Source organism: Motacilla alba, chromosome 12, assembly GCF_015832195.1.
Source record: "Motacilla alba alba isolate MOTALB_02 chromosome 12, Motacilla_alba_V1.0_pri, whole genome shotgun sequence".
Lineage (NCBI taxonomy): Eukaryota > Metazoa > Chordata > Aves > Passeriformes > Motacillidae > Motacilla > Motacilla alba.
The window spans coordinates 10007978-10069196 of record NC_052027.1 but is presented as its reverse complement, the minus strand read 5'-3'; the positions used below and the strand labels follow the sequence as shown (position 1 = coordinate 10069196).

The 61219-nt window shown below is 42.3% G+C and overlaps 4 protein-coding genes across 4 annotated transcripts; 2 read left to right on the top strand and 2 right to left on the bottom strand.

Moving 5' to 3' along the window:
• Positions 1-1261: 1261 nt before the first annotated feature.
• CHCHD4 (coiled-coil-helix-coiled-coil-helix domain containing 4) lies at positions 1262-9169 on the bottom strand. The gene is made up of 3 exons (XM_038149022.1): positions 9003-9169; positions 7124-7222; positions 1262-2422 (listed from the first exon to the last, which is right to left on the bottom strand). The coding sequence occupies exons 1-3, from the start codon at positions 9022-9024 to the stop codon at positions 2133-2135; spliced, it is 411 nt and encodes a 136-aa protein (XP_038004950.1). The 5' UTR covers positions 9025-9169; the 3' UTR covers positions 1262-2132.
• A 175-nt stretch (positions 9170-9344) lies between these two features.
• Positions 9345-20886, top strand: TMEM43 (transmembrane protein 43). The gene is made up of 12 exons (XM_038149021.1): positions 9345-9483; positions 10623-10769; positions 11744-11878; positions 12574-12668; positions 13402-13451; positions 14919-14988; positions 15362-15432; positions 15597-15718; positions 16316-16390; positions 16471-16572; positions 17922-18039; positions 18995-20886. The coding sequence occupies exons 1-12, from the start codon at positions 9472-9474 to the stop codon at positions 19195-19197; spliced, it is 1200 nt and encodes a 399-aa protein (XP_038004949.1). The 5' UTR covers positions 9345-9471; the 3' UTR covers positions 19198-20886.
• A 330-nt stretch (positions 20887-21216) lies between these two features.
• On the bottom strand, positions 21217-30652 carry XPC (XPC complex subunit, DNA damage recognition and repair factor). The gene is made up of 16 exons (XM_038149019.1): positions 30550-30652; positions 29740-29932; positions 29420-29547; positions 29024-29147; positions 28440-28524; positions 27793-27950; positions 27460-27580; positions 27179-27268; positions 25831-26763; positions 25201-25361; positions 24873-24954; positions 24308-24442; positions 23643-23812; positions 23350-23443; positions 23047-23136; positions 21217-22507 (listed from the first exon to the last, which is right to left on the bottom strand). Exons 1-16 carry the CDS (start codon positions 30650-30652, stop codon positions 22298-22300), a joined length of 2877 nt encoding a protein of 958 aa, XP_038004947.1. The 3' UTR covers positions 21217-22297.
• A 59-nt stretch (positions 30653-30711) lies between these two features.
• LSM3 (LSM3 homolog, U6 small nuclear RNA and mRNA degradation associated) lies at positions 30712-33789 on the top strand. Its single transcript, XM_038149023.1, has 4 exons — positions 30712-30784; positions 31777-31887; positions 32994-33089; positions 33380-33789. Exons 1-4 carry the CDS (start codon positions 30764-30766, stop codon positions 33458-33460), a joined length of 309 nt encoding a protein of 102 aa, XP_038004951.1. The 5' UTR covers positions 30712-30763; the 3' UTR covers positions 33461-33789.
• Positions 33790-61219: the final 27430 nt, after the last annotated feature.

Here is a 61219-nt window from a genome sequence, read left to right as displayed (position 1 = left end):
AGGTCACCAAGCCACAACAGTCAGGAAGAAGCAACTCCATCCTGAACACACTTTCAGAAGTGTCAGATTATGCCCCCAGTCCCTCTGTCAGTATTAGGTGCACATCCCTACACACTGTAGGCCAAGATTCCCACATTTTATGTTTTCTACACAGATGCTACAAATACAGTTGCAGAGGATAAATCCAAACACTTCAGAGCACAAAGGCAATGTGGGAAACAAAAGCACAGCAAAAAAGAAAGAGGCAACTTGTTAGAACAGAGCAGCCCTTGACAAACAGCTCTTGCTGCCTCACAGAGTGCACTAGATTTCCATTTGAACAACCAGAAGCTTAAGTGCATGTGATTTTTCTAATTTGGTGCCCAGTGCTCATCTATTGCCTAAGATTTCATTTGCATGGCCCAACTGCCTAAGTGCCAAAGATTATCTCTGCTGCTTTTGTGCCTGTTTACTCAGGTTAACTTGGCACTTTGCTTCCTATGCCTGAAAGAGCCACACTGAGAAGTTGTGTCTCACTTTGTTTCTTTGGAAAGCAGCAATGCACAGAGTCCCTGCTATCACTGCCCTCAGAACAAAGTAGCTGTCAGCCACTTAACACCTCAAAAACATTGTAAAACTTGACAGAAATTCCCCTCAAACATTCAGAAAAATCAGTGGCACCAAATTCACTTATGCAAGCAAGACAGGAAAGTGCTCTATGGAATTAATGCTGCTGAGCACTCCAGGGTGCTGCCCACAGAGAAAGGTAAGTGTTTAAACATTGCTGGACTTTGTGGCTGCACTACTGACACTACAACCTTTTATGCTTTGAGTGAGGTAGGCAACACAAGGAGAGAAAAAAAATACAACCACAGCCACAATCTCTTTTGAAAAAAATCTCACAGCCTATCTTTTGCTTGGAAAGACAAACAATGGAGTATAGCTTATCTACTGCTATTAAACAATATTGAACTATTAAATTATTTGTACCTCTTAAGTAATTTTCAAATATTTTAATAGCTGTCCATGTTTATTTATTTGCTGGTTCATGATCCAGTCTACTATATCTACTGAAAAAGCTTTAGGTTTTTTATGCCTTCCTGCCTGGGCTGAGGAGAAAAGAGTAAGACAAGAATAAAAAATCTGACAAGCTGGAGCAACTGATCTTCACAAGCCACAGATTCATTCGAGGTCTGCTTACAGCACAGAACAGTTCTCAAATCCAATCAGTGTTAAAAAAAAACCAACCAAACAAAACATCACACCACAAAGAAACAGGAGCTTCCAGTGAGGGTAAAAAGTATTTGCTTTTTAATATGCACTTAAGTCACAGTATCTGTTTTGAGATCATTACACCAGGTAACAATTTATTGTATCTCAAAGTATTTTACAAGTGCCCATCTATACATTGAAGGAGAAGGTAATAACCAAAGGAACCCAAAAGCTGTATTTTCAGAGCAAAAATAAAGCCAGTGACCAACATTTTTTTCATTCATCTTAATCATCAGTTGCACAATGCAGCATTTTTAAAAATGCAGAGGGCATCACAGTAAGTAAATGAAATCAAAGAAGATGTGCATTTCAATGTTTTCCTGGCAGCCCTGATCTGATGCCAGTAGCAAAATGCAACCATAATCTAGTAAGACCATTTGAAATTATTTTAGAAGTTCTAGATCTAGACCATTCTCAATGTCTTGCATCACTTTGGAAAAAAAATCTTAAGGGAAAAACAATCATTTAATGTAATTTCTATTGCTAGAACAGAATACATTAAATAAAAAGCAGCTACTGATCAGAACATACTGAAATGAAGACAGACCTGGTGTGCCAGTGGAATTTTAGTTGAAAGCTATGTACTTCAAGACATCATTCAAGTCAAAACTCAAGGAAAACTTGAGGGTAAAGAACAGCTGTTAAAGTTTTAACTGTGTCCAAAACAAGGTTACACAGTAGGTACACACACTCACTCTTTTTGCAGTATTTAGTTGCAAGGCTGAAGCTCTGAGATTTCTCCTTCAGGAATAAATTACTTATTATGATACAGTGCACAGAATATGGTGAAACATTTCCTCACTACTCAGAAGACAGACACAGTGCAGAAGTCCATGTCTCTGAAAATGAGAAATGGAGACGACAGCCTCCTTGCATCTTCATTAGCTGGATCCCTCCTCCTCTTTGGCAGCAGAGGCCTCCATAGAGGCAGCTTCTAAATCTTTGCTGGACTTCTCATCATTTTCATCCTCTTGAGGGTAAAGATCTGGGTATTTTTGCATGCATTCCTGCATGGCACGGAATTGGTCCACACAGTCTGATCCCTTTATTTCTTCTGTGCTATAGTGGAAACAAGAAAAGGCTGACTTGAACTGCTCCCCACAGGGACCACTAGCCATTCCACCCAGACATGGGCAATTCCAGTTGATATCTCCATTGGGCAATATCAATCCTGAACAAACAAGAGAGAAGAAAAGTTAATGCACCTTCCAAACATTGATTTCACTCAGTGACAGCTGCTGGGCTGCAGGTGTGAACTCAAGCACTTTATAATGCCATCTTAGCTCTGTAGCTTCAAGGCTGATAAACACCTTTCACTTCCCAGCCAGTCTGTTTCTCCCTCTGATCTGTATAATCCTTTAATGGGCACAAGTGAGATTAGTTCTCTATCCATCTCTGAATTAAGTCCTTCTCCCTGGACTACAGACCACTGAGAATATTCAAAGGGAACTGCAAACCAGATGGAAGTCAATCGATTTGCCAGATTGTCAGGGGAACAAGCAAGCATTAAAATCATGCCATACAAACAGTAAGACTTTAAATCCAGTATTAAGACTAGAAATCTCTTAAATCAAATCGAATGGAAGCCTTTTTCTTCTTGTTTGAAATAAGCTCTGAAATAATAACTCACAACTTTTCCCCCTTCAAATTTCAACTGGAAGACCAGAATTGCAAAAACAAAAATCAGTGTATTTGTAAAGATTAAGTCTTGTGCCACAGAACACAAGGAACAGCAAGCCTGCCTGTCTGGTTGGCAGAAACCAAATTGTTCTTTAGAACACAACTGAAAGGAGTTCAATGTCACTTCAGACTCTAAACTGGAACAGCTGTAAAGCTCTGCTCTGGAACACTTAAAAGTCCTGACAGAAATACTTCACTGGTGGACTGGCAAGGTGAAGATCTAATGGCATATGTTCTTCTAGATGGCAACTGATTTATACAAAGAAGGTCAAACAGCAAGTTGAAGAACTCCTTTCCTCTGATTTTAGACATTCAATATAACAGACCTGGTCCTGTGGGCTTCCAGAGTCTCTAATGCATTTCTCTAAGGCAATAAATACATCTCCATTTCCTTTCTCTACCTGGCATAGGTAGAGAAGTTCATGTGAAGAACAAGAGAACTACTATGTTCCATATGCTATGATCCAAGCTGCTTTCTTCTCTACTTGAACAGTTTGCTCTCCATCAACTAGTCATTTAAAGTCATTTTTCTAGGACTTTAAGAAGAAAAAAACCAGAATTTGAAATTTTGCTGAAGACACTAGAGAAATAAAATTACTTGTAAAATAATTCTCTTAAAATAGATTGCTCCTTTTAGAAACACTTGCCTTGTAAACAGGCAAATCTTACTGTGAGTAATCCCATAAAAATACATTCTATGGTTATCACAAGATCACTGACCCACACCTATTTTATCACTGAAATAGCACCAGTTTCAGAAGTTCTGTGCACAGAAACCATGCTTCAAAAGAACAAAACAAAAATACAGATGAATAAAGCAAGCATTTCCTCATTCATAATCACAGCAGAATTCACACTTCAATGAGTAAGTCCATCAGCAAGCTTAGAACACAATTAAATTGGAAACAGATTTCATCCATTACTCTTCCTGAGTCGCAAGCCCGCAATAGATAGGATTACTATTTTTAATTAAAATTGAATTCAAACTTATTTCAAATGCAGCCTGAACTTCACTGATCCAGTGAGTCACAATCTACTTGAACCTGCACTTGTGGAAGAAAAAATAACCCTGTTTACACCACTGCAGATCAAGACTTGTGTGAGCCGCTGGTTGCTGACATCACACAAGCTAGTGTCCCGTGGCTCATGGGAGCTGCTCACGTCATGGCCAAAGGCAGGCCCATCTGCATCCCTGTCAACACCTGCCTTTGGACTCGCTGGAATCAAGTCCCACTGCTGCTCTGAGAAGAGTTTCTTCCCTGTTACATGACAAACGCCCCAAAACCATGTTTATCTGCCAGGGATTCACAGTGTAAGATGACAGGAAGCAGGATTGAAAGAGACATCATTAGTCATAGAAACAGTCCTGTACAACTGATCATTCATCAAGTTCTTTCTTAAAAGAATGTAGAGTTTTGCTTCATCAGTCGCCTGTGGAAACCACTTTAAAACTGTTTATAAAATAAGATGACAGGAACAAGTCTGGAAAAACAGAAAGGAAAGACCAGCAACAATCTGTGTTTGAGGTGCAATTCCATAAGTACTTTTATCCAACTTTCCCATCACAGCTGTAACACTAATAAAAACCACTTTGCATGCATAAAACTCATCATTGCCTTCTTCATATAAGCTTAATAAAATAAAAAATTATTCGAACTGAAGGCAGCCAAGATGTCAGTGAAAACCAGGAATCTTTCATGTTTAAATTCCACCATCTGCAACACATAGGACTAGAAAGATGCTTTACAGTAACAATACTATTTCAAAACCGCTGCAAATGAATTCTTAATTTGTTTCCATCAGCCACAGCTGTCAAAAGGCACAGACAGTGAACTGTGATCTTCACTGCAGTATGAAATCCTAACCTGAACCTACTCCAGTTTTTCTGCCTTTCCATTTCCCACGGCTTCTTTTCTTTCAATGTTTTTAGCTTGAAGTGAGTCATTAACATTTTGCCCACCAAAATCACCCAGCTGATACAACAACAACAAAATATTGACAGAAATAAGAGCAGTATACTAACTGGTTTTTATCCTAAGGGAAACAGAACACAAGTTTTCCTGGCCAATCTACTGATTCAAGTAGACTGCTCAAAGACTCGTGTCTGTTAATGTCTGGGACAAAATAAGAACTACCAAAAATTATCAAATACCAAACTAGATGTTTATCTCAAGTATGAAAAAGGCCCCTACAAAAAAAACAAAACCTCAAACACAAGCTTCAGGTGTATGAGAAAACAATGCAGATTATGGCAGGTCTAGATAATGCATATATTTTTTCCCAGATATGAATGGTCTCTTTGGCAGAGCAGAAAAGATGAAAAGAGCCTTTACAGTTAATTATACAATACTGGAAACCAAGTCTTCTATTCCAAGTAGAAGCTAAATTAGAAAAGCCTGCATGTTACTTTAGGTACAGCAAAACTTATCCCCATTTCCTTTTAAATAAAAGCCATGCAAGCCAGAGATTCAGCATTTCAATATTTTCCAAACTATTTTACCCATCTCTTCCCTGCCCATAAGCTTCACTCCCCACCACCACATTCTGTGATACTCTGTGATATTCTGTGATATTTCTCTCTTCTGATCTAATGCACTGTAGCCCTGGGTCATTCAAGTGCTTTTTCAGACTAGAACATGGCAGTAATTTACCACATACTAAGAAGAAAACTCGACAAACTAACAAAGAAAATCACACAAGAAATCCCCACCCAAACTTATTGACAGTACTTAAACATAGTTTATAGCTTCTCATTTTGAATCCCCCAGACACACACTGTCACTGTAAGGTGACATCAAAAGCTCCTGGCTTTCCCCCTTTCTTCTCGGATTACTGTTGAGGAAAAAAGTGATCTAACACTCTGTAAATGCAGCACTGCTAGGAAACAAACCCCATCACCTCTCCTCCTCACCACAGCCTTTCTATGTCCATCAAAACACATAGAACAGCAATCAACTGATATGGCACTGAAACAAAAATAAAGTGGTTCTTTTAACTTTAGATTTATAACTGACTACATACAGCTGAAATGAAGCCAGAACAGGCAGATAAATGCAGTAACGCTCCAACACAAATCTGTGTACAAAAAAAAAAGTTAATTTTAATGACATAGGAAGGTGTGGCTCAAATTACAGTACACACCATATCAGCTAACAAAGATACCCTGTGAGCTCCAGCTGCTAAACTGCTTAAATGCTGCCCTCTAAAGGTCCCTGAGTCTTTAGAAAGCATAACTTTCACTTTCTAAGTTTCAAGGAGTCTGAAGAATTTACTTCGTCTTCAGATGAGCCGAAACCAATGAAATCCCTTCACACAAAGTGAAGAGACCAAAAGATCTGTAAACATAGCAGCAATTAGAAAAATATTAACCTAAACTCACATTTTCATGATAATTATTAACCCAGGGCAAAATTTATTAAATCATCATTACTGGAAGTATATTTCGTTTACCCATTATTTAAAATCTGCAACCAGAATATTGTAAGTCTTGGTCTCAGAAGTATTAATAGATATACTTTGTACAAGAACTGTAATCTTCATGAAAACTTTTTATCTTTTCAAGGCACAATTACAGTTGAATACTCAATAATTTTAACTTACCCATCATGTGGCACTGAAAGATATTGATTATATTGTTACCAGTATAGTATAGACTAGCCAGATATTAATTTATATTAAGTCAGATATTCAGAGATTGCCATATTAGGCAATTTCAGCTGCTCAAGGGCAGGTGAGCAACTCACATCAATGACAGTAATAGGTAACTCGCTCCAGTTTCTCTGAAAATTGCATGCTGTTACTTAAAATAGAGGGAAAACAATCATAATTTTCACTTGATTAGGCTCTAACTTTAAGGAATAAAAGGAAAAGGAAATAATAATTAATAAAAGGAAAAGGTATCCCTACATATCCCTGGCCACGAACCAAAACTAAAAGCCACCAACTGATTATTTGAATAGGCCACTAAGAAAAATCATTACAAGTGTAGAAAAATAAATACTGGAAGAAAGGGTGTCATTAGTGATGTCCTAACCTGGCAGTTAAAACTGCCAAGAGTTTGGGTATTTACTGCATAACCAGCTGCCCTCAGTCTTTAAAAATGCTTAAGTTTTTCTAGTTCATGCAGGGTTTGTTTTCTGTTGGATTTATGTATGATGTAACACCCCTTACTTCTGTTCTGCTCACTACTGACCTTGCTCTTCATAAGGGTCATCTGGGTCATCTGCAACCAGCTCAGCACTGCTCGGTGTCTCATGGTCCTCCTTGGTTGCAAATATTATTCTGTCTTTTCCTACCATGGAGGAGACAAGAAGCAAAAGTTCAGAGAAACCTGAGACAGAAAAGAGTCATCTACAAAACTGCTGTACACCCCAAGGTCATGAGATTTTCTGTGTGATTCAATAATATTGAGAATGAACTGTTGTACCTGACAATCATCTTCAATGAGGACAGCTCCAGTTCAGAGGAACACATACACACTGAAATTCTGTCGTGCTAAAGCTCCAATTTTCATAGCAATGTCTTGAAATGAACAGTACAGTTCACTAAACTGTTATGTTAAAAAGCTGTTTCAAAACAAACTCAAATTACTCCAAGACCAGGACTAACACAGATGAAGGGTTTAAAATTAAAAAAAAAAAAAAGTGAAAGAGAAACTATAATAAATAGCAGTGAAGTGTTCCACAGGAACTTATTAATAACAGGACTTTTTGCAAAAGACTAGTGTAATATTTTACATTAATCATCTTACAAACAGAAGATAGCCATCACCAGGTAGAACTAACTACACTGAAAGGTGCTGTGAACATTCCAAGGGATGGAAATCCAACGGAGCAAATTTCCTGCTCTTGATTTAACTAAAACATTCCATAGCAAGGTCGGGGGAGTCTTGGCTGGAAACTTCAGTAGTTTTAGTTTTTCAACAATGCTGCAAAGCTCTAACACACACTCTGAGTGTGGAAAAAAATGGTGAACTCCCCAAGAATTCTCCAAATTCATAAAGGCCACTACAGTAACTTGACATATTAGAAATTAGAATCTCCGGGCCCCTCAGTGTGACCTCAGCCATCAGACGTTCAGTAACTTAACCTTGCTGAGTAACCACGCATTTAAACACATCTGAAAAACAGATACATCTAACACCTTCTAAAAAATGCAAAGTTTTCTGACAACTCTGCACTGTACTCCAGCAAACTTTACAATGTGGAATAGTCACTCATTTCTTAAATAAAAGGAGCTAGAAACACATGAACTCTAACCCAGTCACTGAAGTATTGTAGGGTTGCATAAGGCAACTTACAGATATTGCAAAATTAAACAAAGCACAGCATAAATCCTAAAAGAGGTCCATACGTGATGACCACCTCAATACAGTTTATAGCCTGTGTCCAAGTTTGTAACTTACAAACGGTATTTAGAACTATTGGTGCTTTTTTCTAGTCTGAAACTTTACATTCAGATACTTTGCCTTACTTAAGAGAGCAAGGATCTTTATTTATATATAAGTAGCTATAGATATTTATCTACACATCTCTCACTTTAAGAAGTGGCCAAGCCTCATAAATACGACCAACTGTACTACATGATACAGATACAGAAAAACTCACACTCTACCCACCCTGTCCATGGACCTTAAAAAGGCAAAACCCCACAGCTCTGGCCACTCGGCTAGGCTGGGATAAATTTAACCCCTGCGGCCAGAAGGCGGGAGCTGCCCTGCCCGCACGCCTCAGCCGCTCCGCGGCCACACTCGGTCCCTGCGGGCAGCTCCGGCCGCTCCCGGCCCGCTGCGGGGCCTCACCGTCCCCACACGCCCGGGACCGCGCTGCCGCCTCATGGCCCCGCCGCCCTTCCCGCCCTCCGTGAGGAGAAAGGTCGCGGCGGGAGGCGAGGCGGCGCTGCCGCCGCCAGACACGGACCGCGGGCGGCTGCCGCGCCTCCTCTCTACTCCGGCTGCGCCTTCCCCTCACGGGCTGCGGGGAGCGAGCGGTCACCCGGCGGCGCACCCACCCCCGGCCGCCTCACGGCGAGCCCGCCCGGCGGGGTGACATTGGGAGGACACTCGGGCGCACCTTCCTGCCTGCAGTAGGACATGGCGGAGCCGGCCGGTGCCTTCCTCCGCAGCGCGCCGCACACGGGCCCCGCCGCTCCGCTCCTGCCGTCCCGCCAGCACCGCTCGGGCAGCGCCGCGCCGCCGCTCCACGCCGCGACCTCCCGCCTCCGGAAGCGCCTTCCCGGCCCCGAGGCGGCCGCTGACGCACCTCCTGCCGGCCGCGGGGCTCCGCCAGGCCCGGCCCCGCCGCACTACAGCTCCCGCCTGCCCCGCGCCTGCCGCAGGGCGGGGAGAGAGGGAGGCGGGAAGGGAAGGAGGATGGAAGGGCTTCCCCGCCGCGGCGGGAACTACGCGTCCCGGCGTGCGCCGCTGCGGGCGGGGAGCGGCTCGGGGGCGGGGGAGCCCTGAGGCGGATGAGGGCGAGGTTGGCGGTGCGCGGCTCTGGCGGTCTCTGAGTTGTGGTTCCCGAGGGGAGTGAGAACCTCAGGATGTCGAGGAACGTAAGTGCTGCTCGCTCCGGCCCCGCCGCTGCTCCGCGCCCCGCCGGCTCGGCCCGCTCGCCCCCCATGTGCCAGGGCTGCGGCCAGGGCCCTGTGCATCTCCAGATGAGCTGGATGAGAGGGACGATGTGTGCTAATGTCTTTAGTAATAATTCGATGGGTGAAGGTATGGGTGTTAATGTCTTTGAAATGGGTCTCAATGTCTGGGCAGCAGGTTGGTTGCCGAGGTGAGACAGCTTGGCTCCTGACACAGAAAGTGGATCTGCACAAGCCTGAACTTCTGAACTCTGGGGTAAAACAGTAGGTTCAAGGGGGGATATGTGGAAGGTGGTTCGGGAAGGCTCTATCTACCTTCCGAGTACCTCGGCCGATGGCGAAATGAGGAGGGCAACATGCGGCTGGGAGTTTAGGATGAAAGGAGTCTGTGCCCTCTGAAACCTCGAGAAAGAAAACCCTCCGGGTGTGTGCCCCAGTGGACTCTCTCCCTTTATTCAAATAAAATTGCACCACTTCTCTGTCTCTACTATGAACACTGGGGTTCTGTAGCGTGATTTTCCGTACGCAGAGGAGTGCCGTGCCCTGCCGTGGCTGTGTGCGTGTGCTGGAGTTGGATTTGGTAACTCCCCACAAGCTGCGTATGCAGTATGCACAGATTAAAAAACCCCTGAGCTCTCATGTTAGCCCTGTGCCTTGTTTTGAGTTATTGTTACCCTGGATATAATTATTTTAGAGTGTGCAGGCACTCTTTTTACTGGTGAGGTGAATCATAATTTGTTATTTATAGCAGTGTTTTAGCTGGTCAGGAATTCAGGGCTATTACTCAATTTGCCATGGCCTGAACACAGGGTGTGGACTCCAAATACAGAACCTGAAGGCAGACCAAAGAAAGCTTGAACATGTAGAACCACTATAATAGAAACTGGGTTTTTTTTTCATACCAGGCTGGAGTTTTATTTATTGATTGTGTTTCTGGTATCAAAAATGTGATAAGGCATTTAATAAGTGTGGGAAAGTTTTGGTCCAAGGCAAGAGGTTCTGCGCTGTAGGGCAGCAGTGCTAACAAAGCTAGAAGACTTGTTTTGAAATGGAATGCTTTCCCCTTTCCCACCAATATTGCACTTTTGGATTATTTTCAGCAGTTCTCTGACAGCAGCAGAAAAGAGCATGTTAAAATCACAAGTGAGCCCAAGCCGGGGTTCCTGGAGCGGCTCAGTGAGACTTCTGGAGGCATGTTGATTGGACTTGTGACGTTTCTTCTGGCTTTCTACGTTCTTTTTACCAATGAAGTAAGTGGAATACTGTCAGTGTTTGTACACAACATTATTCTTGACCCATGAGAAGAGGAGGTTTTGTATGGGGACCTGGTGCTTATGCTTGGGATATAACAGAAAAGTGAGATCACAGGCCACAGGTAGTATTTTTCTGGAACTAGGTAGAGTAGAGAAGTAGCAGTGTGTGATGAGAGATAAGATCCAAAGCTTGTAAAACTGGTGATGAAACAGCCTGTGGTAAGAGGGTTGCATGAGCCAGCCCTCTTTTTTCTTGAGATAACAAAGGTTCTCATTTCTAGTAGTGTTATAATTACTTTAAAGAAATTAATACCCCATGTTGCAAAATTGGAGGAGTTATTTGTTTGGATTTTCTCAGTATTATTTCTTGGATTTAGATTAAAAAAAAAAGAAAGAAAAAAAGTAAGCCAGGAATCTTAACACTCTGCCATTGAAAACATACTTGTTTTGGCAATTTTGGAGTGGAGACCAGAATTCTGTGGATTTTCACTTAGAGACTTCTTTTCATACTTCTACAAGAGGAAAAATAACTCCAAATAAACTCCAAATTTTGATGACTTTGCCGAAAAGAAGCACATCAGGATATGATGGTGAGGCAGGGAAAACTTCTGCCAAGGAGTCAGTATAGGTGTGTGGAAAATGAACTGAAATTTGTATCATTTTTGCAGTTATTCAGGAATGATGAACAAGGCAAGAGGTGCAGAGCAGTAAGTTTGGACCCGTGTAGGAAGAATTTGGGTCTGTTTGAGAAGCTTAGTTGATGTTAATGGTCCTGCTGCCTGAGTGAGAAGTACTGCCCCAAACTGGCTCAGAGAATGGAGAAGTACAAGTGTGTTTCCAGAATATGCCTTGGGCTGAATATGCAGGCATTCCTTGTGGTCATCAGTTCTTGTGATGCTGCTAACCTTGTTCACAAAATGCTGCTGTGATGCTGATTCTCCACAAGTTGATTTCTGTTTTCTTCGTTGCAGGGACGAGCTTTAAGGACAGCCAAGTCTCTCGATGAGGGGCTTTCTCTTGTGGTCCCTCTTGACAGCATCCACAGCATCTCTCAGCAGAATGAGGGGAGGCTGGTGCACTTGGCGGGAGCTCTGAGTACATCTAAGGTAAATAAAATAGTATCTTGAAGATTTGAGTATTTCAAGCTTGGAGGGAATGAAAAGTCTTTGCCAATTAAAGTTTTGTTTGATATCTAGGAAAAAACACATGGCTTTTCTCCTCCTCTGTGCATGGGCAGCTACCACTCAAGCCCTGGTTCTTGGCCTGGAATCAGGGAGATGCTGAATGGCCTTGCACTCCTTCTTCAAGCCAATGCCAGCTCTAGCTGTGTCTACCCTCAAGCTGCCTCTCGTGGATGATTTCAATTGCCATTTGTGTAGGGAATCTGTTGTGTGTTCATGATATTGTTAAGTCTTTAGGCTCTTGCAGCATAGGAGCTCTGCAAGTTTTTACTTTTAAGTAGTGGTGACATTTTCCATGGTCCACCCACATTGCAGAAGCTAACACAGGGCCTTCCAGTAAAACAGAATTTCCTGGTTTAATCACTGAGACCTGTAAACCCATAGTCAGCAGTTCTGGTTTCATTCTTCACTATGGCAATAATTTTTGATGATGATTCTTCAGATTTGCCAGAGACATTCCTTTTTGTCTTTCATAACATTTATACTGTGTTCACCTGTGTGTGTGATAGTGCTGGCTGTACAGTGAGGTATGTAAATGGGTTCAGTAGTAAAAGTACAGTATTTGAGGTTGTGAGGTACAGCATTTAGACTGACTTGCATTTTCTTTAATTTTTGCACAGCCTTTGTTTGACCCCAGCTATGGGCTCTCTATCCAAGCTGTCAAACTTAAGCGTAACGTGGAAATGTACCAGTGGGTTGAATATGAAGATTCCAAGTAAGTGAAAGTAATCTTTAAAAGTAGTTTATGAGGCTGTTGTCTTACCAGGATCCTATCACAGTTCTTTTTCTTTCCTTATACCAAAGGGAAAAATAAAAACCAAATAAAAAAAAACCTCTTCATAGCAAGAGAATTCTAGAGTTCTTGGATTTTTTCCCTTTAGAGAATAATTTCTTTGATTAAACTTTAATTTCCTTGAGAGATGTTAACTGCTCTGCTAATAGTTGCAACCCAAATAGGGAAAACATTTCTGCTATTGCTAATAATTCCACTGATGGTAGTATGTATTATGTAGGTGTGACTGCACAGAATTTATGTTCCAAATGTCTTTCATGTCATATAAAAAAGGGTCAGAGGTTGTGAAGGTGTGAAAAATAATTTCTCCGTTTTAGCATGCTTATGGTGCAGCATCTGTTAGAGACTTGATTTGGGCCAGCTTGTCTCACTGTACTTAATTCTGGTTGTTCCTCATCAATCTAGTTGGCACCTCCTTGTTTAAAATGTGGGAATAAAAAGATTGTGGCTGTTGAGCATTTGTGTACAGTTTTCTCCTGGTACAGAAAATCTCTGTCTTCAGCACAGGTAGTTCAGAGAAGAGTTAGGTTATGTATAAAGATAAGTCTGTGTTGCCAGAGATCTGTCTGTGCATTTCATTGGTGAAGTGTACTCTGCCCTGAGCAGGGGTGTGTGTGCACTGTTTGGTTCTCATCCCAGCCCTTTTTCTCTGCAGGGACTATGAGGAGGATGGTGAGATTAAGAAAGAGACAAAGTATTCATACAGTAAGTCGATCAACAGAAAGTCCCTTTCCTTCTATGCATGTAACTTTGGACTTTTATGTGTGTGTGTATTTTGATTTTTGTTGCAAAACCTTTATTTTCTTCTTGGGAAAGAAAGGAATGTGAAGGAATAAGCAGAAATTATCTTTCCTGAACAAATGACAGAACCTCCCTTTTCTGAGGTAACTGAGGTGAAAGGAGATGTGATGTGAGCAAGCAAGGGCTACAGAAAATCTGAGACTTGTTTTGAACCCCCTAAAAGTTCAGAGGAACATCCAGGGGTAGGATGCTTCAGAAATAGGGCCCTTAAGATCCTCAATGACCAGAGGTGGGAGTATGTTCAAAGTTACACCTGAGATTACACTTCAGACATGGACTAATTTGGAATATGTCAGCTGTGAGCAGAAGAGAACAGACAGGGAAAAGCAGGTTAGGTCCAGCCTGTAAGGGAGCCTGTTGAGAACTTGTTTAGATGTTGATACCAGCCAGTGAAAACCACCAGCACCTCCTGATGTGCCCTGTGGCTTTTGCCAAGTGATTTTTTGGCAGGAGCAGAGCTGAGTGCGTTATTCTGATCTACCCAGTGGCAGAAAAGCACTCTGAGTCATAGTGTATTTGGAGATTGGTCTCTGTGCTTCATTTATCTCTGATCAAAGCACATGGATGTGTAACGTGGGCGTGCAGCAGTTTCTGGGTGTGATCATATATAACTGCTCAGCTGAGTGAAGCATGAGGACCCTGTGTCATGCAGGTACATAAGGGGCAAAGCTGGTGGTTGTGAGCCGTGAAAAACAGGCTCACAGTGATAGGGAACAAAAAGAAATGCTAGCTAAAAAACCAGCTGTCCTCTCAAGATTGATGGATTCTGTCCCATAAATGTCTCTGTATGCCAGCCATGGACCCACACAGCTGCTTGATTACTCTCCCCTCAGCAGGACTGGGCAAGAAATTGGGAATGACAGGAGTGAAGGACAGGTTGAAAGACAGATAGGGAGATGGCTTTCCAATTACCATCATGGGCAAAACAGAGTCTCCTTAGGGAAAGTTTATTATCAATAAAAATAAATATTTAATTACTGACTTGTGTATTGGCAAAACACATTTGGACTCAACCTTTCCTGGGCTCAAGTTCACTCCAGTCTCCTCTCCCTTTGCCCCCTGCTCCTTGTTGTCACAAAACCAGCTTATTCCCAAAGAGCGGAGCCAGGAATCAAAGCCTGATCATGGAAGATGCCAACAAAAAAGCTGAGCAAAGTTGAGTTAGAATTTTATCCCAAAAATACCTTTTTTCATCCTAAATCCTGTCATTCCCTGCTAATATGCTAGGAGGAGGGTTCTATGTATCAGTACAGACTATGACAGACGGTAGACGGTATTACTAAAAGTGTAACCTAGAACTAAATGATTGAGGTGTCTTCAGTAACTGAGATCTGAGCGTCCTTTACTCAACCTTCTTATCGTTCTGTTTAGATACAGAGTGGAAATCAGAAGTTGTGAACAGCAGAAACTTTGATCGAGAAATTGGACACAAAAACCCAAGGTGAGGTACCACCTGGCACAGTCCCTCTGAATTCTGTCACTGGATCTGATCAAGTATGAAAGCTAAATGACTGATTTCATAACAGAGTGCAGTAGATGGAAACTGCTGCTCTTTTGGTAGTTGGGAGAATGAAGGCATAAAGAAATTAGAGCAGCTCTGAGAGTGATGCCTTAAGTTTTTTTTAATGGTTCCAGCAGTATGCAGGCTAGACAGTCTCTTGAAGGATTTTTTTTCACATCGTGACAGTCATCTAGCTCTTTGAGTTTCTCCTGATGTTTGCCACAGTACCTTTTCTGTTCTATATATTACATACTGCAAATCAAGAGGTTGATCATAATTCTGGGACTAATCAGGGACTCTCTCTGTTCCTCAGTGCCATGGCTGTGGAGTCTTTCACTGCTGTTTCTCCTAACGTCCAGGTTGGCAGCTTTGTTCTTTCCAAGGGTAAGGGTTCTTTTGTACTGGCTTTGTGTCTGCTGTTGCATCAGCAGTGGACTTTGGTTCTTTCCACAATAGCTGTCATGTCAAGTGATAATCAGGAAGCCAGCAGCAAATTGGCCATTCCAGGTTAGACACTGGGCCTCAGCTTGATGCTTTATTCTGCTTAGGTCTCGTGGATAAAATTGATGATTTCAAGCAGTTGAGCTTGTCACACCTGGAGGATCCCCATGCTGATGTTACCCGAAGAGAAGATTATTTCTATCACAGCGACAACCCCAGGCGTCCAGAAGTAAGTTGGGAAAGATAAACTAAAGCAGTGTTTACTTGTGTGTGAAAAAGACATTGAGGCATGCCTCATTTCTGTTGAAATGTTTAGAAAATGGAGAGCAGATCATCACATAGGACGACTCCCTTAGTGCAGCCCTAGAGAATGAGTGCTTCTCTTGCAGAAAGCTTCCAGTCCACTCCTTTATTCTCTGTTTTCTTGAGTCTGCTGTGCTTTTAAATGGAAAGGGGTGGTGCTGGGAGGGGGGGTTCCACCTCTGCCTTGCTGTATTGAGGAATACAAACAGCTTGTTGTCACATTGTGCTGCCTGCCCTGTTTTGCCAAAAGATGGAATGATGAGGGATCAACAAAGCATATCATGTGCTCCTGCAGCTTAATCAGAGGGGATATTACAAAACAACATTTGAGCTCTCATGTTTCAGTGGCCAGCTAGCCCTGAAAAAAGGACAGCTTGGAAATCATTCTGGCTATCTCTTGCTTGACATAAATGTTCAGAAAAATTGTTGATAAATAAAGGATGTTGCTGTGCTGAGTTGTCTTTCCTGTGATTCCCCTTTGTAAAACAATCTTTCTTGACTTCCACTCTCCTCTTGTTTGTAGGTGGGAGACCTTCGTGTCTCTTTCTTCTATGCCGGTCTGAGTGGAGATGATCCCCATTTGGGCTCTGCTGATAGGGTGAGTCTTCAGCTGTTTCTGTATTTTGCAAGCTCTCTTCCCAACTCAGAAACAGTAAATATTTTTCCCTGTCTTCCAAGGTGACTGTGATTGCTCGGCAGCGAGGTGATCAGCTGGTTCCATATCATACCAAGTCTGGAGATGTTCTGGAGATTCTGTACCCTGGGGACCTCTCTGTGGAGGTGAGATACCACACTCTTCTAGTGAGGGGTTAAAACTTGAGGTGGTAGTGCAGAAGCAGCAGAACATGAAGCTCTTATTCTCCTTCAGACCTGCTCCAGAGGAGGAGATACTCATACAAACATTGACTTTTCTCTCTCTTTCTTGGACAATAGGTTGTAGCCTGTGTTTGCTTCCAGGTTTCTGCACATTCTGTCTGTTTGCTTTAAAGATTGTTTCTGTGCCCTCTCATTTTGTTTTCATTTGCTCCTTGGTAGTTTCCCACTTACACATGCAGGCGCATGCTTTTGAACAGGTCACATGTAAAAATAGGAAAAATCAGGGTTTAATTAAATAAACCATTGGAGTTATTCTCTCTTCAGCTCCTAATAACAGGAGTTTAGGCTCGTTTGAAATGTTTATTACTATTCTGGCTGAGGAAGAACCTTTAGGCAGAGCATTATGCTTCAATAAATCCTGCATGCTCCAGCAATTTGGTGATTCATTTACTTCTTTTGGTAGGTTTGTCTCCATTAATGATTGTTCCATGCCCTGCTGCAAAAAGCAGGTGTCAAGAGTTTACAGGTGCTCCCAAAAGCAGTTAGAAAGGCCTTTGTTCTGACTTGAAAGAGTAGCAGTAGAATCAACCCTCTGCTGTAAGCTCCAAATCTTCATTAGACAGAATTTTGTTTCATTGAAAATGAACTGGTTACAAATAAATAATGCATTGAGTACTTGTAAGTGCAAATAATCAGTCTCACACATCTGTTACCATTTAGTGCTTTCTGATGTCCCAGCCATCTTCACGTGAACATTTTGTTGAGCCAGAGGGTCACACAACCCATTTTGAAAAGAATCTTAATCAGAATTCTTGCAAAGAGATGCTTTGCTTTGCCTGATGAAATGCACACATACCTTTTCTCTTTTCTCCCTGCATCCAGCTTGCTCTCTTTCACCCACCTTACCCTCAGCCATTAGTTGGATATTGCCTATTCTTTCTTCCTTCAGAGTGAAGTCGGACTCTTCCTTCTTTATGAGGTTATTTATTAGTGTCTTATTTTCCACATTAATGTTGAATGTGTCCAATTTCAGCAAAACCTGGGTGCTTTCTGCCTGTGGGTAGTGTTGAATGGTGCTTTTTAGGTTGTTTTAAATATGAAAAGTGCCAGTTTCCCCCATGCTGCACTGTTCAGTCTATTGCAGTGTACTGTCATACTGCACAGACCCTGCAGAATGAGCTGCAATGTATTTTCTGCAAGAGAAATTGTGCTCCTAAAATGCTCTTGGCTCTGCTTGGCTCATAATGTACTGGAATTAAGAGGATCTTACAGAGAACAAGAAACAGGCTGCATGTGATGGTGTTTGCTTTCAGGAGGTGTTTCAGAAGGAGCAGGAGGGTAACACCATGAAGACCTGGGCCCTCCGTGCAGCCGGCTGGCTCTCAATGTTTGTGGGCATCAGCCTGATGACCAGGATCTTTTACACATTAGGTAAGTTTTTCACAGACAGGTAAAATGACCTAGGAACAAGGTTGTAACCTCTAGGGAGTTAATTCATTTGGAGACCAAGAGAAATGTGATTTGAACTCAGATTTTATTTGATCTGAAAAGTCACTGTAGGCAACTGCAGGTAAACAGGACCCCAAAACCAAGTGGTTGCTTTGTGAACATTAAAAAAAAAACCCACGCAAATATCTTTTACCAGTCTCAGAAGATCCAAGCCCAATGCTTTCCAAAATAAAAAGCTGAGGCATGTGTTGGGCTGGTTCTTTGAAATCTAACTTAAGGTGCTGCAATACAAATACTTTCTGCACCCACACACAACTGGTCCCCCCAACAGGTTCTACTCAGCAGTTGTATTGAAATACGTTTTTGTGTCTGGTTATTCTACACTATTGTAAACAAACAGCAAAAAAAGTTTTTGTTTATTCTTTAAATATAGAAAATGCTGGAGTAAAACCAGAAAAGCAGGACAATGCCTCAAACTTGCATAAACTTCAGACATCAAAGATATTCACTTTGCAGCTGTGAACTTTTTTTTTTTTAATTTATTTATCCATATACATGCTGCTCCAAGAATCTTTTGTTGCCAGAAAGGAATTCTTGTGCTAGCAGCTTGTATCAGTTGCCCTAGACTTGTTCTGTAGCTGCAGGGTTGTCTGTCTCTTCTGCCTCTCGAGCCTTGGACAAATCTTCAGACTTTATTTTAGATTACTTCCTGTGTGAAGAGATGAGGATAGCATTGCCTTATATGTTTAGCTGTTGCTTAATGATCAGATGTCTTGATGATGCTCTGCTGAAATGCCTAATCCAGTGCTCTTGATAAATAGTTTGAGTCTGTCTTATGATTGCAGCTGTTAGGGTGCACATCCTAGGCATGAATCAGACTTCTTTTTAAGCCGTCATCTTGCCAACTGCTTGATGGCACGTTGAATTCTCTCCGCAGTGGACTGGTTTCCTGTTGTGAGGGAGCTGGTTAGCGTTGGCCTGAAGGCGTTTGCGGTGTGCGCGGCCAGCTCGCTGTCCCTGCTGACCATCTCCGTGGGCTGGCTCTTCTACCGCCCGCTCTGGGCCCTGCTCCTCGCGCTGCTCTCCGCTGTCCCCATCCTGGTGGCCAGGTCTCGCGTTCTGCCCAAAAAGCAGCAGTGATAAGGAGGTGGTCGGGTCTTGAGCTGAGTCCTGGTTAGAACCTTCCCAAGTGCATTTCTGCCCGGTTCCTGAAGCAAGCTTACAGCAAATCACAGCTCAGCAGCGAGCACTGAAAGCTGGGGAGGGGGCTTGAATGTGATTATTGGTACATGACATCCACAGGACTATAGGATGCTGTTTGGGGGAAGTCAGTGACACCAGCTTTGGGGAAAAAAAGCATTTTAGGTATGTGTATTGATGGTAAGTTAGTGAACAAGCAGATTCGTACCTCTTACTGCTTAGTAATTCCCCCTGATTTGAGAACTGGCAAGTCCTTGCTGGGTGGAGCACCTTGTGTGTTTTGGAGAAAGTGCCAGCTGCATCCCGTGGACCCTGGTTAGATGTCCTTAGGAAATGCATGTGCCTGCCTGCCTCTGAAGAACCCTCCCTGTGCTGCCTTTTCTTGTTTGCACAGTCAGGAACACTCCTTCAGCTGATGTATTTGGCAGTGCGTGTGTTCAAAGGGAAAACATAGCTTGGGTGAATTCCACAGAATACTCATGTAAACCCTCTGCTTTTGGACTGAGGATTTTCCAAGTCATTGATGCAATGAGTGGCCAGGTTAGCAGTGCTCTGACGTTGGGCAGATTTATCAGGACACATTGATTTCCCCCAGGTTTAAAAAGTCTGAACTTGTTCTTGGTTAAGCATCCAAAATGATAGCCTGGACTATATCAGAACTGTTTCAAAAATTTCACTTCAAATTGCACTTAAAGGGATACTCAAAGGTCATTCACATGTAAATAAAAAACCTACTGCCTTGAAACAGCATTGACTTTTGTAACTGAATGTGTAGTCTAAAATAGTTGGGTTTTTTTTTTTGCTGTGTATACTGTTCCTTTCTTTAATTTCACTTAGTAAGGACAATGAACATACTAGGTGAAATTAAATAATGGAAACATTTTTGCCTGATTAGTTTTCACAGATTTTCTAAGCCTAAATTGGTAGTTTTGTATCTTGTTAGAGGAATGCCTTGTAGTGTTGTGGTGGCTCATGTTTATCTGCTGTAACCAGTACTTGAGGTTAGAGACACTCTTAAGTTTCTCCACCAAACTAGAGTCTGGCTTCCAGATGGGGCCCCCTACACTACTGTTTGGGGTTTTTGTAAGTATACACAGTTCAGTACAAAAATAATGTTTTCTATTATGAAATCTATTTATGACCATCAGAGGAGTGTTCTCTGTACCAAAGGAACTTGACTTGAACATACATAGAAGCAAACGTTTGCTAGAAACGATACTGAAATAGAAATCTGAATTAGAAATCATAAATGTTTTGAGAATTTGTAATGACTTTATTAGTCCTAATTACTTTCATTCTTCTAGTATTTGAATAGTCTGTTTGGTGTCACAGCTCTGTCCTGGTGAAAGCAGGAGCAGGGAGTGAAAGGGCAGGTACAGGAGCTGGCCTTGTGCATGCACTGGTACGTGGCAGTGGTGCTGCACAGCCCTCCTGCTGCTCAGCAACACCTGCTCGTGCTCCAGCAGTCAGGAATTGTGCTCCATGTGGGAGAGAAACTGGGTTTGGACTGCTGCTGTTTTGCCCACGATGCAGAACACTAACCAGCATTACTTATTGGAAATGAAGTGACAATTTTCTACAGAAGTGCTGAGCTTTTGTATATTTAATAAAATACCGTTTTCAAAAAAATGGTCTGTAGGCTTTTTTATTAAATTCAAGTATTGCATGTTTTATATCCAGGAATAATGTAATGTCCAGGTAGTTTGTAGCTTCCACAAGAACTAGTTTCCTATTGTTGGGTTTTGTTTGTCCTGCAAATATTTCTGTTTTGGGAAGCTGCTGTCTGCTCTGTGTACTGCTGCCAGCCTGCCATGTGTTTTTACTGACCAAAGAAGTCAGTAACTTCCTTGCCTCTCTAAGATCATTTGAACAATATAATGGTTCAACCTGACTGCTACAGCCCCTTGTATTTTAAGGAGAGTGGGGGTTATATGTGCATTCCAAAAACAGACAACATGCTCTTTTTTTCAAACTTTATTTTGATCTACAAATAGAGTACAAAAATAGATTTTCTTCTGAACATAGTTACATGAAAGCCATTTTCTTACATTTCTTACTCTGTGACGAATGTCCAGCAATGACTAAATTGTTTTCCTCTCCATTTCTGAAGAGACTGTGTGTGTCAGTGGACTTCAGATACATCCTGCCAAAGACAGATCAGTATTTCTACTACAAAAGTGCAACAAAAGCTTATGTAGATTTAATATTCCTCTCTCAACAGATTTTTAATGCTATGGTACTGGATAACAAGAATTGTGTGGTTCTAGTGAATTTTGTTCCATCAGTGAGATTTAGCCAGTTTTAAGTGTTTTGCTCCAGAACAGGATCTTGATAAGCAACATAAGCAAATATGTATATATTCAAATTGCTTAAGAAGGCATACTGAACCCCAAGTTGGTAATAAGGACAGGGCTTCTCCCTTCCACAGCACAAGATTCAGGTTCAAAAGCCAAACTTGCATTTTGTGATGTAAGTATTCTTTAGAAAATACTAATTCCTCAATATTCTGATTTTGGGGTTTTTTTTTTAGACCTTAAGGGAAGTGTTTCCCCCTTGAGACAGAAAGGCTAGAACCTCACCACTGCTTTGGGTAAGCTGTGGATCAAAGCAGGCATCAGCATTCCTTCGGCCACCTCTCAGCAGACAGATAAAAAGCAGCTGGATGCTTTAGTTCTGAGCAAGCAGGGAAAAATGAAAACAAGAAAAATAGGAAAAGAGACTGTTTATGACAGGAGTGCCTCAGGAAACCCAACTATTAGTGCTGAGTTAGTGCTGAGTGATACAAAAGAGAGCAAAAATCCCAACAAAGCAAAGTGATCTTGGAAGGTGCAGCTCTTCTCCCGAGTCCAAGGACAAAAGGAAGAATCTGATACCTAAGTGATACCTGTGATCTCAAAGGAAACTGGATACTGAATTAGGTTGGTCCCTGCCTGCTCAGAAACACAAGTGCAGAGGAAGACCCTAAGGCCCTAACTGGTAAAGGATACTTTTATAATGACCATGTTTCCTGCATCTGAGAACACCAAAGAAAAGCCTGTCATCACAATTTCTCAAAAGGGAACAACTGAGCTGCCTCTCCTCTCTTTTCTCGCTTGCTCTTTTTGGTTGTTATCTCTTCTTGTTTCTCTAGCTGGCGATTCTGGGGCCAATAAATGGCTGTGTTCCCCACTGTGCCCTCTGAGCTCGGAGCTCCTTCTTCATCAGAAGAGAATCCCCCTCCTTTCTCTGTCTCAGGTGCTGATGGCTCAGTCTGGAAAAAACAGGTGTGAAAATCAGCAAGTCACTCTTAAGAATCATTTCTAACTGCCTCTTTCTAAGAGGGCTTGCCTTCGGTCACAGTGAAAATGAGTGGCTCTGGTTAGAGCTTCCCGCCCAAAGTGCTTCTATTTCTCAACACCAAACATTCTTGCAACACAAGCATTTTTCTAACAACAGAATAAAACCAACCTGTTTTTAAAAGACCAGGCTTTTTATCTTCTTGCAGAAAAAATTAAGAACTAAGACATCTAACTAAAAGAAAAAGTGCCCCACTCTCCATCTGTTAGCTACATGCTTGGCTTAGAGGAATAAATCTAGGAAGGGGTATGACAAAACAGAAAATGGTAATAAAATTAAAAACATTCATTCCTTGTTAAACAGTAACAAATCTTTGATAACCATGACCACACTGAACTTCTGCCTAGCTTTTTTGACTAGCTGAAGACTTTTGAGCAATTACAGTCTCAAAATTATATTCTACAGTTAAAATAACCTCCAGAAAGAGAAATGACTAATAAAATTGCAAGATACCTTGATAGAGTAGCGTTGCTTCAGTCTCTCTCTGATGAGAAGTCCTTTTGTCAGCAGCTTCCAATTCCCTAGAGCTCTTTTCTCACGCTTCTGTGGGGGATTGTCGTAGGAAAAAGAAAAATTTACTACTCTGAGTTTCAATGCATTCATGCACATGGAAACAGAAAGCTTTAAGATTTTTAAACTGTCATCAAAAAAGCCTCGTGCTTGTTGCTTACACAGCCCACCCTGTTTGACTGCCCAGTTTCAATGAAATTTACTTTGTAAAGGTAACAATAAGGAATCTGCAAAAATCATTCTCACCTCCTTCTCCTTCTTTTCTATTTCTGCTTGTTCATTCTCCCAGGCAGCAACAAGGACCTCTTTATACTCCTCACACACTACATACCCATCAGTGCTAGGAAGGAGAAGACAAGCCTCCGTTAGCTACAAGGCAAAAGAAAGGGAGCAAATGCCTGCTTGACCCAGCCCAAAAGCTACTGTGTGTCTCAAAGGATCAAAGTGTACAACTGGTCACATGCTCCCCTTAACACAAGATACACAAATTCTGCAGGACATCAACATCTGACAGGTGCAACAAAGCAGCTTTTACATACACTGGGTGTGAGTAGCCGCCGTGAAAATCAAATCCAGTGATGGCTTGAGCACAGTCAATGTTCAACTTCCGTGCCACTCTGTTCAGGTTTGGCAGTTTCAGCTGCACGCAGCCCACAGGTAACATGGATGGCAAGAAGAGATAGACATTTCCATATTCATTCCGAGGAACCTGTAACGGCAAGATTAAAGAGAGATGGTGATAATCCTGCTTTCTGGAGAGAGGTGAAAATACTCGGACTCTCCCCTCCTGACCTGCTATATTCCACTCCAGTATTCAATTAATATTCACATGACGAGGTACAAGCCTAGATTTTAGCTGCATGGTTATCTCCTAGCTATGTCCTCTGCCCAAGCTTTGTTACTCAGGCTGTAATGCAGAGAATTAGCAAGGCAAAACATGGGCTAGGAAGATCAGATCAACAAAATGTTGACTTTAGCAGTCTGCCCTCACTGCCACTTGAGTGAGTACTTGTGAAAGAAAGGCCTCAGTAAAGTTTTGACTATTTCCCCCTGTGAACAATTACCTCTGAACTCTTAATCCTGAATCCAGATATTACTGACTGATCTCATGCCTGAAACATACAACTTCTGGAAAAATAAAGCCCAGAGCTCCACACAAACCCTGCCCTCTGCTTTAGCACCAGCCCTCTGCCTTCCCAGCTACCTTTCCATCCACTGCTATGGGAGGCTGATACTCCTCTGTCTGCCAGCGGCCAAACAGCGCCAGGTCCTCCCGGTCCTGGTTCGCCGGCTCTGCCCGGCGCGCCTTCCTCGCCCGGTTGGAAAATCCTTTTACCATCTGCAAATACAACAACCAGGCCTGAAACATCACAAGAAGCTGACAGCAGTTTCAGGTTTTCCTAGGACACCGAAGGAGAAGGTTCTGGGAGAGCAGAAATGCTATTTCCTAGCTTCGATATCCATTGCCTATAAATGACAACCCAGGGCACCTGTATGCAACAGGCAGAGATCCAGCAGTGCATATAAAACACTGGGATGCCTCTGGAGAAGGTGAAAAGGGAGCAATTCTGCCAGATACCATCATGGTGGGAAAAAAAAAGCAGGGCTTTGGGCAGGATGTGGGAACTACAGGCACAGCAGGCAGACAGTACAGCTACCACAAACCATGCAAGCATGTGTGAAATCTGCAGAAGACAAAAACCAAAACAGAGCTGAGCTTGAGCTTTAGAGGGCAGATGGATTGCACAGGAGAAGTCAAACCCTCTTACCTTGTAAGGCACTTCTCCAATCCTCACCACTCGAGCTTGCTTCAGCCAAGTGTCCCTGGAGTGCAGCGTGTGTATGCAGTCTCTGAAAAGGCCAGAAAGAAGCAAATGTAAGAGTTTTCAAGTCACCCGTAACAGATCCACAATAAACCTATATTAGGAATAATAAAAAAAGCTGTATCTTAGTGATACACAAATGCTGTCAGAGCAGCTAAATGCCTCACCTGTTTATGCATGTGGCCTGAGACTACAGCTGATACCATCATGCAAATTAGCTCTCCAGTTTGTTACAAAGATCACAGATGCCGGTGATAATAAGTGCACAGCTCACCTGGAGTAGACAGCCTCTCCCCTGCAGTACCCCAGGATAGCAGCTGTCTCGGGATAGATGGCCTGGTATTTCAAGAGGTGCCTCTTCAGTGCATAAAGAGGGTGGTTTTTGTACTCTCCAATTGCTGTTGGTAGAGGTTGATCTTGAAGCTTCACTTGAAACTGTAAGAAAAGAGCAATTTCACAACTTTTTCACTACCCTTTGTAAGAAAATGAGAATGACTATAACATGAACCAAAAGGGGAAAAAAAACCCAGCAACTTAGCAGATGAGCCAACAGACCAAAACACTCTTGCTGCAAATAAGTACTTAGATGTGTACCCTGACCTATGTACTTTAAAAATTCTCTCTGAGAAGAGTGATGCTAAACACCACACAAACCTCACTAGTAAGTTTCCAGCACAAGCTGTGCAGTACTTCTGCTATGGGGAAACTCGTCTGAACAACCTCCATAATTTCATATTGTTTCAATTTACCACTGTATATTCTCTTTATGTTCAATCTCAACATTTCAAGTTCAAATACAAACCTCCTCCTCATGGAAAGAGATTTCTAATGATTTTTTCCTGAATGAGAATCCAGGGACTGGACTCCTGGCACTACAAGTCCTGAACAACCTATTGCCATTTACCTCATTTTCTTCCTTCTTGTCTCTCTCCACATAGGGACTTTCATAGGGCTGCAGTGTCTCTTCCCACCACTCTGGATCCACACGGCTCTTCCTTGTTGAGGTCATCCACACTGGATCATATCTTTGTGTCACATCCCTGACACTCCCATCGTTGTCAAATCCCACAACATAGAAAAGCGGCTTTGTGGCATGTGCAAAGCACAGCTGGGGCTGGCCCACATTGCCATGAACACAGTCTACACAAACCCACTTGTCCTCAGGCTCAAGGAAAACCTCCAGCCACTGGTCTGTGCCCATGGCTTTCCTCACCTCCTGCTGTCCTTCATCCTCATCACTAGAAATTATTTTGTTTCTCTTCCTCTGTGCTTGAGGCAAGGCTGGAGTTTTACTTTTTGCTAGCTTAGTCTCAGCTCCATACGAATTTTCTGATTGCCTTGTTTCTGAAGTCTCAGTTTTTGACCTTTTCATAGTTGTCAGCTTCGAGTTCTGGGAGGCTTGTGAGCTCCTCCGCCTCTTAGGGACAGTTTCAAAATCCTCATCGGAGACATCACTCTCCTCCTCTGAAATCTCAAAGTCCGAAGCACTGCCCTCATCACTTCCACTCTCTTCCTTGTAACACACTTTGGAGGCCACTCGTCTCCGGCGGTCGTTCTTGGGCCTGACAGGCACATCTTTTTCTGCTGAACTGGTCTCATTATTTGATTCCTTCTGTTCCTGCCTACCTTTAGTCAGCTTTGACTTGTGTGTCCTTTCGGTCTGGGCAGTTTTGGGTTTCTTTGGCTCCTTGTTGTTTTCTTTGCTCTCTGAGGATTTCTCGTCCTGCTTGGCTTTCTTGCAGGGGCAAGTTTTTGCCACAGCTTTGGGTGTTGTGGCAGAACTCTCCTGTCCCTCAGAGGTGCTGCTGTGAGACAGCCTCTTGGATGAGCTCTTTCCCTGCAGGGAAACAGGCCAGGTCACTTTATCACCACAGCTAAGAATATGGTAAAAAAACCAGACTGAAATCAGCCTAAGGTTCATGCAGACCAAAGGTTGGCAGGCACAGTCAATTCACTTGAAAACTTGAGGCAACTGGCTGAAGAGAGGTGTACTCATGCAGCAAGAGGTGCCACATAAGTGTTAGAGAAATGTAAACCCACTGAAATGTTAAGAAATCTTTGCTGAAACACAGAAATTAGTGGCTTTTCTAAAGAAGAAAATTAAAAATTAAGGGTGTGCATTTTCTGCAATGCAGACAGAACCCTGGTTCATGCAGTAAGTGATTCACTGCAAGCTGTAATAGCCAGAAAGTTATTTTAATCCTACTAAATCAGTGACCTATTCCTTATCCACACAAACAACCAAAAACTACCTTTGGTCTTGTCTCCTTGAGAGGAATAGGCTGAAAAGACAGCACAAGGCGACACAGCAGCTGTAAAGCTCGCAGAATAATTAAAAATATCTGCAAAACAATTCAAATTGAGCAATTTAATCACAGGAGGTCTCAAGATAAAAATACAAGAAAATGAAAAGCTACAGAATCACTTAAGTCACCAATCTGATTTCTTCAAATCCACTCATCCCACCACTTTGTGTTTGACCTGATACAGCATCCAAACTCAGCAACCAACCCTGCACTTCCCAGTCTCTTACATGAACAAGCTCCTCATCATCCTGTGCAGCATAGATGGCAAACCTCCTCTCCAGTGTTGACTGAAGGGGCTCTCCTTTTTCAGTGGAAAGCTCCTCATTGACAGTGAAGGTTCCAACAAACCTGAAACACAAGATACCTGCTTGTTATCCACTGTTTGTGACTGTATTCTTAAACTTCTGAGTTCACCCTCTCCTTCTCTAAAAAGGACAGCCCCTCGCACCCTTGTACACAAAATCTACAAAATCCACAGAAAATTGCTAGTTACAGTTACCCCTCTCCCTGAACCTACGCCCAACATTCCATGTGACAGCACCATCAGAAGAGAGTTTTACCATTTCACCAGGTTGGAAAGGTAGACAAGGCCCACTTGGCCTGCGGGCACTTGGGTGAAGCGCGTGGGGACGATGGACAGACCGATGGCGAGGAGATCTGGCTGGCTGCAGATCCTGTTCCTGTAGAAACCATTTGCCAATAAACACAGCAAGTGAACCTGAGAGAGAAGAGTTTAAAAGTGAGTTCACAAGAGATTTTCCTAGTTGGAACTACTGTCCATGGTAAAGGCAAGGAATACTTCAGTGCTCCTTTTAACACAGAGAGAGGTGACAATGAAGCCTCCCAAACACTCACAGTGCTGTCTTCAGAAGACAGCAAAGCACTGAAGTCTTTGCAAGTGTCGCCTGCTCTACACAACTGGCAGTTTAATCCCAACAGAATGAGAAGATAACCCTCTATGGAGAAATATACATCCTACTCACATATGCTTTGAGTTAGAATTTTACTAACACAGGTACTGGTGTTTCCAATTCACAGGTTAGGAGGAATCTTAATGAGCATCTGTCAGGACTACAGCCTCTTTATTTTTTCAGTTCTAGCTGTGGCCCCATGTTATTTTATAAAAATTAGTTTCTTTTGATTACAAATCAGTTCAGAAAACTTTATGCTAAATTTCTTCTCTGCCATGGTTCTCTGTGACAAATACCTTATGTGTGTCCTCACGAACTTCCTTGCTGAAACGTTTCATCATTCTCCGAAGGTACATCTCAAACTCAGCTTTTCTTTTTTCTCTGCAGAAGATTACAAAAGAAAGGGATGTTGTGGGATTCTGTGAACCTGCCTTTCTTGATTCCTGAACTGGGCCAGTTCACAGAAAGAATCCATCCCAGAGAATCTTCTGTGCACACTTAAGGAAAGGTTTAGTGACTGGCTATGTGAACTGGCTGTTAAGGTTTTGCAGTAACACAATGTCATTCACCCACAGCTCTCCCTGAAGACATCTGCTGTCCCTTCATGGAAATGGAGACAGTAAAACACAATGAAGTCACACACTTGATTTTCAAGGAAGCTGAAAGGCCTCCTCCCTTCCTGCCAACTTCCACTGAAGATTTCTGTAGAACTGTCAGTGTGTAAACTCTTCTTCATCCCACAACCCTGCATCATTCCAACTCAATGGTCTGCACCAAGTGGGGATTTTTCACCCTGAACACAGCAAGTTAGTGACAGCCAAAACTTAGGGTATTTTTAACTTCAGCTTTTAGCAGCCCTCCACCACCTCCTTGTTCTTACCTCCTCTCTCTTTTCTTCACCTGCTCTGGGGTTTCAATCTCTATCTCAACAGGATTGCTTGGCATCCCCACTGATGGAAGAACAGCAGCTTCTTCTAACTTATCTGTAGCAGGTTCCTGAAGTTCTGTAAAAATAAAATACTAAATTTTAAGTAAACATGGGACAGATTACCAGAGAGGACTGATGATGGCATAAGAACCTATGTTTTCCTTCTCAAGTTAAAACAACTTTAAACAGAACACACCCACTAACTACCAGCTCCTGGATCTTCCATAACACTTTGTGTGCTAAGTTATTTCAAATAACTGTGGGATGCTGGTCACCTGCTATTGAAGAATCATTGTGATATACAAGCTCTTAAAAAGTGCTTAACATGAAAAAATATGCAACTTTTACCTTCCACATCCTCCCACTCATCTTCACTTTCATCATCATCATCATCATTGCCAATATTGTCTTCATCCATCTCTTTTTTAACAGGAGATTCTGTCTTAATCTCCTTCTGAGGATGCTTCAGTGAGTCACTGTTAAAATCATCAAAACAGTGGTAGCATCAGGAAACGGAGGTTCTTGTTTATCAAAGACTAAAAATAGGGAAATAAATCAAGCATGACCTCTGCATCAGTAACAACAGATTGAATATTTTACAATCAAACCACAGAAAGAAATAAGATGAAGAAAAAGGTCCTATAGACTTGAATGATAAATAAATTCACCTGCATGTTTCCTCTTTGATACAATTCTCTTTATTTCTCGCATTCTTTTTACTTTCTTTTATTTGTGATTTTGCCTCTTCTCGTTTTGAAGGTTTTGCTGAATTGGAAACTTCAGTATCACAATCTTCTCCCTTTTTCCTAGCTGGAGCTTTTGAGGTCTTTTTTGTACTGGGCTTTTTCTCTTCAAAATCATCTGCATGTGACAAAAGAAATGAAGATTAATGTTAAAGGATGGAGTTTCATCTCCATGGCAATCTGAAACAACATCTCCATGGACTTCATTAGAGACAGCTTCAGAAGAACGTGAGCACTCGTAATGCTGAACATGTCATTGTTTACAAACAGGCAGGATTTGAACAGTGAGACTTGTTGGACGGAAATACTTATGTAACTCACAAGAAGTACCTAAAGATTCCTACAGTTCTACCGATGAAATCAGCAGAAAACCAAGCATCGTGTTTGCCACTCACAACAACTTATTGCGGCGTGACGCTGCTCAGGAGAGCGCGGCCGAGAGGAAACAACCCCTCAGGGGCTGCTCAGCCTTTGGCAGCGTGCGGGGCCCGCGTCACACACACATGGGTTTAACGCCCGGGATCTGGGGCACTGATCCCACTGCCGATAACCCTGCCGATAACACAGCCGATAACCCTGCCGATAACACAGCCGATAGCCACCGCCCTCCAGCCCGGCGCGGCCGCTCTTCCCGAGGCGCGCTGGCACCGCTGCCCCCCGACCCCGCGGCCGGAGCGGTCTGAGCCGCGGCGGTGGCGCAGCTCCGGCCCGCCACGGCCTCCCTGCCGCACTCACCTTCCTCCTCCTCCTCCTCCTCCTTCTCTTCCTTTGGCAGCCTCCCGGAGCGCCTCTTTTTGGCGGCCGCGGGCCGGGGCGATGCTCTGCGCTTTCTGGCCATGGCGCTGCCGGCGCGGGCAGGTCGGGCCCGCCCCGCGCTGGGGAGGGGAAGGGAAGGGGAAGGGGCCGGGCCATAAACTCTCGCGGGCGGCGGCGGGAGGCGGTTTGAAAGATGGCGGATGAAGTGGACCAGGTGAGCGGCTCTTGGCTCTTTCTGCTCTTCCCGCGGCTGCAGGGGAGGCAGCTCCGGGCTGCGCGGCTGGGCCGGGGGCGCCCGGGCCCGCCGTGAGGCGCGGCCCCCGGGAGCGCTTCCCGTGCGGGGTGAGATCCCCGCTCGGCCGCGGAGCTGGTGCCGCTGTCGGGGCGCGGGCAGGGCTCGCTGCGGGCCCGCTGACCCCGGGCACTGCCGGAGGAGGGAAGGGGGGGAAGGCTGCCGAGGGCAATGCGCTGGGCTCTGAAGTAAGGGGGTAGCTAGAACGGAAACATGGGATATACATGACATGGAAGATGTGGAGGAAGTCTTCCCCCTTTTTTAGTTGTGATCCTCGAAGTGCGCCTTTCTCACAGCAAGGGGCCTCAGGCCGCTCTGTGTTGAGGTTTCACGCCAGCCTCGGGGCCCGGCCTGGCTACTGTGCGGCCCAGCACGGGCTCGGGAGCGGTGAGTGTGCGGGGCCGTGTGTGCCCGGGCTGCCGGCGAGCCCCCCGGTATCGGAGAGCCCCGGCTCTGTGTGTGCCCGGGCTGCCGGCGAGCCCCCCGGTATCTGAGAGCCCCGGCTCTGTGTGTGCCCGGGTACCTCCCTGTGCTGGCACCGCTGTCAGCGTGGGTTCGGCTGATTGAGCTGCTCCGTGCCATGGCACAGCTGTGCTGCTGGTTCCTGCAGCGTAAACTGTGGCTGCTGGTAGGAAAAAGGGTTCACAGAGTTATAGAAGGGTTTGTGTTAGAAGGGACCCTAAAGACCATCTCGTTCCAATCCCCCTGTGTGTGAAGAATGATTTGCTGCAGACCAAACTGAAATCTTTTGACTCGCGTTGCTCAGGGCTGGTGAGTGTCAGTGGAGTGGTAAATCAGCAGCACTCAGGTTCACCAGGATGTGATGGAATGATTTCAAGTATTTGCACATTGAGGAATGGAAAAGTTCACAGGCTTCTTCTGTAGAAATAATGCTTGCTTTTTTTTTTTTTTAGCAACAAACAACAAATACTGTAGAGGAGCCACTTGATCTCATCAGACTCAGTCTAGATGAGCGAATCTATGTCAAAATGAGGAATGACAGAGAGCTTAGAGGCAGATTACACGTAAGTAAAACTTTCAGAACATTGTAATGTTCATTCACCTAAGCAATGGGCAGCCTTTCTTTATGTACAACAGTCTGTTAAACAAGTTTACCTGTAATATTCCATTGGTTGTTGAAAAATTAGTTTTAAAACATGAGTAATTGCATTTCACGGTTTCACTGCATTTCACGAAAGTGCAGAAGTGGTTGGAAAAAGTAGATTAAGAATTGTCTTAGTTACCATAACTGCAATCTGATTGGTGGAAAAATCTCATTTCCCCAATACTTTGTCAGCTATTAACTGCTTCCCTAGAAAATCAAGAGATGTATTTTGATGTTCTTGTTTCCTGAATGATACCAAGCAACTAACTTCACTGCTTTTGGCCTCCATTTCTCTGTGTGTGAAATAAGCAATAATGCTGCAGGCCTCTTCATATGATGTACCCTGAGGCCCGTTCTAGACTGAGAGCATCATTATCAAACAAGAATCCCTTGAGGCACACCCTGGGAGGTGTGATAGGATAGATGCTCAGCTGGGTTCTCAGATTTTGCTTTCTATTAAGTCAGTCAGCCTCCCTGAGTGCTGTGCTCTGCTGGGGAAGAGAACCAGTTGCCCCATGAGTTAACTGAGCCTCAGCTCCTTTGGAAACACAGGAGAGCTACAGAAACACAGAGATAATGAGAGATCCATGAGGGACACGTGTAGTTTGCAACGTGTCTTTGTAAGGGTTTTGGAACATGTGTTCAAGATTTTGTAGCACTGTATGAGGAGCAGCTTTCATACCCTGTAAGTTTCCCCAGGCAATCAGTTCCAGAAGGCTGGACTGGCAGCAGTGTGTAGCTGGTTTAATGTTAACAAAGTCTTTCTGTCTCTGAAGTCTTGTAAGTGCTCTCACAGAATGCTTCAGAGCTATTTCTTGCAGGTGTTTCAGTAAATGTAAATGTCGTGCATTCTTTTTCCTGCTGCAGATTCTCATTTGTTTGTGTTGAGTTGTAACTAGAACTGATAGTGCTATGTTTTGGTCAAAATCAAACTGTTTATCTCTCAAAGTCTTGCTGAAGTTCTCATTTTAGTAAACACCTGTTTGAATTTTGGAAAACATAGTAAACTAAACTTAATTTCTACAGGCATATGATCAGCACTTAAATATGATTTTGGGTGATGTGGAAGAAACTGTGACTACAATAGAAATCGATGAAGAAACCTATGAAGAGATTTATAAAGTAAGGACTGAAAAAGGACTTAATTTACCCTTACAGATTTTTTTTTATTTAAAACTACACTGTGTTATGTTGTTAAAGTAGTTTATTGCTGACTGTTTTTCAAACCAAGCTCTAACAGGATTTGAACAAACTGTTATGAAAGTGCACAGGATATCTAGAGACTTGGTGTTAATTGTATTGATCTCTTCAGCATGCCAGAACATCAAGTGTTTCTTGGAGTTGTTTCAGGTGTGTTTTTATGATTGAAACGACTGTTTTGTAAATGTAAACTTTTCTTTCCTTCTTCACAGTCTACCAAGAGGAATATTCCCATGCTCTTTGTCAGAGGGGATGGCGTTGTGCTTGTAGCTCCCCCGTTGAGGGTTGGGTGAAGCAACAAAGGACTTAACCTTCTTGGAAAGTTCCAGACTTTTGGACAGTGGTTCATGTTTCAATCATGTCTCAAAATTCTGTATATGTTTTTTATAGGATATTTTTGTCAGTTCTTTTGAAAAGGGGAGGGGAACCAGTTTGTCCTGCAGAAAGTACATGCAGTCAATTGAAGCAGTGTAAAACCCCATCTGATCTCAGAATTAATGTAAACTGCTCTAAGTTGCCTGCCTTGTCACATTCAGCAAAAGAATCCTCAATTTTTTTCTATCTTGGCAATAGCACTGTCTTGTTTTTGTTGTTTTAAATAAATTTTGGTTTGTCTTTGAGATTTGGCTTGTCATGTTTTTTGTGTGGGTGGGGTTCTGTGTTCTTCCTTAGAGCTAGTGCTTTATTAGGTTATAGTGTCAGCCTCAGTGTCAGAGCAAGCAGTATCTTGAGTGTGTGGTTTTAACTTCTGTCCTTACTAGTACCCAAGTCCTGCAGATCACTGGTTTTGGGGACAACACTACGTCAATCAATGGTGCTGTAATTTATGGCTCTGTGTTCAAGTTTGTGATGCATATCCTCATTGTAGGAAAATGGTGTGTATATGAATCTTCCACCTAAGATAAAGAAGATGGGCTCAGTGCAGTGTTTTCAGATATTTTCATTGTGGCTTTGTTAACAGTTGCAGTTAGCAAGGCCATAAGTAGGGACTGAGGTTGTTGCTCACATGCTGTTGATTTGCCTGCTGCATTCATTTCCCGCTGTTTGTACCATGTTTCAGTTCTTGAATACATGAAATTCTGCTGGATGCCTTAAGATGCTCCTAAATTATCTGTAGTGAAGGAGCACTAGAAGTTGAACAAAGCTCTTTTTTAATACATACTTTCTCATGCCCACCTTGTTTGCAGTTTACTTTCCTTCTTGTGTGAAAAAAGGACACTTCTGCTATAATTATGTTTTAGAGTCATATGAGAGATGTAGGTCTGCACTTCCTGCAAAGCTTGACTTTTGATTTAAGCTTAATTATTTAGGTTCTCTGTAGGGTTAGCAAAAGCAGCTTGCTCTGGCACTTTCTCCTACAATTAAAAATCTTCATAACAGTCTGTAGCTTGAGACAGTGATGAGGAATGCAAGGTCTGCCAATAATTTTTTTTCTCCATTCCTTTTTGTACTTGGATTTTTGTAGTGGAGGACTGACATGATACTCAAAATTCTGGCAAATCAGGAATTTCTACCTTGATAAATTTTAGAATTCATATCTGTTAATAACACTTGTAGACTCTGAGAATGACAATGGATGTGAGTCCCACATACCCTTTACTTGAGCTATGTTTGCCAGCATAACACAGTTATCCGTATGTACAATATTTTTACATCATAGGGTATCAGCACAGTGGAAAAGTCAGCTCACCTACATAAATCCCTGGAAAAGTCATTAAAATTGTCTTATTTGTTACCTGCTTCTTTGTAAGGGAGAGATCATGGTGGTTGGCAGCTCAATTATTGTCTAATTGATTTATTGGGTATTTACTGTCTAATTATAAAGAACTGTTATTTAGTGTCACTGAAGTGGCCAGTAGCATCCTTGATCCTCTGATTTGAAATGAGCTGTTTGGAGCAGGAGCCAGTCTAAGCCTCTCCATCATAAATGTGGATTAAAGAAAAAAAAACAAGAAAAAAACAAGCATCCCCTCCCAAACAAACAAAATTCCCAACAAAACAAGAAAACAACAAAAGAACATCACCCTAAATGAACTCCCCTAAAAAAGCAAACAACAAATGCCCCAAATAAAATTTTAAAAATCCCAAACACACCAAAGCCCAAAATATTTGAAAAGTTTTTTTGCAGTCTGGTCTCTTTCATATTGTTCTTCCCACTTTTTGTATTAACCATTTGTCAAGATATCTACTCCTTATGAGTTTGAAAAATAATTTATGTTACTTTTCCTCTTATATTTTCTCAAGGTTTCTCAAATCCCAAGGCCTCTTCATATTGTCTTATGTTTTCAGTCTGCTAGAACTTTTAATATTATTGAACTTCTTGAAGCTTGGCTTTTTATTTCTAGCCGCTTTTTATAGACACTAGTAGCCTTCTGGTAAGTTTTAGCCTTTGGACTGCATCTTTTTATGGATGGCAGAATAATTTCTTAGTTTGTCTTTAAAGAATTTCTGTTCTGCCTGAAAACATCTCACTGTTTGGAGCTCTTTTTTAACAAAACTATTACTACACAATTCCCTTTGTCAGAAGTGCTGATAGAGTTAAACCTCCGGTGTCCTACTGTTTTTGTGAGTGTTTGCTATCTTGAAATTTCTCTGTGGGCTTGTGAAATTGATTTTTGGATCTGACTACTGCAGGGCACTAGATGGTGCTGCTTTTCCTCAAATTCAAGCTTTGTTGGCTTTGATATTTGCAGCCTGTGTCAACAGGCCCTGTACTTGTACAATTAGTCATTTGTTTTTAATTAGGATGACACTTGCCGACAGTTTTAGATTAACTCCGCTGCTCACCCAGAAGTAAAAATCAAAATATGTTTTGATGTTTATGTAGGCACAGAGCAAGTCCCCACAAGAGTTAAAGTGAAGCAGAGTGTGTGCCTTGCTTTGTCAGAGGTTAAGATGCACGAGCTCCAGGCTGGCAGCTTCTCTCAGAGAAGAATTAGCTGAAGAATTGCACCATATAGAATAAATTGAGGTTGACCACTGTGCTGCTGAGCCCTGCTTGGAGAAGAACTGCCCTTGTGTTGGTTCACGAGGCTGCTGCTGCTGCATCCACTGATTCAAGTGCTGTCCACTGCCTTCACTGGAGAACTCCACTGCTGTTCAAATTCAGCAGAGGGGAGCAGCCTGCACTGAGCTGTTTCTGTACATTAAACTCCTGAAGAGACAAATATTTCAGTTTATTTCAAGTCACTGCTGCTGCCTTTTTTTTTTTTTTTTGACCCATATAAATAGATTTTGAATTCATGCTACATATTTTAAAAAGATACAATTTTGTTCTAGGCCATGTAGGGTTTGGGGGATATGTTTTGTTAGGTTTTTTTAAAGTTGAACGGGCATTACATTACATGTTTCATTCCTATTCCCTAGCACAGGACAAGCCCAGGATTTGGACAATACAGTTATAGTAAGCCCTGAGCAGCGTGAGCATTTGCAGGCTGCTGCAGGGATTCAAGGCTGGAAAAGCAGGACAGCACTGTTGATGTTGAGAATTCTGCAACAGCACTTTCTCCTCTTGGTGCTTCTGTTTCTGTTCTGTAGATTTCATTGGAAATCTATCATCTGAAATACTTAAGAGAAAGAAACTACTAAGCCTTCTTACTAGATTTTCATTACTAGAACCAGAGGACTGGGAAGGGAGCTGATTCAGTGCAAGATGACAAATGCTGTGCATTGTTTTTTGAACTGATGATGATGATGACATGTACAGAAAATCCCATCAGACTTATTAAGGTTTTAAGGCATTCATGCCAAGATCACTGATGGGCTGAATACATCGTTACTGAGGGTGTAGGACTCCCATGTTTCTAAACAGGAAGCTCCTTTCATATGCTAAACAAAAAGAATGGGAAAGAAAAATAGAAAGTTCTGCAGAAAATTGAAGCACAGTGTCCAAGCCAGCCTTTTTTGGGGGGAAGAATGGGTGGAAGGAAGAGAACAGATGATGTGGGTTGGAGCGGAAAACAAGAACCACTGACGGAAAAAGATGTAGTCAGAAACCTTGTTCATGAGTGAATTTTTTTCATTGTTGCCCAAATTAGTTTGAATGGAAGAAAGGCCCACTCCCAAATTTTGGAAACTTAGTCCAAAAAGCCTATTGAGTTGTACAATGGCATTTGATCAGTTTATGATGTGATTGCCTGCACCAGCAGGGGACGAGGCAGGTGTGCTCACTGGCTGGGTGGACAGGCTGTTGCAGAAAGCACTGCACAAGCCTTAGGAAGAGCTGGGTATTGACTGATCACAAAGAGGGGTTTTAGCAAAGTTTTCCTCTGGGTGGCACATGGTAAACGTGGATATTTGCCTCCTCAAAGTGCACATGGAAGGCATCAGGATATTCAAATGTAGGCATATTTTGTGACTTCTTTGTTGGTTTTAATAATGAAAATTGCTTTTAGAACCAGTTGTTTAATTAATTTGCTAATAAGGACTAATGTTTTACATACCTGGGTTGGATAAATATGGTGGTCTTGGGTCTCAGTCTGTTGGTTCATGTCACCCAAAGCACCTGTCAATACCTGCAGCAGATGATGTAGTCCTCTGGCCTGTTTCTGGGTGATTTGAGCAAGTCACTTTCACCAGGAGCTTTAAACTGACAAGTTGAAGCCTGAATTTCCTAAACTCTTCTGCAATAGTGGATCAATTTTAGCCTCTAAAGGAAGCCTTAGTGCTGCAGGTGAGTTACTCCTGTTCCTTTCTCACAGCACTCAGCTATGGCACAGAAAAGTTACCATCTTTGTGGGTAAGGGAGGCTGTAAAAGCCTTTGCTATCAATAACACTGTTTATTATGTGATTCGTAGTCTAATTGCTTCCTAACAGAACTCACAGTTGCGGCACTCCTGCTGCAGTAAATTTTCATTTGCTCTTCTTGAATCCACTGAAGTGTTGGGCAGTAAAACCTCCAGTCTGATGCACACCGTGGCATCAAGTGTGTGTGTCCCTGGAGCTTGTCACTTAATGCTGATCAGGGTGAAAAGCTGTGTAAAACTTTGACCAAACATAAAAAAAAACTCAAACAATTCCTTTCCCAGTCTATTCTTTGGCCATCACAAGAACTTTCAGGTAAGCAAGCTATTTCCATTTAAAAAGAGGAAAGAATTCTGCTCTAAATTTATGTTAAAGTATGTAGGATATTAAGGATAAAGCCTGTAGTTTTCTTCATGGAGTGAATTACTGAATTCTTCAGGAGCCTTCAAATTTCAGTAGCAGGGAAATACTGAAACAAGTAAATGATGCTCCAAATCTTGATTTCTTTAAATAACTGCTGCAACAGATGACTTTGTCACTCATCCTTAGCACATAATTGCAATGATTAAGTTGCCTTTTTATGCAGTAAAGGTGACATGTTAGCTAGACTGAATTATCTTTTTCCAGCAGGTAACTGTTCCCCACTCATCCTGGGCTGGAGGTGGAGTGGCAGTGCAGCATGTTGCAATTTGTTCTATAGCACCTATATTTAGTACTTTTCAGTAAAACAGTTGCCTCCCCCAACTGTCCAGATGTGTTCCAGTGGTTAGAAGTCTGAGGAAGAAATGAGATATCAACAGATAACATCTGAGAGCTAATTTGATTTGTTCTACATTTGTAATGCATTCCTCCAAGCTAAATTCTTGTTGACTGACGTGCTGCTTATAAAAGGCAAGAGATCCAAAGCTCCACTGCAGCCCAGGAGGATTCACTGTAGTTAAATTGAGCACAATTCTCAACAACTTTCTTATACCAAACCTTTGGATCATTACTGCTGCCTGTGGGTGTAATTCAAATATTCAGAACTGTTTCTGAATTAATGTGGTCCTATCCATAAAGCACAGGCTCTAATCTCAGTGGAGATTTTCTAATGTAATGGAGACTATTTCAATGTTTAAATGTTGAGCCTTTATGTCTTACTTGCCCTGCATTTATTCCCTGAAAACCAACCTAAACCCAGCAGTGCTGTTTGCTTGCAGCTTCCACGTTTGCAACATCCTGTGGGTAACACAAGATCTCTGTCCTCTGTACTCAATCCTAAAGCCAGCTGCTGGTGCTATTTTTGCTTTCTTGAGGCACTGTGATGTCCATACAAGGATTTTTTCCCCTCTCTCTTGTGCAGTCGCATGAGTTAAGGAAAAATACTTTACATGTTGTGTTTCAGGTACTGAACATGAAGTTCACTTTAAATTTCCATTACTTTTGTTTTCCTCTGTATTTTTTTTAGTACTGTTGTCCTACAAACAAGGTAGGAGGTTTCATTCTTGTGAAGGGCTCCGACATAGCTGGGCTGAAGCTTCCCCAAAGGACATTTCTCCATCTGACTCTGGTGCCAGCCTTGATACACAGCTCTGAAAAGCAAGGGAAAATGTTCTTCACCGGGCTCAGCTGCACAGAGAGAAGTCACACAGAGAAACAGTCCCATCATCACACTTCCTACAGAGATCTGCTGGTTCTTGACCAAGCAGCAATACATACAAAAAGTTAAGAAAAACTGAATGTGGTGTGATTTGTGGTCTTAAAAAATAATTCCCAGGAGTTATATGGAATCTATCTCCACTCATCATACTCAGCCTATTAGTGACGCAAACCCTTCATTCAACATGTGACTGTTGAGTTGAAATTTGATGTGAACATTCAGTAAGTTGTTTGTTTGTTTTTTTCTTACTTTATCAAGAGATATTCACCCACAACTTATACAGCAGAATTGTGAGATATTGTGAGCCTACACAGAGAGGCTGTAAACAGAGCATGAAAATATATGATGTAAGCAGCCAATTGGCCTCAAGCAGTTTTTTCTCTTTCATGGGCTCTGTTGCATAACTGCTCCCTCCAGCCTGGCTCTGGTGCTTATGGGTTGGATGGTTACATGAAAAACTAATCAGGGCAGTTTCTACTTCTAAGGACTAGGAAATTTTTGAGAATTATTGAAACTCTGCATGTAGTAATAGCATCCAGAGAAGCAAGGGTTAATTTCCATAGGCTTCCTTCCCAGAGTTTCCTCCAAATAAATGCTCTGTGGGTTAGGAATGAACTTAGTATTTTGTGTCCTTTGAGCTGTAAGCTTGGTAAAAGAGGCTTTATCTTACCCTTTTTCTCTTTTCCCCCCCTTTTTTTACTGTTCTGATGGTCGAGGGAGTTGTGTAGGGTGACTGCTAATCCTGGGTGTGTGTCTAAGAGGAGCAGAATTACTGCAGGTCATGCTGTCCTAGTACTAGATTCCTTTGGTGTTAGGTTGCTTATTAGTCACCCTTCTATCACGACATCCTTTGTTTCCAACAAAAAGCCATTGCAGGAATGCAGTAGCAAGGGAAGGAGGATTGCTTCATTCATAAATCTGAGAGCATTTTAAAAGGAGGCTATAAATTATTGTCTAATTTCTTTCATCTGAAGAAAAGAAAGAAGGATATTACAATTAAACATTTTGTCCAAGGTTGCTTGCTGAGCCCATGGCAGAACTGCTAACAGGGTACACCCCTGTCCTCTGTAAAGGAATGCTTTATGGCCATGAAAACCCAGGAATGGAAAACCCAGGAATGCTGCCTGGCCATGAGTACATGGATCATTGTTTCCACTGTTCCACTGCTGGAACCTCCAATACTGAAGGCATTGGAGGAGGAATTTAACTGAACCTACAGGATATAATATAGTTTTGTTCTATACATAAAGCAAACAAAAATAATTGATGTTAGAGTATCAGTTTCAGTTTCCGTGTGGATTTAATACTAAGAAGGTGAAAAGATATTTTTGGGCATGAGACTTCAAAAAACCCAACAAAACCAAAAAAAGGATCAATCCTGAATAATTCCATCTCTAATCTCTTTCTCTAGAGAGAGAGCTGATGGTTGATCAGACTGTTATAAAGTTCAACTCAACAAAGGGAACTCAAAGCACAGAATAGAATACTAGGCAAAGAAACAAGATGCGATCCTCAGATTTGGTCCAAGATCTGGGAATGAGAAATTACAAATTTATTGTAGTCCTTTCTTATTCTGTTACCACAGCTAAATAACTCAGATATCATGAACACAACTGCTAGCTCTAGAAGGGCTTTTGTACCAGTAGCTTTGGAGCTACTCTAGGCAGTCGCCTGACTCAACTGGAACTCCTGGCATGCAAACCCTGTTTGTAGCCATTTCATGGGTGTATGGAGAACTTCTCTGCAACATTTTTGATTAGTAAGATACCATATCTGTATTAATCACAGTTATAACTTTCCACTGGTAATCTGGGAAAGTAGATTGTGATACCAGATCTCTTCATTACAGTTATACAATGAAGTCCTGTAAAGGTATTACAGAGATACAGCTGCAGCTTCATTTATCCAAGCTTCACTTTTCTAAAACTCCTCCTTACTTAACACGGAGTTGTGAGATATAAATTATCTACCATGAAAATTCCCTTGATTATGTGAATTTTTGCATGATCATATTCCTTCAGATATCTTCACAACCAAGCAGATATTCGATTTCCATATGAATTTAGAGAGATAAGAGGGACATGCTCCAAAACACACTTGGTTTGTATTTTTTAGTGACTTGTAAATATTAGCATGGGAGATATGGGAATAAATCACACTGGACTCCATTTTTTTTCATGGTGGAAAAAAGCCCTCTCTTTAGTCAGATGACTCGTTTTTATACAGTTTTACAGACCTCCTGTGTGACTCCAATTGGTCAGTAGCTTTCGTGCCAATTACTTTGTTGGTTAGTAACAAGTTGTTATTCTGTATTAATTGGCCACTCAAACTCTCAGTGTGTACATGCAGGACAAGTTGTTTGTGAGAGATTGTTTTCATTTTTCTAACGGTGTAAAAACAGTTTATACAGGAGCTGGTTGTTTTTCACCCAGGAGTAGATTGTTACGCTAATGAACTGCTCACACCAGGATTGCTTTCACATAGGAGCTTGCAGAGGGCTAGCCTGACAAGGCCAGCCATTGATTCCAGGAGAGCAGGCTTGATTTTATGAGGCCTTTCTTTATAATTTTTCTACCTTACTGCAACACGACATGCATTACATGAGAATGCAGTTCATCAGGAATCCCCAAACCCATGGGTGAGTACGTTTGCTGTTTGTTAGTAACTCCTGAGTAAAAAGCAGGGAGCTGTGCTGCTTACAGAACTTGCACCTTGGCCTCATCCTCTTGAAGTCCAGATGAAGCCCCCCAGCTCCTGAATGCTTGCACAGTGAGCTGGCAGCCTCTTCAGTTGTGGTGTGACAGTGCAGCTCATGGGAGGTGCAGGTCCTGGCATGCGGAATGCATTAGGTTGGAGCAAGATGGAGCACTGCCTGTTGGGATCCTGCAGCCTCTGCGGGCTGTACCTTGGGGTGCTGAAGATGAAAGCTTCAACAGTGTGAAGCTCTGCGTGGGCTGTGTTTGGCCACAGGCTATGTTCACCATCCCTCACGTTCACTGGAATGTAGAACTTTCCAGCCTAATGCAGATTATGTTTGGTTTTTTTAAGTGTTTAACAAAACAGAACTTGTAATTTTCTGACCCTAAGTGGGAGTCACTTAAAATGCATTAGTCAAGGCAAAAGGAATTTCCATTTCACCCATGGCTCACACTAACCTCATTCTAAGCTCTTTTATGTTGAGAAACTGTCAACTACAGAGGAACCATCTTCACTGGCATGGTGTTGCCAGGCATTTTTCACTTTAGACTTAGGCTGTTACACAGGAACTCTGCATATCCCTTGGGTGTATTTTTACACAAATGTGAACTCCCCACTTAGCTTTGTGCCTTCTTTGAATTGTGATTGATACATCACAGCACCCCAGCTTATCCTTTGTGGCTTCACCAAAGAGACTTAAATAAATTCTAGTTGAGTTTTACCTTTCAGAGAAATGGGGCAAGCAATTGAGGAGAATCTCACAGCTGGATAAGATAACTCCTCTAAAATAAACCATAATATACACTGGATTATGGTGTCAAAAATTTTTCAACAAGGGTTCAGCCCATGAAGTGTATTTCTGATAAATTCTAGCATTTTCAGCACATTGATAGTAGCTTCATCCTTCTCTCCTGCTCTCTGTAGATCTCTCTCCATATTTGTCCTGTTGAAGGTAAATGGACATTCATTTTTAAAAGTCAGTATTTGATCATCAAAATTTCTACTGGTTTTGGCAGCATATCCTGTCTCAGACCAAATGTTTTATTTAAATCTGTAGAGGACAATGTACAGCATGGGTTTAGAGGAACATCAGCATGTGCCCATCTCCTCACCTTCCAGACAGAGGAAATACAAGTGGGCTCGCTCTTATCCTTACAGACAGCATCTACAAAGGCAATGAGGCACAAAGAGCAATCATAACAGAAGATATTCTTAATATGGGGTTGTGTGAATGACCATATGCTATGGAGGAAGGAAAGCTGTCTTCATACAGCAGTTCTGCCTTGTATAGCTTTGTGGCCTTAACGACCTGATGATCCGTGGAAGAGGAATATTTTTTTTTTGGTTTTCTCCCAGAACTTCTCTGATCAATAGACTTTCCAATAGTTACATGATGGAATGACAAAAATGGTCTTGTTTCCTAAGAAATGTCTCTGGTGGCAAAGTTTTCAAAAGGTCTGGGAGTTTCCCTATTGTATTTAATGGGGCCTTTGGCTCATAAACACATTAAACAAAGAAACAATAGATCCCTAGGGGAATTTTAAAAGTTGAAGTGTAGGAGCTTTAATAATATTATGAGGATCTAACATGTCTGATGTGGGAACTTAAATCTGAGGCAAGAATTATGAAAAGAATGTTCAAGGTGACAATTTAATTACATGATTTATTGTTAATAGTTTATTATTATATATGCAGTGCCAGGGGCACTCCTGGTGCTTTACAGATGATTACAGAATAGCAATTCCCAGATCAAAAATCTTGATCATGCAATCTTTATTCATGTAAGTATTCCCCATGGTGCCTGATCTTGTTCCCTGTTAAAACTCAATAGTCTCCCCCAACACAGACCATCATAGACAATTAAAAGAACTTCAGCAAGAGAGCACTGATTAATTATCCTCTCCAGAATACTGCATATTTTGGTGCCATATATTGTATGGAAAAAATATATCTATTGTGTTTTAGCAAACCTCACATTTTTCTGCAGATTTAATTCTCAATTACACTGTCAGCAAGCATTAAGATTAGTTCCATGATAGAAGTAGCTTATTTCTGGAAGAAAAAAGTCCACTGACTTGTCCCCATATGCTTCAGACCTTATTGAGTTAATGGTGTCAATTTATTTGCAGGTAGTTGTTCCCTCAGTGACCAGTATAGAAAGTTTCACCTTCAAAGACAGATGCTGAATGGGAAATACTCCTGCGAGCTATGCAGATGCTGAAATCTCTGTTTGCAGAAGGATTTTCTTTTCTTTTGTTCATCCTGTGCTGCTTTGCACTCCCCTGGAAATGCCACCATTGAGAAATGCCCTTAGATGGTTTTCCTAATTCTTCAGCTGAAATGGCTGTTGTTTATCCACTGGGTTGCTGCAGGCAGCCACAGAAGTGAACACAGCTTGTGCAGCCATCTTTTGGCTTTTGTCTTTGAGACATAACAGTTCTGGTGGTGAGAGATTGAGGCACTTGTGTGCAGAAGGCAAAGGAGGATTTTCCCGCTCCGTCTGTTACAGGATTTTAGTGTAACTCTTTGCAGCAGACTATGCTATTGCTCTCAGAGCAGTGGCATGTAGCACAGACAGAGGTATTCTGGCTAGGGATGTGTGATGGTCTACATGCCTAAGATTCCAGGGTAGTGATCAGGAGTTAGATTCTTATCTGAATATTCTTGGTCTAGACAGTGGGTAGGGAGCATTGCTAGAGGAGGAACTTTGGAGGATACCCAACATTGCCTGCTCCTGAAAATACCTTTTTATTTTTCCTTCCAAGGTTGTGTTAAATCATTATTATTTAAAAGCACTCTAAGGTGTCATAATTACCCAGGACGTTAATGAAGTCTAGTACTTTCTGCTGAAATGAGCATTGCTCTGGCCACTAGCTACATGGCATTAACCAATTTTGTGTTTACAGCTGATAACACAGAAGAACGTTTTTGTGCAACTCCTAGTTACATTTAGAAATGTGTTGCCATGAGATGGTGCACAGGTCAGAAGACAATGAAGGTTAAAAACGGGATTAGGATAATTTATGGAGGGTTGGTGTGTTTGTGACTGTTAAAAGCCATAGATCTGGTGTGATCTCTCCATGATTAACTGTTGATTGCTAGAGAGTAGGAGGCTGTCCCTGGGGAAGAATTGCTCTATACACACACCTTGTTTCTTATATTCTTTACCTTGTGTTGAAAACAATGCACTGGGCTAAAGGGAGCTGTCAGCTGGCTCAGTGTGATTGTTCTTACATTCCCATGTGTTACAGGTTCTTGGAAACGTTTGATTTCAGACTCTAATGGTGTGGCTCATAGCATTATTAGTCCTCCTTGTATTGTGTTCATGGCCACACAACCCTTCCTAAACTCCCTCACCCCTGTCTCAGCATGTCTAGGGCTGAATTCTCCAGAAAGGCTGGTTTGTAGTTGCCATCAATTCTGCTCACAGAATTCTGCCCCCTCTGAATCAACCACAACCCTTCAGAGGGACTGGAGATTCATTCACTGCGGTCGTGGATCGCTTGGAGATTGCTCAGCCTCAGCAGCAAATGAACGCTGGGTGACCTTCACGTCTCCCTTCCAGCTCTCTCCCTAATGCTTTGTCAATAAGCAATTTTGATGTGCAAAGCTGAAGTATGGCTATTAAATGACTTATTTAAGGTACAAGTGAAGAAATTCGGAACCAGAATTAGGATTACCTGAGTACACAATGTTTAGCTTCTGACCACTTTGGAAGGCTTCTAAACCCTGTAACATATCAAGGATCAGCTTTAGAGTCGCAGGCAGGTTTGGCTGAATATCCTTGCCCTTTTCTTTTCTTGCACTATCACAGTTTCCAGACTAATATATTAGCAAGTGTATGGTGCAAAATCATTTGGCACTGGGACAGGCTCATCCCATAGGTCAGATATGGTCTGTAGGCTGTCACCCTCTAATCTAGACAGCTGTGGTGTTCAGGTCTAGTCAGAAGGCCCCTAAACGTGATTAATTTTTGTTAATTATTCCTGTGCATATTTTGGTAGTGCTTGAAAGCCCAAACTGAGATTGGGGTTCCATTGTGTTAGGTGCTGTGCTAACACACCATGTTTCTGTCTTCAGTCTGTCTTGAGCTCAGCAAGGAGCATCAAAACAGAGCTGGAAATGAAATGTTAGGGATTGCTGGCAGGAATTGCCACAGCCTCACCGAAAACAGTGGACATTCTCAAGCTCAGCTTTTGCCCAAAGATATGTTTTCTTGAAGACTGAAGACATTCTCTTCACTTTATGAAACAACTTTAGACGTTTTTTATCTGTAATGTCAGATATTAGTATAAAGCCCCACCACTGAACCTGAAAGTAGACTAGTGATCCTGACATGATTGCAAAAATTTTCAACAGAAAGTGGAAGGAGAATTGAGATCCACTTTATCCAGAGCTATGTTTTCTAAGTTTACTGTAAATGGATGTTTAAGAAGCAAGTGACCTTCTGAAGACCTCAGGATTCAAAGAATTACTCAGAAGTGTCCATACAATTAATGTGACCCGCAAAATATCCATTACTCATTTCTCTTTCTGTGAAACAGCAATGCCTTTGTTTCTGTCTCTCTTTTCCTTTAACTTGAAGGCAGTAACAGGACCTGTGGCTTTGCTTCGTACATGTCACTGCCTGCCAAGAGCAGCAAGCAAATGAGTAATACTATTCCTCCCTTCAAATTCTTTCCTTGAAGTGAAATTAATGAAGATCTTTACCATGAAAGAGAAGAATCTGGTGTTGTAAGAGGCAAAGGCAGACATTTAGACTTACATTGGTTTTTCCCAGTTTCAATTGTTTTTAAAATAGAGGGGGTGGAAATAGCTACAGAAACAATGCAAAAAGGAAAAGAATTATTTAAGTATCAAAAAAACCCTTATCATCTGGCAACTGGCAAGTTAGAATCTAGTGAAGTGAACTTAAGAGAACCATTGTGCTCCAAATGGGAAATCCAGTCATCACAAAAACACCTTTCCAGTCTCTGATGCTTGATCAGTCATTGTTCACCTATTTTTGCACCAAGATCTGGGAGCTTGAGGACAGAGCTTTCTAAAGGCTGAAAAGAACAAAAATCTGTTCCCCACCAAGTAAGCTGCTCTGCTGATTCTTCGAGGCCAGAAGGTAAACACAGAGACAGTGTCTGAAACAGCAGAGGAGATGGATGGTAAAAGGGTTTGCTTTCTCTTTCTTGTGTCTAAACAGGGTGCTCACCAGATTTTGGTGTTGCTATCATCAGACAAGCATTCTCTTGTAAAATTGATACCTCCCAGCCCACTACTTACCAGTAATGTAATAGCCAGTGGTCTGGGGAAGGAATGGAAGCTCAGCACTCAGAGGGAGATGAGATCTTTTATTAGATATTTGTATGCACACTCTGCCTTTCCTGAGAGACCTTAAGAACAGGCAAATTAATAACATGAGCTGATGAATAAAAGGGATGCTTTTCTCACCCTTAAACCTGTTCTGTCTGGTCATGGTGCAAGAATGATGGCAGGGTAATGTAAAGAAGAAGCTTCCACTATTGTTGTCTGTGCTGTTTGCTGTGTGAATGAACAAAGGGCTTCGATCTCCAGCACTGTTTCTGCTATGACAAATGCTCTGCAAATGCTGATGGATGGATCAGGGGAGGATAGAAAGAGAAAAGTTTGACATATCATGCCAGTACTGAATTCATATATGGATTGAAATTGAAGTGTAATTACCACCCAGATCAAATTCTTTCAAGAGCCAGAGCTGTCTAGACCAACAGAAGGTATTTATTTTTAGGGTTGATCTTTGTGGGTTTTATTAACAATGCTGCCTTCCCTGGGGTAAAAGTATGGGAGGGAGGAACACAAAATCCTCTTGAGCTTCCATTGTTAAAAAAAAAAGCTATGTAAAGCCTACAGGAGAAACCTAAATTCTGAGAGCAAGTTGTATTTTTGTGATGTTCCTTCTGAGACATCCTCTGCTCTAAACTGACTTGAGGAATCAGTGTAATAAAACTGGCATTTGAAAACTAGATTATGTATTTTAAAAAATTGGACTTTGTAACCGAAACAAGGCATATGATAATGAAGTTTTCTCCTCACTTGAGACAATCCTGCATGGTTAATTTTACGAGGAGTCACAATGTTTGTATACTGAGGTTTGTAGGTTAGCACAAACCTAGCTATGGCTCTGTTCTCTGTAGCTACACAGAAGGAAGGAGTGAGACCCATTCTGCTAATAGTGCCACTCTTTCAGCAGATTGGTGAGTCATTGCTGGGTGCTGACATGCATTGCTTCTATATTTCACATTTTCCCCCATGAAACTCCAGCACACAAATCTCTCAAATGTAGCAAGCACCAAATTCTGTTTCTTATGTTCAGTTGGGTTGGGGAAAATGAGCAATCTGAAGGTGTGTAATGAAATTTTTCAAGTGGGCTGCTCAAATCAGAAAGCTGAAGAGACAAACTCGGATGTGTTGTTAAACAGCAAATCTAAAGAAGCTAGAGAGAGATCCAAGAAACAGCATTTCACCACCTCTGAGTGGGTGCTAATATTCCTTTTTGCCACGTGGGGAGAAGACAGACCTGCTTAAGACTTTCAAAATGTTCCACTGGTCTCACATTGGTTGAGGGAGGTGATTCTGCCCCTCTGCTGTGGTGACACCCCACCTGCAGTGCTACATCCAGCTCTGGGGTCCCCAGCGAGGGAGAATAGCTCCAAACCAACAGAGAGTAGGTTTAGATATTAGATATTAGGAAGAAATTCTTCTCTGTGAGGGTGGTGAGATGCTGGCACAGGGTGCCCAGAGAAGCTGTGGCTGCCCCTGGATCCCTGGAAGTGTCCAAGGCCAGGTTGGACAGGGCTTGGAGCAGCCTGGGACAGTGAAAGGTGTCCCTGCCCGTGGCAGGGGGTGGGACTGGATGGGCTTTAAGGTCACGTCCAACCCAAGCCATTTTATGGCCTTCACACAAAATCAGGTTTTACTTCTGCAGAGTTTGTCTGAACAGGACTGTTCTGCCCAGCAGAGCCTGTTCATAAAGTACCAAATTCCAGCACGGGAAAGCGTTTGTGCTCAAACATGTTGGATCACAGACCTCTAGCACTTGCTTTGAAGAACCTTCCAGTAAGGCAGCAATAAACATGTTTCTTTCTAGCACCCTTTTCAGAATGAATTTTCTGGGGAGGATGAGCTCAAGAAAGAATGAATAGCACGAGATTCCTGCTTGATAGTAGCAGCAGTTTATAAGTGAGAAGAAGCAAGGTGATGCTCAGCTAGAGGTGGCTGACTGCTTCCCACCCCTCACTGCCGCTCCTTGGCACCGGGCCGGTTGCTCCAGGCTCCACTAGATGCCGGTGTTGTACCAGGATAGCTGGGAAAGCCCTGGGAGCTGCTCTGCACACCGAGCTGAAGCAGAACTCGGGCACTTACAGGTGCTGGGCTGGGTTTGCTGTACCACTGCACAGCCAGAAGCTGAGAGAGAAAAGACACTGAGAAATGCTGCAGAAGTGTTGGCTGGTTGATGTGGGAATACAGACGGGATTCAGATCCCTCACACCCATGGAAATGTCTCTGTGATGAGGGTGGAGTGCCACCTTTGCTGTGACACCTGCAGGTCAGGGTGCAGGGCTGTGTGACTCCTGACATCCCTGTGCACGGCTGTAATGTGATTATTGCTTCCTCGTGCTTCAGAGACCAGCAGGAGCTGTCTGTAGTTTTGAAAACACAGACATTTTCTTCTTGGGAACAGGATATGGCACCCCAAGTATTAGAAAGCAGCACTGCCCATGTTCTCATATGGGAAATGGGATTCAGTAGCCGGGATTGGCATACTGAGCATTCTGGCTGCCAATCCAGGCAAGAAGGATAAATTAGAATTGATTTTGTTGGTTCTTTTGGTTTTGGGTTTTTGGGGTGTTTTTTCTTGTTTGTTTATTTGTTTGGTGTTTGTTTTGTTTTGTTTTTTTACAGTTATGTCAATAGTTTTGTCCTCTGATGTGCTGTTTCCATCATTTCTGGACAGACAGTGAAGGTTTTACGTAATAGTGAATAAAACAAGAGAAGTGGATCAAGAGCTTTTAATCTGTCTCTCAGGACTTAAGAGCAACCATCCATATGATTTCCTGACTGTTGACAAGTCCATAGTTGATAAAAGCAAGTGCTCTCAGCCACCATAAAGTTCTTTATTATACAATGTTGCAACTGACCATTCTTGTTGACAGATTCTTTTCAAGATGTTTGGGATAAATTATTGTACAAAAGAAAATTTTACATCTGCTTTACATTTTGTTTAAGTTTTTAAGAGTAAAGGCTGTAAAAGCAGTCCTTCAGGAGCATGTGTATGTGGAATGGTGTGATTCTGTGTCTGAAATGAGCACTTTCTGACCTCTCTGTAACTGCAGGTGCATAATGACCTGCGTGTGGCTTCTGCTGTTTGTGTACTTGTAAGTTCAGAAGCCAGCAGCCTGGAGGACAGGACAAATATAAATGCTTTGTCATGTGAAATGGCACATGGTCTCTTGTTTGTCTGTGGCTTCACATGGTAGAGCTGAAGCAAATTTCAAGGTGGTGCTGCAGGCTGTAGTAGCAGGTGCAGCTGAAGGATTTGTCTGCCTTGGAAATGAGACCTTCTGTGTGCATGCTCTGATTTCCCACTCTCTGAGCCTGTGCTTTTCCAATATTCCCTGTGGGCAGTTGGATGGCAGCTTATGGCACTTAGCTTCTGAAGCCAAAGCTCAGAATACATTTTTAAGGTGCTCCTGTTCCTTTCCAGGTGGCACAGACAGACACTCTCACTGCTTTTTTCTGGGTTTCCTCTTGTCCCCTTTCCAGTGTGGCTGGAGAGCTCCAGCAGGTGTGACATGGGAATGCCCACAAGGCTTCAGAGATTTCCAGTTCCTGGAAGGCTGCACCCATTCCTGCTCCATCCTGACCCTGTTGGGATGCCCTGTGTCCCTGACGTGGTAGCTCCTCTGTCCTGTCCTTTGTAATCTCGCAGTGAACAATGCATCTTTTGTCCTGCATTACCCAAGCTGCTCAGGAAGAACTACAAAACCTTACACTCTTGTAATGATGTTGCTAAACAAGACCCTCTATATGTCAAGAATAAGCAGAATTTAATGTCAGGATTAGTACTGGAATGTTTCTGGAGGCCAAGGTGATGAAGAGGTCCACAGAAACTCTCCCATCTCAGGGAGGACAAATCAGCACAGAGGATGCCAAAGCAGAATCAAGTTTTGTTCAGTCTTGAAATTTGAGGACATCTGGATCCAGATAAAAAGCTGTGGTCAGCTTTCTTCTCTAATATGAACTGAATCCAGACACCCTTGGACATTGTGTTGAGCCAGTTCTGGAACCCATCCCCCGTTCTAATATTTATTGATCTACATCCCTTTTTTGTGGGGGGATAAATTAAGAGTATTTGGCATTCTCAAAAAGTGGTCAAGACAAACACTCAAAACTAGGGGAATGCAAGAACTTAAGTTGTTGCTACAAACTCACTAGAGCCTTTGTGTCACATGCATTAGGGCATTGTCTTTAATCACAGGCTCACATACTATTAAATCTCTGCTCTGTTTAAAGTGCAGGATGGATATTGCTCACTTAATGAGCAGCTATTTAATATTTTCTTTTATCTTCATTATTCAGTGTGTACCCCATGGCTTATTTACTGCACACCATTCAAAGCCTGTTCTGAATACAGAATTCTTAATTTCCTTGGGAGCTTTTCTTCAGCAGTCATTGTTATTGTATCTGGGTGCTTTACAGACATGAAATAATCTATTTTTACAATGCCTCAATGAAATGAGGGGATACTGCACCTCTGTTTGGACAGATGGAGAATAGAGATATGAAGATGAAGAGTAAACATTGCCAAAGGTTTTTGATTGTCTGGGATTTGATTATTTTTTGTGTCTGACTTAATGGCACCATAGAATATTTTATATATTTAAAGAATAGTTCCTACCAATTTCAGTTCTAGCTGTGAATATCCAACAGTTTTGCAGATCAGACTCTAGGGTCTCTTGTTGGATCCCTAAGAGGACAACTGACAAGCTGTGGAAATGTGGATTAATCCATTTGCTTAGCAACACACAAAAACACTGGTGGAGGGCTAGGTGAAATCTAGTCTTGCAGGAACAACACTCACACATCTGTAGGAGACACCTGAACTGATAAGGAGGAGAAGAAACTGAATTTTTCTACTCCCAAATGAATTCCCAAAGCCCTCTCTCTAGCTGAAACCTGGCAGTGAATCTTCTTGCCCCTTTGCCTTTGTCACAGCTTCTCATTTACAATCTAACTTTCCCCCCTGAAGGCTCATTTCCCCACGAGAAATGTTGCTCCAGAAGGAAATTCAAACTAGGAGCTTAATTTGGTCAGCAACCCAGTGGCACAAGTGCTTTCCCCATCAGCCTTAGAGGTACCCAAAGGACACCATCCTCACTGGGCTAACTCAGTGTGAATGACCTCCATTTCCATGTCTGCCAGCTGCCCTAAAGTCCCACTCACTGCATTTCCAGGCTCCCAGTCCCAACAGCTGTTTTGTCTTCTTCCCCCTCCCTCCATTCACACTCATCCTCAACAGCCCTGTGCTCAGTTTTTGATTGCCTTCCACTTCTTGCCTCTCCAAAGAGTTTCAGCCACCTTCTTTCCCTTCCTACTTGTCTTGGACTTTTTGCCTCCTGTGCCAGGACAGTTTCCCCACCAGTGCCACAGGCTCAGCAGTGAGGTGGTCACTGGAAGCACAGGGCAGCTGAGGCTCTCCCCTTGCTTTTTAATGCCAGGGTGGGATAGGAATGGGAGTGCACAGGGAAAAGAAAAACAGGTTCACCAACCCAGTCCTGAATTCTGCAGGCTCAGTTTAGGGGTTTAAGAATGCTGGCACACACATCCCATGTAGGTGCCACAGAGGAACAAAGATCTGCTGTGAAAAGAGATACTGGGTTTTTCACAAACCTTTACCCAGAATTGAAGGTATTTTCCTCTTCAAGAAATATTGACTGAAGTGTGTACAACACAATTTCTGAGTTTCACAGGAGCAGCACAAGACACTTCAATGATAAAAACTCTCTTCTCCTTCAGGATCTTTTATGAAGAATATGGATTTCCAGATCAGCTTCTTTTTTAAATATGGCCAAAATGATGCATTCTTATCCAGTTTAGTTCTTGATAAAGGCCAACTGTTGTGGCTAAAATTTTCCTTTAGATAAATGAATCAGCCTAAGAGAGAGACTCAGCATGGAAAATTTCAGACTGCCTAGCTAAAGGTTGGCAATGTTTGCAGCAATTGAAAAGAGGATTTTATAATGAATGGGAAGTGTCAAGCAACCTTTGTAATAATTGATTCTACCAACCCTTGCTTATAGTAACTACAATTATCAAATATTTCAGTAAAATCATCTCTGTCCCAGAAAGAAATTCCATTTTAGTGCCAAATCCTTCAGGCTTAATATCTTCGTTACTAAAGAAGCCTCATCGCCAACCTCTAAGTACTTAGAAAGGAATGTTCTACTTAATTCTCATTCATAGGTGTAATTCATGACTAGTCTGAACTTTGAGTGCACCTGTAAAGGCACTGTTTGTGTGTATTGTATTGTTGGCAACAGTGTCTGTAGTAAAACTCATGGAATAGATGGCACAGTTAAGCATTTTCCCAGGATAATAGGAATATATTCGTCAATTAGAGCAATCCAATCGAGATCAAAATCAGCAGGCATGGTGGGAGAGTGAGGTAACTGGCACTGCTCTTACCTGTGCAGTGTTTTCTACAGAAACAGCAAATGTCACTCTCCAGTCTTAAATAACACTAATCTGGTGTTGAGAATGTCAGCAGTGAAAATGAACACAGTCTATCTGTGGGTAAAGGTTATTGAAAGCTGAGCCTATCTTAATTTTGAGGGTGTGTTTGTGTAGGTGATGATGAGTTCTGAGATTGGTTTTTCAGATATAATTCACAGACCAACTGCAAGGAAACACGAATTAGAGGCAGGAGCTCTGTTTGATTAAAATGCAGCTTTGTCTTGCAAAGGGGTTTGTCAGAAAGGGACCTTCCCCCTCATCTGATTTCTGGACATAAATATAGATTCAAACTTTTCTCCAGATTTAAGGAAAATTCACACTTCTTTTCAAACTCAGATCAATTTATGATTGATGTAAGAGTTCAATAATAATGACTAGCTAATACAGAATAAAATACCTCCTGGTTTTCCCTGTGAGCAACCGAATTTCTTTTTCTTTCTTTTCCTTTTTTTTTTTTTTAATAGTAGCAGTGAACAACAGGAGCTTTGCACTGGAGAATGATTTCAGGGAGTAAGAGGAATATTCTCCTAAATAACTGTCTGTTTTCAACACTGTTTGCCAGCAGTTGGCAGGAAGATTCCATGTAAACATTGCTTTAAACTGATTTAAACTCTACAAATAGTGCCTTTGTTGTCTCTACCTGCCAATTTCATGTGATCTTAACAAAATATTGACTTCAAACACTATCTTTGTCCCTGAGTTGTACTCCCCAGACATTTGGTTCATGACTCCTGCATTTTAAGTGTACTGTGTCCAAGAGTTTATCCAGCTTCTTTTCACCACATAGCAGTGATGATTATTTCAATCTAGAGAAATAGGAATTAAAAAAAAAAAAAATCAGTGTAGTTTTCAGGACTTCATAGGTTAAATAAGAATCAAGAATGTCCCTCTGTAAAAGTGTTCCTGTTCAAAAGATTTCTCTCACATGGATCATACCTGGAATGACTTTTCACCCACTGATCTTCAGCCACTCCTTACAGGTGGGTGAAATGGAGGGTTCCTGACCCTTCTTTAGTCCCTTTTCCATTTGACTCTGCTCGGTCACAGTTGGTCAGTAAGAAAGCCCGAAGGCTACATTTCATTTCGTGCTAGAGGAGATTACATCTCCTTTTCAGTGGTGCAAAGCATTCAGGGCCAATTCTATTCTCACAGAGTACAATGGTGGCAATCCCAATGAGGGGCAATCAGTCCTGGGAATCACTTGCTTCACCAAGTATCTGTTCAAATCGCTCTCTGAGCCTCCAGATACAGCCCTCATTTTCCTCACACTGTTTCTTCTGTTGCCTCAGCACACAGGGTATTGCAGGGACTGTGCCAGATCCTTTAAAATCCTTGTGATTTTATTGCAGCTCTGTACCAATGTTTGTTCTCCTTGGGTGGGAGATATAGCACATGCTTTTACTGGATAAATTCTGTGCCATATTCATCTATTTGTAAGACACCTCTGCCCTCTTGTTTTATCTTCTTCACTTGTCTGTGTTCTGAAGCATCCACATGTTCTTAAATATATGTTACATCTCCTAGGTTGCTCCATTTGATGGGGCATAAGACTCAACATTTGAGCTGTCAGCAAGCTGCTGGTGGGTATGACCCCTTTACAGTCCAATTTTTATGTGTTTGATATCAGAAAAAGTATTTTACATTTAAATCCAACCATTCCTCAACAAATGGGAAGGACTTACACGACTGAAATATATAACTTTCCTCATTAATTTCTACATTTTCCATAAAGTAATATTCTTTTTGTTAAAAAAGATCAGAAAGTTGTTTATAAACTCTTAATAAGGAGGAAAACTAAGAACTAATGTTCTTCCTCTGTGACTGAGAGACTCATCTCTTGAGTGGTAGGTCTTGCAGATGCTAGAGTTAAGTACATTTAGGGGCCCAAGCTATACGTACTCTTATTTTTAAAACAGACAAATGCTATATTATCTTCCTCTAAACTGATTTTTGAGTGCAGTCCATGGGACACTTTTAATGTTTGATTTTCTTCACAGCCATAAACAACCTTGAAATCATGACTCATTCCCTGTATATGTTTGTCACTCTCATGCTTTCCAATATCCTCCCCAAAGCCATCAGCTGCAGAATTTGGGGTTGGAAGCCTGACACTGTGCTGCAGTAAGTCACTTTCTGTCTATGCCTGATTTGATCCTAAACTGTAGCCACAGTGTAATGTCACCTGGAAACACACTGCTGGCAAGGTTTGAGAGCAGTATTTAGCTTCTGTATCTGAGTTTTGGTTTGGTTTGGTTTCAATCTGCTTTGGATGGCTTTGAGGGGTTTGTTTGTCTCATTTCAAGAACAAATAAATTATACACCTTTCCAGGTGGAAAGTGAAGGTAGCAATACAGCCAACCTATAACTCATTTCAGTAAGTGAGGACCAGGGTCTAAACCTGGAGAGTTTTCCAGGAGTGCAAGGGCAAGGACTGAGTCCTGTAGCTGCTGAGGGATACACGAGCATCACTTGCAGCTTGTATACACTTGTGTACTCAGCCTGTCCACATCTGAGCTGTGTCTCCACAGAAATAATCATCCTGATGACTTTCAGAGACTTATGGCTTTGAGAGGCTCTCTGTAAACAAAAGAAAAACAAAGCCAGTCCAGAATGGCCTGAGCCGGATGAAATAAAACAAAGACTTCATCAACAGAACAGTACTTTAAAAAATCATTTTGAATAGACTGGAGTGTTAGCCCAGATTTATGGTGATTGTGCCCCTTGAAGCACTTACCAAGTTTATATGCAGTTTGTGTGTGGTTTTTGAATACTCAGCACAAAATGACATTGAGAGGGGTATTTTCACATGCTCTGCTTCTCCTGTTAATTCATGCTCCCTAGGGCTTCTCATCGAATAATTTCAGATACTCTTAGCTAATATGTTCATCTGCATAATATTATGTTTAGGATTTCTCCCTCCTAAGTGTGTGATCAGCATGAGTTTTTGGGAAGGTCATTATCTGGACTGGGATCTCAGTGAAGGGACCAGGCATTCATGTGTACATCTCGAAGAGCTCACTGCAGGGCTGTGATATTTTAGAATTTCCTAAGGTGCACTTTGTGCCAAGAGACAAATTGAATGCCTGAAGGAAGAAAGGGCAAATCAAAGGGTCCAACTGCTGCATTCAATGCATAGGTCAGGCTGTAACAAAAGGTTACCTAAAGCATATCTATTGGATTTGGAAAGCTTTGACTCTTGTCTCTGAATGCAAAAGTGTTTCTCCCACCAGATGTATTACACTGATTATCTTGCTTTTAAAAATAATACTTGCCTTGATTTATCAAAATCCAAGCCTGAGCTGAACTCTTGCTGTGATGGCTGAGAGAAATCAACCAACTAATGATGCTGAGTTGAGCATCATTTGGAGATAAGATGAGATGACTCAGAGCATTAAGGTGGACATTAGCTAAACTGTCTGGTTCTGCAGGCTTACCATCAAGGGATGCTTCAGGAGCTTTCTGACAAATACTTTTCTTCCTAAAATGCTAGTTTATCAAGAATCAGCTGGACCAGGTGTGGAAGTCAGCACTACACCAGCTTTGCTGTTAGCAAAATTGCTGCAGAACTCACCTGCAAGAGGACTGAGATAGAATTCTAATCAAATCACTGTGAAGAGCTTCAGCTTTTTTCTGCCAGGCTGTCAATTGGTGCTCTCACATGTACACACATGCTGTATAGTTTTGGCTCAATTTGCTTTAATTTAGTTATACAAAATAGAAATTCCCAAATAGAAAGACTGGGTCAGAAATTAATGAAAAAAATAACAGTAGGAATATGTAAGTTGGATGACCCAGGGACGAGTCCAAGGCCTGACTCAGGCAGAAAAAGGGCCTGAGTTTGTGTTTTCCCTGTCCTTTGTGAGCACACAGAACACTGAGCAGGTGGAGCTCTCTGCTCATTGGTGTTTTCCTTCTCTTGGCCCCTAGCCCTGGCTTGTACAGCTTGGTTTTTTTAGAGTAGGCTCTTGGAGGCAATGGCTTGTTCTGCTCACTTTGTAGGGTGCCAGGTACAGCGAGACCCTGACCCTGACCAGGACCTCTGGCTGGAAATGAAGCTCATTGACAAAAAGTGTCACTGCGCTCTGGAGCCACTTGCCAGCAAACAGCCTCTGCCATCAGCCAGGGCCTTGAGCCTGTCCTTCCAGTGCCATGGGTTCGATGGCATCTCAGGAAGGGTTTGAGTGGGCACCCAAACACCACCCTGAGGAGCTGACACAGCGGGAGGCTGGCAGAGCCCTGTGTGGAATGGTTGTGCAGTTTCAGTGCTCGCAGGATGCGTGCTCCGTACAGGAACCCCTGTAGTGGTCACTGCACAGCTGAGCCAACGGGGAGCTTTTCTGCCCACATGGACTCCAAAGAATGTCAGCCCTAAGGGCAGGGTAACATACTGAAATCCATGTCAGACAGTGCAGCCAAGGGAAATCATTCTCTTGTTCACTTCAAGACAAATCTGTTGATTTTAGGGAAGAAGAGCAGGTTTTATCAGACTTTTCACCCCTTTGACATATACTTCATATTTTAAGCCGTTCTGCTGCTTTCTGCTCTCCAGGAATCTGAGGCTCTTTTCCTAGTACAGGATTAAGTCCAGGGATTCATGGAATTGCAGATAAGAGGTAGCAATTCTGGAGCCAGCCCAATGCTTGACATGCTCTTTGGGTTTGAAACAGATGGAAACTTCCTAACCATGCTTGTTATGGTCTCTGCGTAGTCACTTCTCATGACATATTCAGGCTGCACTTCTCAAGACATTTAATGCAACCACAACCCCCCAACTCATGTGATTTCTGTCATTTGACTGCCATAAAAATAAGGTTTCTGTGCCATAGTTTGCAGAGAAAAGTGTAGAAATTGAATCTCCTCAATGGCTCAGGTAACAGCAGATTGAAGAGGAGGGAGAAACAAACACAAAGCACGCAAGCAAATCTGAGAGTTCCTGATTTCTAACCCATGTGATTAGTTTTGACAGGTGAGAATTGATTGTACTATAGGATAGGCTGTGAATTTGAGCCTTCATTTTGAAAGGCAAGAGGCCAAAGAGGCAAATGAGAAGGCCATCAGCAAGTGTCTTTAAAATTACATTCCAGCAGAGAAATGGAAAACCGTAGTCTGAGAAAGCAGCGGTTGTAAACAGCACAGGAGGGAGAAGAATGAGGGACCAAAGGCTTCATAGTGAGGGAAAGGATTTGAGAAAGCTGAAAGAATAACAACATAATAAAGAGGGCAAATTCTAACATGATAAAAATGAGATCATTTGGAGTTAACAGCCTGACATTACTATATTATCAATGAGGTTGCTGCAGCTCTATTGTGTAAGCTACGTGCCATATCATTTTGAATGTTGCTCTCTAATGGCAGTGTTTTGCCCATTTGGACAGCACTCATATAGGGCACAAGCTTCTGAATGGCAATTCCTAGTCATAGGAGTGTAAATTGCCTGCAACATTAATGTAACACCAAGTAAAACATCTCCTTTGCAATGTTGTTAGGGTGGGAAATGGATTGTAAATGCAAGTCTGGAGGGAGCAGAAGTGATGCTGTTTGACTGTGTAATTTTAGGGGGGAACAAAGCTGTGCTAGACTAAGGTTATTGATTATAGCATTTTAAATGTGAAATTCAGTGGAAAGCTATTCTGAGGAGAGGTGGCCTATGGACATCAACAGCACTATGATATGTGAGATGTAGCAAGAAAATTGTTTCAAGTCTGCAGGGAGAAGGAACAATGTCCCTTTACATGGAAAAGTAATTTCAGTGCAAGCCCACAGAGACCTGTAACAATACTGTTTGGGTGTGAGATTCTATGGGAAATGAGTTTCAGTACCACTCTGTTAGGTCGAATAAGGTCATTAGATTATGATGAGAAAATTATTTGTTGAAGGCTCAAACAATAGCCACAGAACAGACCATCAGCATCAGTGAGCTTCCATTTGAGGCAGCAAAGATACCCAGCCTTTCCTGTTCCTTAAGAAATGGAGGCTCAGCTTCAGCTCCCAAAGGAAGGGAGCAGTTTTTTAGCTCTTGGTGATCTCACTGGGCCTGTGGGACGGCTGAGGAGCAGGTACAGCTCTGCACATTGCCTTTTGCTTTTCCCCCTGGCCTGCCCTCTCCCCAAGCTCTGCCACTGGGGTGGGGAGTGCAAGGCCCAGTCCCAAGGAGTCACACCTGTGCTCTTGGGCAGTGACAGATCTGTTCTGCTCTGCAAAGCTCAGCCTGGAACAGTCCCAAAAGAGGGCACAAGAGCAAGCACCATGTCAGGGAAAGGGTTTTCTCTTACTCACTTCCTGCAGGTAGAGTTGTAGCAGGCCCAGGGGGGCGTGCTCAATCCAGGTTTGTTTCAACAACTCCTGCTCTTATTACACAAGTCTGTTACTCTCCCTATGTCCAAACATAATCACAATTTAGGGAAATTTGGGCTCAAGCCATCCTGTCTGTCTATTAACCTTGGGATTTCAACAGCTTATAATGTAGTTGGGGTTTGCATTCAAATCTAAATTTCACACTTCCAGCCAAACTATCTCAGCATAAGAGTGCACCAAAACAAGATTCCCATTTTAAGAAAAGAAGGACATTTTCCAGGCAAATGATTCACCTTGAGTCCCGTAAGCACAAATTCTTGGAATATAGCATTAAGTAACATCTTCAGCAGATGAGGTTATGATGACACAGCTTGAACATGCCTCTGTGTTTCCTATGTACTATGTATATAGAAACAGCTTTTAATTGCCAAGGCCGTCAGCATCCAAGAAATACCATAGATAGGTGGGAAGAGGAGGTGTGAATGAGTTGCCTGATTCAGTTATATGTTTTGAGATATGATAAGCCATACTTATATAATTTATAGGCAATAGTTTCCATGATACAACTGTAAGAAGCTGTTGGAAAATGTAGTAATTGTTGTACTAATGTGAAGAAAATAGTTACTAATAGAACAATGATCTAAAGCATTAGTGGCTTGCTAGTCAAAGTAGAACCTTTTCTGAAATTACAGCTCTGTGTGGTCCCACTGTATTCACCAAACCATGGTTGGTCTCTCTGATTGATGCAATCTTCTTCATGGTAATTAATTCTTTCTCCAGTTCTTTCCCCTGTCATTCCAGAGAGAGACCTAAACTACTTCCCATGTGTCATGAATTTCTGAAAACAATTAGCCATATTCTGGGCAAATGTGATGTCCCTCTTCTAAGTATTCACAGCAAAGATAAGGAATTGCT

Coding starts and splice junctions, on each gene's coding strand:
- TMEM43 (XM_038149021.1), top strand. Junction 10,770..11,743: donor ACGTTCTTTTTACCAATGAA/GTAAGTGGAATA, acceptor TCTTCGTTGCAG/GGACGAGCTTTAAGGACAGC. Junction 16,391..16,470: donor ATTTGGGCTCTGCTGATAGG/GTGAGTCTTCAG, acceptor CTGTCTTCCAAG/GTGACTGTGATTGCTCGGCA.
- XPC (XM_038149019.1), bottom strand. CDS start 30,652: ATGGCCAGAAAGCGCAGAGCATCGCCCCGGCCCGCGGCCGCCAAAAAG. Junction 24,443..24,872: donor TTGGAGAAGTGCCTTACAAG/GTAAGAGGGTTT, acceptor TTGTATTTGCAG/ATGGTAAAAGGATTTTCCAA. Junction 23,137..23,349: donor TAGAAAAGAAGGAGAAGGAG/GTGAGAATGATT, acceptor AATCCCCCACAG/AAGCGTGAGAAAAGAGCTCT.
- CHCHD4 (XM_038149022.1), bottom strand. CDS start 9,024: ATGTCCTACTGCAGGCAGGAAG. Junction 7,223..9,002: donor GTCCTACTGCAGGCAGGAAG/GTGCGCCCGAGT, acceptor CCTCCATGGTAG/GAAAAGACAGAATAATATTT. Junction 2,423..7,123: donor TGACCCTTATGAAGAGCAAG/GTCAGTAGTGAG, acceptor TTGTTTGTTCAG/GATTGATATTGCCCAATGGA.
- LSM3 (XM_038149023.1), top strand. CDS start 30,764: ATGGCGGATGAAGTGGACCAG. Junction 30,785..31,776: donor TGGCGGATGAAGTGGACCAG/GTGAGCGGCTCT, acceptor TTTTTTTTTTAG/CAACAAACAACAAATACTGT. Junction 31,888..32,993: donor AGCTTAGAGGCAGATTACAC/GTAAGTAAAACT, acceptor TAATTTCTACAG/GCATATGATCAGCACTTAAA.